At 39.2% G+C, this 72,089-nt stretch overlaps 3 protein-coding genes across 11 annotated transcripts; 2 read left to right on the top strand and 1 right to left on the bottom strand.

Moving 5' to 3' along the window:
• Positions 1 to 28,979: 28,979 nt before the first annotated feature.
• tp63 (tumor protein p63) lies at positions 28,980 to 71,457 on the top strand. 8 transcript variants are annotated; one of them, XM_042006866.1, is made up of 14 exons: positions 28,980 to 29,047; positions 45,412 to 45,546; positions 45,640 to 45,769; positions 54,926 to 55,183; positions 61,918 to 62,104; positions 62,202 to 62,317; positions 63,448 to 63,557; positions 63,677 to 63,801; positions 63,986 to 64,068; positions 64,153 to 64,277; positions 67,315 to 67,460; positions 67,791 to 67,938; positions 69,918 to 70,011; positions 70,118 to 71,457. In XM_042006866.1, the coding sequence occupies exons 1-14, from the start codon at positions 28,995 to 28,997 to the stop codon at positions 70,412 to 70,414; spliced, it is 2,007 nt and encodes a 668-aa protein (XP_041862800.1). In that variant the 5' UTR covers positions 28,980 to 28,994; the 3' UTR covers positions 70,415 to 71,457. The 8 variants fall into 8 exon arrangements, with proteins under 8 accessions (XP_041862800.1, XP_041862799.1, XP_041862805.1 ...); XM_042006865.1 differs by having other exon boundaries at positions 63,677 to 63,813; XM_042006867.1 differs by lacking the exon at positions 28,980 to 29,047 and adding an exon at positions 31,520 to 31,652 and having other exon boundaries at positions 63,677 to 63,813.
• Positions 32,494 to 37,705, bottom strand: LOC121653411. 2 transcript variants are annotated; one of them, XM_042006887.1, is made up of 8 exons: positions 37,495 to 37,705; positions 36,765 to 36,889; positions 36,025 to 36,108; positions 35,536 to 35,697; positions 33,874 to 33,970; positions 33,648 to 33,763; positions 33,115 to 33,319; positions 32,494 to 32,923 (listed from the first exon to the last, which is right to left on the bottom strand). In XM_042006887.1, the coding sequence occupies exons 1-8, from the start codon at positions 37,703 to 37,705 to the stop codon at positions 32,820 to 32,822; spliced, it is 1,104 nt and encodes a 367-aa protein (XP_041862821.1). In that variant the 3' UTR covers positions 32,494 to 32,819. The 2 variants fall into 2 exon arrangements, with proteins under 2 accessions (XP_041862821.1, XP_041862820.1); XM_042006886.1 differs by having other exon boundaries at positions 32,496 to 32,923; positions 35,536 to 35,700.
• Positions 38,067 to 43,032, top strand: LOC121653394. The gene is made up of 7 exons (XM_042006853.1): positions 38,067 to 38,162; positions 38,263 to 38,343; positions 38,425 to 38,502; positions 38,682 to 38,816; positions 39,038 to 39,163; positions 40,098 to 40,172; positions 40,291 to 43,032. The coding sequence occupies exons 1-7, from the start codon at positions 38,067 to 38,069 to the stop codon at positions 42,469 to 42,471; spliced, it is 2,772 nt and encodes a 923-aa protein (XP_041862787.1). The 3' UTR covers positions 42,472 to 43,032.
• Positions 71,458 to 72,089: the final 632 nt, after the last annotated feature.

Genomic DNA, 72,089 nt, shown 5'->3' with positions numbered 1-72,089 from the left:
CTTCATTTTAACAATCCCACTCTCTCCTGATTACATCAGATGCACCGCTGCAGCAGGGAAGGGAGACATGGACGCCATGTTTCTGTGTTTCTGTGTGTGTGTGTTATTATATACATATATATATATATATATATATATATATATATATATATATATATATACACACACACACATATGGTGAGTATATATTACTTATTATAAGTATATAACTATGTAACTTACTGTACTCATAACATCATAGATGAGAGGGAAATGTAAAAGGAAGAAACACATTTGAAACACTGTTGATACTAAGGTCAAGCTCCATATCTCTCTTTCTTTTCTCCATTCGATGAGTTCAGTAAACCCTGATTACTATTCTGCAATTCTTCTTCTTCTTTTTAATTTTTTTGGTGGTTGGCAAAAACTCATCTCTTGATGAATAATTCAGCATCGATCTTGCATCCTGTCTCTTCTCTAAGATCTCTCCAGCTAGTAAAAGTCAGTCTGATGTTGACTCTAGTCTTATCTCTTGCTCGGTCCCTTTCTTTCTTTTTCTCTCTTCCTCCAGTAATGTCCTCTTGCATTTATATGATGAACCAGTCATGGTACATATTTAAAATGGCTAGTGTGTTGATATCCAGTTGCTAGTGTGTGATTGGGTGCCATAAAGCAAAACTCCCTGAGTATCTCAGCCTCGGGAATCCACAGGGCAATGGCAGCTACAGGAATGTATGTAGTAAGCATCAGTGTGCCATCAAAACAAGTTATATAACGCTACGTTAATGAGCATGTGGTTTCTTCCGTGTCTTGTACCAAGATGATGTTGTGTTATATTTATTTATTTATTACAAACAAAAGACAAAATCTATTAAATAAAACATGAAATATTTCAAGTACTGGTGTACAAATACAATGATAATAAAAGAACAAAATATACAATTAACACGACAAGGAGCATGAAGAAGTAAAAGCTTTTTCCTTTATTGCTCTTATCAATAAATACTTAGAAAGTAACTTTTCAGTCATTTACTCATCCACATGCTCCTTCAGTCCATTTATCACTGCTCATCAGTCCAGTGTTTAAATAACAGAAAGATGGTACCAGAGGTGCACACCCCCCCCCATAAAAAATAAACATGACAGAAAAAAACCCATAAAAACAAATATATGAAGAATTATACAACCAACTCTTTAGCATGCACTATGCTCTACTTCCTCAAGGCTTTATCTTTCAATTTTTAAAAAATTTTTTTTTGTAGTTTAATCATTTCATTATTTTAATGATATTTTTTATTTGGTTTACTCAGTAATATATTTTATTATCATTTAATGAGTATTTCTTTAATTTATGTTCATGAAAGTAGCATAAATTCAGTTCAGATTCTGCAGAATTTCAGCTGTTTGTGCCAAATATTTTTTGTGTTTTTCCCTCTTGTTCCTATTTATAAATGATTTCAATCCTTCCTTCGCCTCGCCCACCTTTCAGAGAGTTTAAAGTTGTTGTTTTTTGTTTGTTTGTTTGTTTGTTTTTTCATTTTGTTTTTTGTTTGTTTTTTTGTTTGTTTGTTTGTTATCCTAAAGTGAAATTGAGACCATTCAGTGTATGAGGGTAAAAACATACCTCACATGAGCCATATGTCAAAATAGTGTTATTATCCTCTAAGAATGTTAACCACACTGGTCTGAGCCAGTGGCCATTTCTGCCTCGAGGGCCTGTTTCCTTAGCAAGAGGAGCAGTTTATGAGTGAGGTTAAGATGTCAGTCTGAGCGGTGGTTAAAGACAGCCCTCCTTTAACTGTTCCCCACTCCGACCTCCGACACAGGAGGGAAGAAGAATGCAGTGGCTTGACGCTGTGAGCCCCCACCCCTCCATGCACCACCTCCACACCAGCAACAGGAGCCTGTGGGCTTCTAGTATCAGCCACTGTGTCCCCAGCAACCTCTTCACAGTTTGCAAATATGCCTCTGACATGGCTGGCATGTCGTACGCAGATGTCCCAGTGGCGGGAGATAAATTTGAGAGCAAGGAGATGTCAGGCTGGCAACAGCTGTGGGCTACAGTTTCACCAGATGTCTGCTGTTGCTAACCTTCAGCAGACATGAACTGGCCACCCCCTGGACGTACTTTACACGCACAGTAAATATTTTCTCAGCACACAGCCCACAGGAGGCGCAAACTAGAATTTGTTGGTTGCAGCTCACATAGCCACAGCCTTCAAGGCCATAATTTATAAGATGTGGAAGAACGTATCGATGAGAGGCAGCCTGTGTTTTACTCAGGAGGAGGAGCTGGATGACAGATGGTGAGTCTGTGCTGGCTGTGTGCTCTCAGTGCCCATTGGATGATCCTGGAGATGGAATTCACACTGGAAGAGGATTATGAAGAGCAAAGACTTTGTGTTTTGTTCCAAAGCCTGCTGGTGGCGCTGTAACACCTTTCTCTTGGTCAGCTGTGGAGTGATAGAGAAGGGATTTTTAAATAAGGTCACTATTTGATGGGATGATATTAAAAATGTTTTTATTAGAACTCTTACACAGCTGCCACTGTTTTCATGTGATAGTGTTGCCACCTTCTACCCTACCCTAACAACTGAGTTTAGATTATATGCAACACGAAAGCAACCCATGGTCTGTCTGTGTTCTTCAAAATGAACCTTTAGTTTCCATAATTTCTGATTATCCATCAGTATTATAGTTGTGTTGTAGCTTTTTCATTTAGGAATATCCTTCAAACTAATGGGAAAGCTGGCTACATCAGCTATGCAATATGCTAACACAGAGAATTTTCTGCTGTTATGGAGACATTGCCATTGTAAAAGTAATCCAGGGGGTTTCCCTGAATGGCATGAACACCCTCACATGTGCTGAACCATTTTAGATAGAGATTTAGCAAAAGTTGATCTAACGAGGTAACTGCTTAACCTTTATTTGAGAGCATGGCTAGGCAGGCAACATGTAAATGCAAAAGAGATGAGGGGAAACTATATAATTTAGCCTCCTAAGCTAAATAATCTCCATAACTGTGCAGAACGTTTTGACAGCAATACATGCAATAAAGCTTTTACTTGAGATAAAGTTAAAAAATAAAATAAATTATTATTATTATTATTATTATTAATAATAATAATAATAATACTAATAATAATAATAAAGTTTTATATATATTTCAACACCAGACCTAAGTTTTAAATTCTCACATAAATTTTTTTCTCTCAAGTCTTTATTTGGCCTTTTAACAACATTTTAAAAGTGTAATATTAATAAGAATTTGTATGCAATCACGTGACAGGGGACTTGTTGTTTTTAGAAAAGTGCATATCATTTAAAAATTCTCAAGCAGCTTTGAGTTGTTCCGCTGGCAGATTTCTTTTTCTTATTACACGTAAAAACACACTGGAGTGAGAGTTTAATATTATTCTAGTATGACATCCAACATGGATGGATTTTGTTGTGTTTTCTCCATCTTAGGTTTATCTTCATCTTCTGCAAAACAGTCTGTCATGCTCCAGTATGATTTACCAGGTTAGTTAACAACAACACTGTGTGATTACACATTGCACTACAGAACATTCTGAGATTAATAATTCAGTCCAAATATAATATTTTAATTTCCCTAAAGGTCCATCTTCAGTGGGCACTGAGGTTGATGCCACATCTACGTCCTCAGCAACTTCAGTTTTCACCACGGATCAGCAGCTCCACCAGTTTACCCAGCTGAATGACCAGTTTACCCAGCTGGGTAGACTAGTTTACCCAGCTGAGTGACCAGTTAACCAGCTGAGTGACCAGTTAACCAGCTGGGTGACCAGTTTACCCAGCTGAGTGACTAGTTTACCAGCTGAGTGACCAGTTTACCCAGCTGAATGACCAGTTTACCCAGCTGGGTAGACTAGTTTACCCAACTGAGTGACCAGTTAACCAGCTGAGTGACCAGTTAACCAGCTGGGTGACCAGTTTACCCAGCTGGGTGACTAGTTGACCCAGCTGAGTGACCAGATAACCTGAGTGATCAGTCAACCAGCTGAGTGACCAGTTTACCCAGCTGAATGACCAGTTTACCCAGCTGGGTAGACTAGTTTACCCAACTGAGTGACCAGTTAACCAGCTGAGTGACCAGTTAACCAGCTGGGTGACCAGTTTACCCAGCTGGGTGACTAGTTGACCCAGCTGAGTGACCAGATAACCTGAGTGATCAGTCAACCAGCTGGGTGACCAGTTTACCCAGCTGGGTGACTAGTTGACCCAGCTGAGTGACCAGATAACCTGAGTGATCAGTCAACCAGCTGAGTGACCAGTTTACCCAGCTGAGTGACTAGTTTACCAACTGAGTGACCAGTTAACCAGCTGAGTGACCAGTTTACCAGCTGAGTCACCAGTTAACCAGCTGAGTGACTAGTTTACCAGCTGAGTGACCAGATAACCTGAGTGATCAGTCAACCAGCTGAGTGACCAGTTTACCCAGCTGAGTGACTAGTTTACCAGCTGAGTGACCAGTTAACCAGCTGAGTGACCAGTTTACCAGCTGAGTGACCAGTTAACCAGCTGAGTGACTAGTTTACCAGCTGAGTGACCATCTTTCTTCACAGACTCAGAAGCAACTGGTCGGATATTCAGAGGGCCTCTGCCTATAAAGAAGAATTTGGCAACAATATGGCTGAAGCTTCCACCACGACTACAACTAAAAACACTAAAAGTTACTTTTAGCAGGTCTGTGACACTCAGTACCCCAGTTAGTAAAATATCACTTTGAATATAAAATGTAAATCATTCTTAGGCCACATATGTAGCTGAATTTATCACCATTTTACTTAAAAACAATAGAAGTGTGGAAAAAAATACCTGGCTGATAAAAGGATGCTGTGAACAACCTCCTATAACGGCGAAGATGTTTTAATGTGTTGCTTTTCTGTGAGGCCAACAGCGAGAGTTGCTGAATATTGTACGATTTTAAGTTTAGAAATCTGTTGTCATTTTCCATAACCTTTATTGTTGCTGATTACAATCTAAAAACAGCTAAAAGTTCTCACATCTAGTTTTATAAGTGAATACATAATGACAGATTAGTAAAATAAATAGTAAAATAAAGTTTATTGTAGGTGTGTAAATAAGCATTAATCATCAACATCAAGTTTTGACTCAGAAACATCAGTCAGCATAAATTTCAAAAACTCTGTGGCAATGTTGCATTCATCACTTCCTCCTGGCTGTCAGCTATAATGTGGACACCCACACCCACACACACACACACACACACACACACACACACCGTCTGGTCTCTTTAGAATAATTTGAATAAACCCTAAAATATCTAAAGCGTTCATGTCTGTGCTTCCTGGCATTGCTGAAATCAAGTCAAGAACTGTTAAAATTGTTTTAAGAGGGGCCGCGTGGTGTTTAGAAGGGCCTCATATGCTGATGGATAAGCTTATTTTCTTTGTTTGGTGACTGTGTATGACTAATACTGACAGAGGCAGAAGAAGGTGAGATAATACCTTGTGTGTGTGTGTGTGTGTGTGTGTGTGTGTGTGTGGGTGTGGGTGTTCTACAGCACTGCCTTCATGGAATCACCTTACAGTAAATTTGGCTCTTGAACTATCTGTTCAAGTTCATTCCAGCTTTGGTCTCTTTTTCAGCGTCCACTTCACTGTAAAAAAAAAAAGAAAAGAAAAATCGCTGAGAGTAAAACAACGTCTGGAAAAACTCAGGTCATTTGGTCCAGATTAACTAACTAAGCTGTATTTGGTCTGAAGGTGTTTAATCATTTCTACAATGTGTTGCAATGCAGACACGAACAATTCTGTATCAATGCAACAGCAAGACATAATCGACCATAAGTGATGTAATGTATATTTTGCCGCCGCTTGCACGTGTAGCTGGATCTAGCATACTGCAACAGCTCAGCAGATCCAAGACTGAATCCATCTTAAAATCTTTATTTAGGAAAAGTGTACAACTAAGCAAACATACAAAAAATTTATCAGTATTTCGCTTGAAATACACTCATTGTCTCAGTTAAATCACATAACATTACACATCAAAATCTATAAAAACCTATAAGTTAGCTTAAGGCTAACATCTGTTAAAAATACCATTGGAAAGCTAGCGGTTAGCATATGCAAATGGACAAATGGGATTAAAACAACTTTGTCCATCAACAAATGTTTACCTCAACAATATTCTACACGTTAAGGAGATAAAAGAGATCTCATAAAGGAGAACATAAAAAAACATCTTCTTAACTTCCATATGCTGACTATCGAAAGACTAAAGAGACAAAACACACCGCTTTACTGCAAGAAATCTGGCCACTAGAGATCTGCTTAACCATTTTTTAATAACAGAACATCACAGGATAGTAATGTTGTTTCTTGATTGTCCAGCAGTGGAACATTAAGGTTCAGTAATGAAGCTGAAAATAACATCATTGTTTACATGCTTGTGATGTTTGTCAATATCAGGACATCAGAAAGATTTTTGATGCAATTATAAATAAATAGGGAGTTTATAATGATCTGATTGCTTGTATTTATTGATGAAGAAAGCAGCAATGTGCAGTAATAAAGCAAAGTGAGGATGCAACACGCATCATGATGCATTGTGGAATCAAATTATATCGAACTGAATTCAATCAAATCAAATTGTTGATTGAATCATGAGACCAGTGAAGATGCGCAACCCTAATTTGAACATTACTAATAGGTGAGAGAAACTTTACATGATTAATGTTGGCACAGAAAGATAAACCATTGTCTAGTATGTGATTTTTCTTTTTATATACATAAAAGTATGTATAATAGGATTTTTGGAAGAATTTTATTATGATCTAGAAAGCTATTTAACACCATCCATGTTAATCTCTGACCAAGAAATCAAAGGACCATTGCTTCTTCTGTTAAGTGAAAGACACCTTTCAACGCAACGCTTGTTTAGCCAAAGTTCATCTTTGTTGTTGGTGTTATTAGGAGGATAATGGCACCTTTGTCCTAAAAAATTTGGAACTGGCAACTAATTTTCTGGAATTGGTTGTTGGTCTGCATCCATCAACAACAGTTTCATTAATTTACCATGGTGGTTTTGATATGATTCCAACAGAAGAGGAAAGAAACGACAAATGGAGAACAGTGCTGTAGCGGCTGCACCATGAGGTTTACCCAGATTACCTTGCAGCACTTTCAGATAGAAAGTAAACAAAGGTAACACTGATTCAGCCAAATTTATTCACATTGCCAGGTGAGCACTTGTCCAGACAGCAGTCTCTACAGTACAGACACAACTGGAACTAATCGTCTGTCTGAATGTTTTTTTCTTAGTAGAAAACACCCAAAAATGTTGTGATGAGCCAACATCACTAAAAATGAAATGTGTACATTGTCAACTGTAGGATTGTACCTTTGTTAGAGCGACGGATTATTGATTATAAGTACTTAACTGTTGGTGAACTGAAAGTGTGTGTGTGCTGTGTGCATGAGTAAGCTGCTACTCCTCAAACAAAATTTGAAAACCCATCAGGAGAGGTTACACTGGGCAGCTTGACGAGTCTTTACTACGGTACGATTTGACACCATTTACCGAGTTTTGCTAAAGAATTGTTGTTTTTCTTTTCTGCACATGGAGTTAACCACTGTTCCTCTGGATGTAGTCGCTACACTGAACAGCCAATAAGAGAAAGCCCTTTCAGAGGCAGAACTGATGCCAAGTGAAACACAATGATGCAAAAACATCACCATCATGTGTGATAAAGTTCTCAAACAAGAAGAACTATTGATAATTGATTGTCTAAACTTTTGATCTTATGGAGGAGCTCATTTTTTTCATATGGACAGGGCTCTAAATAAACTTTTTGATCACCAGCCAGTCTGGTTGGTAGATTCCTGAATCTACCGGCCGATTATAATTACCTCTAGCCAAGTTATTTAGGAAAATATAATCCAGATTATAAGTGAAACTGAATGAATAAAGTCGTGGATGTGTCTTGAACTATTTTATTAATTAACAAGAGCAACATTCTCTCAGTAGCCATGTTTACATGCACAAGGTTTCTTCACTCGGCCTAAATCTCAGATCAGACCTGTGCTGTTTACATAGACCATGAAAAGTTATTGCAGTTAAAACACGCGTTTACATGCATGACATGTTTGAATGAAATAATGAAGCAACAGAAGAAAAATATTTCCAATGTAAAAGAAACACATCACTGCGTATTTATTCTCATCCTCCAATTTCAGTTCACTCTTAATAATTACATTTTTTTTTATCTCAAGCAACGTTTTTGTATCATGGTCCTGCTATGTCTTCCACTAGCCATTACAATTTTAAAAAATGTAATTTTACTGAGCAAAGCAAACTGAGCAATGTAAACCTCCACGTTACGTTGGCATATATCTGATATAACAGGTATGTCCCGAAGGATAATTATCTCTGCCAAGGCAGAGGTTGTGCTTTCAGCGCTTCTGATGTGTCTGTCAGTCTGTTCGCAACATAACTCTAAAAGTTATGAATTTTTCACTATGGGGAGATGGGGATCATTTTTGCCATTAGAGTGTCTAACTAAAAATTAATGCCAACGATCATGGGCAAATAAATAAATGATAATAATACAATGGCCTAGCAGAGGTCTGTGCTCTCTGATTGCTTCTAGTTTCTACCTGTATGTGTTTTAATGCACACTGCTCGTCTGATTTATAGTTTGGTCTGAATGGCTGGCATCGGATCGGAATTTTTAATTGGTACGTTTATATTTTTATTTTGCTAAGGTTTATAATCTGAATACCACATAAAACTTGCTGATGTGTTTTTCCAACAATGATAAAAACGTAACTTTTTTTCTGAACACCTTGATCAGTCTTTGATCAGTTTGTTTTAAACTTTAATTTAAACTTTCATTACTCAAATAACAAAGATTTCTGGCTGTTTGAATTATTTTAATTAACAAAAATAAACACAATCATCTTAATTATGTGTTCTTCACTCCTCATTTAATTAACACATAATCAAATCTCACTCAAGCTGTGACCTTCACGTCTGAATCTGTGCATCTTCTCAGATCTCTTCGATTGTTGTTTCCATTTGTGCATGATCTCATACCTGCATGATTACAAACTATCTGGAGTCAAATCTCAGTGGCTTTCACTACCTTTTCCTCCTTTCCTGTCTTGTAACCAGACTCTCTTTCCATCCTCCAACCACTGCTATGTTTTTTGTTTCGTCCTTTGAGACAGAGTATATTAATGAAGGTACAATATTGCCATGAATTTACAGGATTTAGGAGGGTGCTAATTTTCATCAGCAGTCCCATGAAGGAAACACTTCGCACTTACTACTTCACTTGTTCTACCTGTTAAAATGAGTTTTAACTTCCATTTGGTAAATTTTCTTTTAATTAATACCACTAGATTTGGAGTGGAATAACTTATAAATGTGTTGGTATTTAAACTTTAATCTACCAAACTTTATTTTCACAACAGAAGTTTATGCAACATAGATTTATAATTTATGTCAAGAAATCTATGTTTGGGCTTTTTTACAGTGTATTAACCACAGACACCTGAGGGAGTTGGAACTGTGTGTGTGTGTGTGTGTGTGTGTGTGTGCGTGTGTGTGTGTGTGTGTGTATGTATGTGTGTGTGTGTGTGTGTGTGTGTGTGTGTGTGTTTGGCCAAGTCAGGGTGGGGTGAGGCTGACTGGGAGCAATCTGGCATCTGCACATTACATGGAAAAGTTGACTGATTTCATTTTCCACTCTTCTACAGTTTTTTTCCCCTCCCCCTACAAAAGCCAGCAGAATAATGAATGCTAAAACCCAACAATGCATATCTTGCAGCACCCTCTGCAGCACCGGACTTGCATTTGTTTGCACTTACATTCTTTATGATCTGTTTGCTTTAAGAGTGAAAGTTCAGAGATTTGTCATCAGGTTGTTTTTTTCTTAAACTCCTGCCATGTGAGGCCATTGGAGCTTGTAGGATCTTCTGGGTATCTGACAGGATTACACACATTTCTAGTTATTTGTAGCGTGTGTAACAATAACTGTCTGTACAGTAGGAGTTGAGTGAGGAGAGAGGATGAATGCAGGAGTCAAATGGGATCCAAAAGCCCCTAAGGCTCAACAAACCTGTCTTGCAGCCTCCTCAGTGAGCCCTCTGTGATTTTTTTTTTTTTTTTTTTTTTATCAGACCTGTTATTTTCCTGCTTGGTTAATACTGAATGCATGACAAAGTAAACAGGTTAAACAAAGTTGTTATGATATTACATCTGTGTTTTCTGGTCTTTGTTTAGCACAAAAAAGGAGCAGAGCTCTAAAAAAAAAAAGATGCTTGTAAGGCTGCACATGTTTTTTTTTTTTTTTTTTAGAATAAATAGGTACACCTACTGGAAATAACTCGTTCAGTTTTCTATTGTTTTTTTTATAATTTAGTTATATAGTGATATTGTGCAATAATCGGGTAAATCTTCCCTGTGACGTCAGTTTCATGTGTTATTTTCATCTCATCTCCTCGTTATCCTCTGCTAAGTACAAAGCATCTAAAACAGTGGCGGAGCTAGACTTTAATACATATGGGTGTGTGTGTGGGGGGGGGGGGGGGGGGGGGGCAAGACTTTATCAAGGGGGTCAAATCCTAAGAAAGGAAATGATTGTGTTCCTCTCTCTAACACATACATCCACTGCTGTGATAACTGTGGTCACATCAGAGACATGAGACATAAAACATCTTTACATTAATAATCTGGATCACCAAGTGGAAATATTTGCAACAATTTGGAAAAGTTCCTAGAAAGAAAGGCCTACCTCTTGGTCCGTTTGAGGAGCAGTATGTAGAGCTTGATGTGGTAGTCGGTGGACCAGTTCTGGTTTACTGTCTGGTGGTGGTAGACTAGATCCTTGTGTGGCTAACTCCATGTTAGGAGTTGTTGGGTTTGCTAACATTGGGACTGGGGTCGGTTTCTGCCTGTGTCCTTCCTCTACAAAAAAGTCAGAAATCACTCCCTTTTCCTTCATTCTTATATCTTCCAATACAAATTAAGTCAGTTTACAGGCTACATTTGTCCATATTTCCAACTGGCAGCCTTGCTAGCTTCCTGTTTAAATTAAACTGTATCATGTAGCTCTAGCTTGGCCAGTGCTAATGTGGATGCTGAGGTTCTCTTTGAGCATCTTTATAGGTTGTTTTCAATTCCAATGTAAAAATTTTGATTGACTGAGTTGACATGTAGTCCCTAAATACACTTGCATCAGGATAATAGTATCACTATTTTGTAATCTGATCACATATCATATGTTCAGAATACAAAATAGTAATCTGAATACACTCAAGGTGCAGATATGTACATGTGATATTAGCGGTTGTACTTTACAAAGACAAAATCTCTTCTAGAAATGTTCAGCGAAATGTTAATATTTTAAAAGAACATAATTGTCAAGAATAACTAATTAGGAAATTACTTTAAGATTTACTTCAAACTGGTGTAGTGATAAGGTGATCCATGAGTGACTGTTTTCTCCCCCCTTTCTGCAGTGACCTGTCAACCACCTGAGGTGGCACCTTAGGTGACCATAGACTGCATATAAAAGATGGACAGAGCATCCATGATGTCACCCGTAGGTTTCTGAAGAGCAAAAGTGACGCTCATTGGGCAGTTCCTACCATCGCCATCTTGGCAGCGTCATGCCTGCCATCGCTCCCTGAAAATACAAAAATGGGCAAAGTGGTGGCGCTGAGAGGGGGACTGTGAGCGTGGGGGTGGATAATTGACGTCTATCAAACGCTGAGCTACCTGTAGCTAAGAGCTAACTGATCCATCTTGGATCTAACGTGAGCTAACCAGCTAGTGAAGGTCTAAAGGGCTAAAGCTGTTAGCTGGCTAAAAACCTCGTTTGTGCTAAATTCTTGCTGCAGATATTGGATATATGTCAATCAAAAGGACACGCCCCAAATTATGCCAAATTTCAAGATTAAATAACATCCAAACAGATGAGTTAGAAAAAAAAGTCACCCCCCTCACAGTTGTCATAAAGGTAAACTTGACCCATTAATACTAAAATGGATTTTTGTACCAGCCTTTAAACATGTTTATTTCTGCTGTGAAGTTGGCCTTTTTAACATGGGAGTCTATTTTTTGCACTCTCGCATAGGCTTCACATTTCACCACCGGACGTTGCCGCTTGGAGGTGACTAACCAGATTTCACAGGTAGCCAGTGCCACCCTGACCAGCCCACTAGCGTTGTCCTTCTAAAAAAGCAACAGTCTTTTGTATGAGAGGTGTTATTACAAAATTGCCTAATTTCTAATGTTTCAAAAGACCACACATCCTCAGATTCAAAAAAGATAGTTTACTCATAGTTGCACAATTAACGTATAAAGGATAACTATTGCTCAATAATAGAAGTGATCTTAAACTCTGTGTTCTGGTGACACATAACTGCAATGACTGTGCATGACACAACGGATTAATGAAAATAAACTATTGCTTTAATGTTTCATACATCACTGTTTTTTAATACCTACGGCACATGGCAGCAACTCAACACATTTAGTCATGTAGACATGGTGAAGACAGCTTGCTGAAGTTCAACCTAAGCATCAGGATAAGGAAGAAAGAGGATTTCAGTGACTTTGAACTTGTCATGGTTGTTGGTCTGAGTATTTACTGGGATTTTCACACACAACCATCTCTAGGGTTTACAGAAAATGGTCTGACAAAGAGAAAATATATTCAGTTTGCAGCAGTTGTCTGGACCAAAAAAGAAAATAACACAGTTGGGAACTGGGCCCCTTCTAACTGTATCACCTTTACAAGTCTCATCTTGTCTTGACGGATTGTGTCATACTGGGACTTAGTCTTACCACCAGTAGCTGCATTATTCACTATAATTAAAACCTGCTTTATTAATATTTTTAGAAGTCTACTCCAAATTTGGTTTTAACCAAGCCACAACTTCGGCCTAGCACATCTATACTGGTTGCTAAAACACTGAAGCTAGCTAAACATTGGATAGCATGTGATGTTTACATCTGTGTTGCTGAAACCTCAATTATGCTTTATTAACTGTGATGCTAAACAAAGACATTAAAACACTGCCTCTGCATTTTATATCAGTGCTCGAGAGGTGCTAAATTGAACACATTCTTTATCTCAAATAGTAGATGTCACTACTAAGAAAAGATACCATTATACTCACAGGTGTAGAGGACTTTAAACAGAAAGTGTATGTATGCCTGAATCTGGCTACACAGTTTTAACTGATGGTTTTGTAGCATTCACAACAATTCCTTCTTTGGTTTTACTGGGCCGTACCCTGCCTGCTGACCAGCTTACATACTCTTTTCAAACTTACCATTACTGCTTGCGATGGATTATAAACATTGAAAGGCGCATGACTAATCACAATGGCATTCTGACGTCTCTTGCTGCAGGCACACATGCAGATAAATGAATTTAATAAAGGCACACATCACGGTTTGGAACTTATCTTGAGCTTCAGTTTTTTGTAAAGCTTGATGGACTATAGTGGAGATTAGAGTAGGGTGCAAAGAAATTCTTTTAGATGTAGTCATAAAGGTGTATCATTATTATTTATTATTATTTAAGATTGACCTTTATTTATACAGGCGGTCCCATTGAGAAATGCAGTCTCACTTACAAGAGATACCATACCTAACCTAACATGCAAATCTTTTGACGCCACCTTCTACCTAATACATTGTTCATATTGCTGGCTGAACACAGAAAACCTGTATACAGAATATAGAATATGGAGTAATACTACAGGGTGTGCAGAATTATTAGGCAAGTTGTATTTTTGAGGATTAATTTTATTATAGAACAACTACTATGTTCGCAATGAACACAAAAGACTCATAAATATCAAAGTTGAATATTTTTGGAAGTTGGAGTGGGGCCTTTTTAGTTTTAGTATCTTAGGAGGATGTTTCTGTGTTTGCAGGTGACTATTACTGTGCATAATTATTAGGCAACTTAACAAAAACCAAATATATATCCATTTCACTTATTTATTTTCACCAGGGAAACCAATATAACTCAAAATTTAAAAAATATACATTTCTGGCATTCAAAAACAAAACAAAAACAAATCAGTGACCAATATAACCACCTTTCTTTGCGAGGACACTCAAAAGCCTGCCATCCATAGATTCTGTCAGTGTCTTGATCTGTTCACGATCAACATTGCGTGCAGCAGCAACCACAGCCTCCCAGACACTGTTCAGAGAGGTGTACTGTTTTCCCTCCCAGTAGATCTCACATTTGATGAGGGACCACAGGTTCTCTATGGGGTTAAGATCAGGTGAACAAGGAGGCCATGTCATTATTTTTTCTTCTTTTAGACCTTTTCTGGCCAGCCACACAGTGGAGTACTTGGATGCGTGTGATGGAGCATTGTCCTGCATGAAAATCATGTTTTTCTTGAACGATGCTGACTTCTTCCTGTACCACTGCTTGAAGAAGGCTTCTTCCAGAAACTGGCAGTAGGACTGGGAGTTGAGCTTGACTCCATCCTCAACCCGAAAAGGTCCCACAAGCTCATCTTTGATGATACCAGCCCATACCAGTACCCCACCTCCACCTTGCTGGCATCTGAGTCGGAGTGGAGCTCTCTGCCCTGTACTGATCCAGCCACGGGCCCATCCATCTGGCCCATCAAGACTCACTCTCATTTTATCAGTCCATAAAACCTTAGAAAAATCAGTCTTATGATATTTCTTGACCCAGTCTTGACGTTTTATCTTGTGTGCCTTGTTCAGTGGTGGTCGTTTTTCAGCCGTCCTTACCTTGGCCATGTCCCTGAGTATTGCACACCTTGTGCTTCTTGGCACTTCAGTGATGTTGCAGCTCAGAAATATGGCAAAACTGGTGGCCAATGGCATCTTGGCAGCTTCACGCTTGATTTTCCTCAGTTCATGGGCAGTTATTTTTTTCAACACGCTTCTTGCGACCCTGTTGACTATTTTGAATGAAACGCTTGATTGTTCGATGATCACGCCTCAAAAGCTTGGCAATTTTAAGAGTGCTACATCCCTCTGCAAGACATCTCACTATTTTTTACTTTTCAGAGTCCATCAAATCTCTCTTCTGACCCATTTTGCCAAAGGAATGGAAGTTGCCGAATAATTATGCACACCTGATATAGGGTGTTGATGTCATTAGACCACACCCCTTCTTATTACAGAGATGCACATCACCTGATATGCTTAATTGGTAGTAGGCTTTCAAGCCTGTACCGGTTGGAGTAGAACAACATGCAAAAAGAGGATGATGTGGTCAAAATACTCATTTGCCTAATAATTCTCCACACACTGTATAACTATTATCATTAGTTTTAATTTAGTATAAAGTTTACTAAATCTACAGTTATGATAGTAGCCTCAAACAGTATACATCATTCAACTCTGAAAAGTCTTACCTTTCCAATGGTCACAGAAAGGAGACTGAGTAAAATACATATGTATTTGTCATGTCTGGTGCAAAAGGGTTACGTTTCCAGCAGATTGGCCTCTATGATGCCACATCAGTAGCTGGTTTTGGCCAGGAAACATTTCCACCGGCCTCCCACAACACTTAATAATATAGTCACATGGATTAAGTATTTTAATCAACCCATTTTATTTTTTATTAAAGCCACTTCATGAGAGGTCAAGAGAGTGGCATTGCTCATTAATCCAGTGGAAACATAAATTTTTGTAATAATTTCTGCAATTGAAATCCACCAGATGAAACACTTGATAATTCAGAGGGTCAGTAGGGTCATTAGCATTTGCTTTCTGGGGATTATATTATAAAAATGTTTTGTTTTTGGAGATGTCCCATGTGTACCGACTGAAGCTGAGCTCACTGAAAAAAAAAATTCTGTTTGTGCCAGAACTGAGCCAGGTGTCACTCAGACATTTGCCAAATGACTCACACTCCACTTTCGTCATGTGATGTGAAGCCGGAGGTCAACATTGACACGTCTGTTAAGAAATGCTACTCATAAGCTTATCAGATGAACAGATCCGTTCTCCTTCATCAGCATCTGTATCCTGAATGAACTACAGTACATCATCTGCTGCGAAAGCTTTTTTCTGCTGCACTGGCATGATCTGGCAGCAGATAGACACATCATGTACGGCTATACTAAGAGTAAGACGAGAAGAGCGAAACTGGCCATCGGAGCACTGCCATGCCTGTTTCACACAAGCGTGCACAGCCATGCCATGACACCTTAACAGTTGTACAATCGCAAAAACTTCTCACTAACGGAGATTGATGTGTGACGTTATCTTGCTGGAACCTGGTTTACCTGACACAGCGAACATTCCCATCCCAACTACCTCCTGTTCCTCCAGATCAGCTTTCATATGCGGTCTTGTCAGTGCAAATTCTGTAAGCCTATGAATTAGCAAAAAGGATTACATGGTTTCTCACTTGAGCTGACCTCATGTCAGCTAAAGAAGAATGAAAAACTAATAAAAATCAAGGTCATTGTTGAATGGGAAGGACTGAGATGGGAGGATTTATTGAGTCTGACTCAGAAGTTTAATGGTGAATTGAGCACAGCCTGAACCATGTGCTTCCTCATGAACTGAAACGTCTGTGAATCCAAAATGTGTTTTTTTTTTCTTTTCTTAAAAAAAAAAAAAAAAAACAGCTTCAGAGGATGTCCCAGTTTTGTGGTACACTGGGATTTTTTCCCTGACATCATGATGAATGCAATTCACAGCATGTTGAACATGTAATTGTTTGAAGGCTTTGGTATGCTACAGATGAACTATATCCAGCTACTCATCAGAGACTCTAAGAAATGCCTCTGAAATATCCACTTTCATTGAAGCGTCCCAGTACGTCGACAGCGTGTTTTATTTTTACAGCATATCCAGTGACAAAGGACACTTTAACCCCTCACTTAGATTACATGTGGACGGGTGCAAGCATCATTATGTTCTACGCATTCATGCTTTTTAATAGGTCGACAGGCAGACCAATCACACTTGTCAACCTGTTGCCAGGATACCGGCGGTGTGGGGTGCTAAACACCGGTCCACAACTTTTACATCATGGACTATATTTCTGAAAGTTAGAATATGAAAGTATATTGTGTTACCTCACAGAAGTGCTGAAGCAGGTCCCAGCAGCACCTGCTCTTTCAGTGTACAATATCATCACCCCTTAGCCCTGAGTCTTAACAATTTCCAGATTTAATGCTGGTGCTCGACATATGGGAAGATCATCACCATCTAATCCTAATTAATTGACTACCTAGAAATGATAAGTAAGGCAGAAGAGCATGTTTAGTATGAGTGAGTGTTTAAAGTTAGGCATCATGTCATTTATCTCCACGTTTTATCTTTAGTTTGCTAATGTTATAAATTTAGCAATAATCCGAAGTACATATTTATTTCAGTGTAACATTTAAATATCACATTATATGATTATCTGTTTAATGATGTGGCAATAAGCCTCTGTTTCAGTTTGCTGCTGCTTACGTTTCGGCTCATTTCCTTGTTGTAAATGGGAAATTATTGGCATCACACTATGCAAACACCACGCCATGAGTGATGTCGTCTTAACATCAAAAGACAGCAAGGACAGGTTTAGTGCTGGATTAGCTGTGATTGATGGTTTGTGGTTCACTGGTTGATCTGCTTCTCAGATCTGGAACCAGTTGGAGGGAAAAGCTTTGATTGTGTTTACCAAAAACGTCCAGCTCCAGTCGTGAAGGGAGTCCGTCCCCTGGGAAAAAAAACAAAGCAATCCAGTAATACTCCTCTGAACTGAAGCAGGTTTTAATCCAGAGATTCGTGTTTTTCTTCAGTCTCCAGTCCCCTGGGCTCTTTGTATATATTAAATCATATTTATATCTTCTTTCTAGAAGTCTTAGTAGGACAAAAAAAACTCAAGTGTGTTTTCTAGTAACACTTTTCATCTAAGATGTTATTCATGTTTATATTAATATGACAAAGTATCCCAACAACTCTTTTAATATTTACCCTCCCTTAGAACTGTTTCAGCTTCTCCTTTTCTTTCCCTTTATTGGTCTTAAAACATGACATTTAAATTGTGTTTTGGGGGATGCTTTTATATAAGAAATAGCTCAAGCTGGTGAAGTGAAATCAAAAATATAATTTGTTTTTACACCTCTGAAAAAAACGTAAACAAATTGGTGCAGGCAGATGTGTTTCTCCAATTCACGATGAAGGTCCTAAATAAGTTCGGGTACCACCAGTTAGCTTCAGAGGTCACTTAATGAACATCACCCATTCTGGTGTTTGTTTATTTTATTTCTTTTAATCAAACTGATTTGTTTTATTCATCTATTTGTTTTTACTCACACTTATTTATGTATGTATTTTTTTTATTAATTATTCTTATGTGATCTTTATTTTTAATTCTTATTTATTTTATAATTAATTGTATTTTCTTCTATTCCAATTTCTTTCGTTTTTGTCTTTTTTCCTCAGATTTTTCATGTATTTAATTTGTTTTTATATAATTATAAATAAATTCAGGCATTAACGGGTTGATAAGGTCCACTTGTGTTCAGTCTAAAGGCCCGTTTATGCTCGACGTAGAAGATGGATACGCAGACGGACGGACAGTTTCGTCCGTCTTCTGTTTCGGTTACATGCGTAATTTGGTCCGTTTTCAGGGCGCTTAACTATCAGTCTCTTGACGCAGAAGACAGCGCAATACCACCTGAAATTGCGGGGGCAGTGATGAGTAGAGTAGCTGACATGCCACCAGCGAAAGAAACAAACCAGAGAAGAAGAAGAGTAAAATGAAGCAGAAGAAGAATGAAGACGAGCACATATGCAGAAATTGTGCGAGCTTTGAAAGAAAGACTGTGAATGTTTATAGCATGTTGGCTGGTTGGAAACAACTTTATAGCGACGCGTCACGGCTGCCAAACAGTGTCTGAAACTGACTTCGGCTCGTGGGAAGGAACTCTGAACTCAGCACTGCCCACTAGTGGAGGAACTGACTTTAACAACCATGGCAATGCAAAACATACATGGAGGTATGAGGACGGCGACGTATGACAACGTTTGAAATGGATGTCTAAATAAATGGGCCTTAAGTGGCACATGATCTCAGTATATACAGTATACACCTGTTCTCAGGGGCCCACAGAGGACCATTAAATCCATCCTTTCATATTCTATTCTAATGCAAGGTTGGGGGGGGGGGGGCTGGAGCCTATCTCCAACAGTTACTACATGAGAGGCAAGGTCCACCCTGGATGGATCACCAGTGCATCACAGGGCAAACACAAACAAACTCAAACTCACTGCCAGATAGAATTTAGAGCTACATCAGTTAACCTAACATGCTTATTTATGGACTGTGAAAGGAAGCCAGAGTACCTGCAGGGAACCCGCACATGGACGGGCAGAACATGCAAACTCCACCATCCAGACAAGGTCCATCCAGATACATTCTTGCTGTGAAGCAACAGCGCTAATCACACTGAGGAGCCAGCCACCAAAGCCAAAACCGACAGAATATGGCAACAAACAAAATTCTCAGTCAGGGGCATTAATCAAAGAAGCAACAAAGAGACCAAAAGGTAACCCGGAAGGAGCTGGAAAGCTCCACAGTGGAGCCTGGTGTCTGTCCACAGGACCACTTTAATGGTGCATTCACACCAGCATGGTCTGTGAGACTCATTTCCATTGGGTGGAAAATGTCCTAAACATCACAGCTTCATTTAGATTTTAGATTTCACACTTTATTCAAGTGGATCAAAAAGCCTGAACAACGTCAATATGCAGTCACAACAACTTCTCACTAGAAGTCATATTGTCCGAAACGTCCACTGACCAACAAGAAAAAAGCAGAAGGAAGAAGAAAACCCAGCTCATCACAAACCCAGCTCCAACATCCTTCCTGTTTAGCTGGCTCATTCACCTCAAGTAAACAATGGAGCAACAATGAATTTATGCAGGCATGTGCAGGAAGAATAATCTCTACCTGATATTCGGAATATCCATTTTCATGAAAACTGATCGGAACAACGATCGGCATAACTCAAATCTTTGAAATGGAATGACATTTTCATCCACATGAGCGTCATACGGATTACACTCAAGCTTGTGTTCTTGTAAACATGGCTACTCACAATTATTACACACAACCTCACACCTTCCAACCACAATGTTGTACATTTTGTTTTAGCCTTCATCAGCTAATTATCCATATCGTTAGCAACAGTTCCATTAAAAGGGGAAAGTCCTCAAATGAGCTGTTTTAATATGAGTAAAAATTCAGAATAAACAAGTGAAATTATCTGTTCATGTAGTAAGATAATTACAGCTGGTAAGATTTCCTGAAATAAGAGGAAATATCTAGACTTCAGTGTGAAACATTCATTTGAAGTTGCTTATTAAGTGAAGAAAAACCTCAAAACCAGCCTGTTAATGCTTCTTTTTGGAGTTGTTTCTTCCTCAATCAAGAGAAAAGATCTTTAAAACAAATGTATCTTCTTAATTTGCGAATTGCTATCAATGGCCTCATAAAAACAAAAAGAAAGATCTACCTTCACCTCCCCTTTATCACTTGTTTAAAGTCTAGATTTTCTTTTTACTATTTGAGGAAATCAGTGTGTGTGAGATGGTTCTGAGAGGTTATGAAACAAGATTTTATAGCAAAAATTGAATCTGATAGATACAACGAGATCTCAAACAGTGTCCCAGTGAGATAATTTAACTTAATATGTATGTAAAATAACCAATTTTAAGATTCAGTAACTAAGTAAGAAAAAAGACTTATTCTCTCAAAACATAATTAATCATCTCACACATTCTGCTCTTGCCAAGTGTGTTAATGACACCATGAAGACCTTTTGGTTAAATATAAGGTTGTAAGACTTGGTTAGACTGTACAACTGCACACATTTTTCCATCTTTTGCTTCTGTTTGTGTTTGTAGCCGCACTGAGAACACAGGTGAGGTAAAAGTTGCCTGGCAGCTGCTATTCAAGTCGGAATCATGTAATATGTTATATTTATGTCCCACTGTTTGGATGTAAATATTGTAGTGACTGCGGCAGCACTGATGTGTTTAACATGAACTCTTGCTGTGCTGCTGCTCGTCTTGACCACAAAGCTTTCAGTGAGCGTCTTGGTTCAGTTCTTGGAAGGAAAATAATGTTGATACTGTTATGTTGCTGCTTCTCATCGAGTCCTCCAGATTCCTCCTATATTATATATAAAAAATAAAATTAAACATTTTTACAACTCAAATTACCATTAAACAGCAATAGAAGTAAAATATCACATTTTATTTTGTTTAACACAAGATATTGCTTGATGTTTTTGCTTTTATTTGGACCACAGCCAAACTTTTTAAGCACTTAAAAAGTTCAGTTGGAACTTTTGGGATTAAAAGCAAATTTTAGTAGTAAAATTAGTTGTAAAATAAAAAAGAATGTTGATGGATTGAATCCTACTTCATCCCAGTCAATCTGTTGTGTCCTGAGGCAAAACACTTTACCCTCCTTGCCTTCGGTGTCAACATCACTGGTGTATGAATGTGGTGGGCAGAGAGGCTGCTGACGTGGATTAGCTGCCCTGTTTCTGTCAGTCTGCCCCAGGGCAGCTGTGGCTTTTCCGTGTACAAACTTATTACAGTATTGGCATCATTAACTTGTTTCTCCTCTCTCAGCAGGTCTTCCTGGCTAAAAGTTGGGATGCTTGTTGGTCTCTCTTTCCTGTCCCCTCCACCCCAACCGGTTGAGACAGATGGCCGCCCTCCCTGAACCGGGTTCTGCTGGAGGTATTCCTTTATGTTAACAGTGAAGGTTTTTGTTTTCTCTTTTCCGCTGCCGCCTGCCACCCCGTGCAGCTCAGGATTGGGGACTAAACTGTGGTCAAGATTCAATGCAATCCGTTAGTTTTCTTAGCTAGGTTATGATGTATGACTTGTCTTGCATGAATACTGATGAGATGACAGTGAATCGATTTGTCTGTATAGCACCCTTAGATGATGTTGTTGTGAATTGGGCTTATACAAATAAAGCTAAACTGAACTGGCTCCTTGTGTAGTTTACCCGTGTGAATGAATAATGCCCCTAAACCCCCATCTCCCCCATCCCTTTAAAACTCACATGCCAGCCCAACCAACTGCCTTTCCTTTTGTCACAACATGCTGGGTTTAAGGTCCTTACATACCACCTGAGACTGATGCTTTTGTTTTTGCCGGAATCTCAAAATGAACCAAATGCCAACCTCTTCTACAGTTGTTGTTTAACTTTGGCAGCTCTGTTAATTATATATGTGAACAATTACGGTCAGGGTGGAACCGGTTACCTGTTGAATGCAAAGCAACTATATTTTTGGCCTAAAGGATTTCTTTGGTCATTTTCACACTTAATAAATCACTAGACTCGATTTGTTTGGGGACTTGGATCATTTGGGAGTTGTAACATTCAGATGGTGCAAGTTTGCTTTCACACTGCTCTTAGTCAAAAGGTTCAGTTTGTTTGACATATTCCCCTCCTCACCTATGGTGGTGTTGTATCAATAATTACTGAAGGATAAGAGAAGTAAAAACAAATAATACTTACTCATCTATAGGTTCATTCAGTGCGATGTTCATTTCGGTTGTGCATTCACACCCAAACGAACCAGACTTTCTGAGCAAACACACTAGGATTCATGTAAGAAGTGCTGGTGTAAAAGCACCCTTAGAGAAACCTGTAAGAACTCTTCAGGCAGTAAAATATTATAGTAATATGGCTTTTTAAACCAAGATTTCTGGTTTGATTCGTTAATTTTAACACGGCTGATCTTCAGATGGCCATTCACACATGAGGCAGTAGAAGTAGGTCTGGCATTGCTAAACTATTGTATTAAATAATTTATTTGATCAAAAAAGGGGAAAATATGATTATCTTCAATGGCTTGTCTTATGCATCAGCTCTTTGACACTAAATTATTACCAGCAAACATCTTACAAAGAATAAGGCTTTTCTAAAATAGTAGTTAGACTGGATTTAGCATTTAACTCTGGCTTATTGCCATTTTGTTGCCGCTGGCAAGAATAATTTTCCCAGGACAACAACAACAAGACCTCAGGTGTTACAGTCTCTGTGACAAAAGGTGCATTAATCAAAACAAATGTGATCATATCGTGGGAAAGCATCAATAATTGTCTGGGAGTTTGAATCTTACTACATATGATTTAACAGAAATACAGGTTTTACTGGTTATATGGGAAAGCTTGTGGCAGTTTCTAACTGTTTAATCTTTATTCTGTTATAGAAGTGCAGGCCAGAAAATATTCCCCGCTCCAGGAAGTGACTTTGTATTAAAGTTTGAACACTTTTTTTATTGACTTGTTTACATTTGTGAGACAAGATCAGTGCCTGCATGCTTTCTTTTAACGTTTACTTTAACTTTCCCCAAACACATTACCAGTTAAAAAAAGAGGTTTCCTTTATGAACAATAAGTTGCCAGGCAGTTTAGTGCATAGGCTGTAAAATATGGCCTCTCAGACACTTCACCGGACACTGGTAGTTTTGACTCATCTGGATTTCCCCTGCATTAGTCACCAACTGGAATATACACACAGACGCACACAAGTATGCCCACATATCCCCTTTACAGTGTGAGAGTGATTGGCTGCAGTGTGGTGTGTGTGACTGACACTCATAATGCAGCTCTTCACAGTGCAGCAAACATCGGGGGGGCTACTTCATCAGCTGCTACGCCAACTGCTCTTTGGCATCCTGAATGAAAACTCCAGGCATTAATGAGCCAGTGTGAACTGGGCTGCATAATGCCTTGAGGACAATGAACACTCCAAAACATATTAAAGTGATACGGAGCTCTATGGCGGGCTGTCTGCTATCTATGGTTTTGACTGCAGATGCGATTGCAGATTAAAGCGGACTTAACGCTCTCTAACCAGAGCCTTGTGAGAATAATAACCACATTACACATATGTGCACTCCTACTGATGACAGCACCAGAGATGTCACTGACGTAGCTGCCAACTCATAAACACACACATACATCTCAGATGAAGTAAGAGGGGTACGGTGACCGCTTTCCAACGCCTGAGCCTTAATTAATGATGTAAGGGTCTCAGGTGTCATTGTAAATATCAGATTTAATGACATCTTGAGGTCAGTTTGTCCTTGTTATGTTGAGATGTGGTAGCTGTTGAAGAGCAAGCATCTGTGCCAGAAGGGAATTTGTTGTAAAGATAAGGTAATAATCACTGTGAAATTTTACAAGTAGGTTTAAAACGTTGACTTGTTTTTGTCGGTTGTGATTGATCTTTGTTATTCCACAGAGAAACTGAACGAGCTGACAACTGGTATTTCCGGCTGTGACAATGCAGCATGCTTGTAACCTTCAGGCAGTTGTTGTTGTTATTTAGTATCACAACATTAGTGCAAACTATCTCAATAATTTCTGGGGAAATTCAGTGAAGATATTAAAGGTGTCCAGAGGACAGATCCTAATGAGTATTGTCATCCTCGGATGTTTGCTGTCGGTACAACCATAAGGTCAAAGTTTTCACCACTGCAAGGTACAGTATATCCACAGCTAGAACAAATACTGGCAAGTAGTTTTGTCCAAACAGTGAAAACAAAAAGTAAAAAAAACATTTCTGCTCTTTGACAGTTTAGTGCCTTTCTTATGTTGTTGGTGTCTTAACAGCTGTAAGACTTGGGGTGTTACCTGTGTTTGCAAGTATTAGACCATCTCATGGTGTCTCTATTAATGCACATCTGCATACAAGGAAAGCCACTTTATAAGGTACAAATATTTCTAACGAATTGTCCTTTTAATGTAAGGTAAGTTTGGGATAAACTTCTAAGTTTTTGCTAATAAAACAAATCTCTCTCTTTTTTTTTAACAGTTTGGAGCGAATAAACTTGCCTGCAAAACTCAACTTAATCAAGTGTGAATTTTTAATTATTTCTTTAGTTTTTTTCATTAATCATTTTCATCAACAATTTTTTAACTCTACATTAAAATGTGCAGAGAAAACATTAAAAGAAACATATATTCTGAAACACAATGAAAAACTCGCTGGATGTGTGTCCTTGCTTGGTGCCTGCTCAGGGGAACTTAAAGGTACAGTGTGTAAAATTTACTGACATCTAGTGGTAAAGATGTGCATAGAAATTATTTCCATCATCAGGCCATCAGTGTCCAAAATTCTTCAAGAAATAAACGTGTTTTTATCTGTGAGTGGATCCAGTGGCCTCAGGTGCAGCGACGACTGCACTACAGGTAACTGCATCAACATTCTGTACGTGTGGACTGTCTTCCTCTATGGTTTTTTTTGTGGCATTACTTATCCCAAACTGTGCTCTAGCACCTGTCAAACACAGCCCGTACTGCAGATTTAAAGCTCAGATGGTTCTCACTTCACACACAGAGTTGTTTGTACATTCAGAGACACCATAATAAAAATGGTGGCACGAATACAGCAGCTTTCATGTATGCCCTAGTTTGCACCAACAGGTCCAGTTCGGTACGGCACAGGTAATACATATTTTTTCATGTTTCCATGAGTAAAAACTAGGGAGGACAACAGAATATCTGACTCGAACCGTCTTACGTTTTTGGGACCCTTTTGTTGGGGTTCAGATTTTACAGATCCCACCCAAGAGTGACACTCTGCAACCCACTGATTGGTCAAGAGAGTCATCACTTCCTGTGAAACTTGGCAAAAAAAAAAAAAAAAAAAAAAAAACATTTTTTTTATTGCAACTTATTTTTCTTTCAGTCATTTAATTTCTTTCAAAGCTACAACAGCTCCGTGTTTAAATTATGGTGATTTATTTTTGTTGTTTAAAGCTGCATACTGCTGGATGTCCACCACTCTCCTTTTTTGTTCTTGTTACATTCTTCTTTGTTATAATTCAAGGAATGCACCACTTTTCTATAACTTTGCTAACACTGCTATTATGTAGCTGACACATTAATTGCTATCTGCCATATATCCCACAGGTAAGGGTACAATTGGCTGTGCAAATGCAACAGGGATCAGGATTTATTAAACCAAACTGAACTCGAACCATCTAACCAGATCCTACCGACCTGTTTTCCCTTGGTGCAACAAGACTCAGGTGGACCCAAGACAAGTATAAATATTATGGCTCATTCTAAGAGAATAAAAACATAACAGTTATTTTAGTTAAGCGATTAAATACCAAAAGATATAGAGTTTTTAATGATATATTACATTTTTTTTGCTGATCTTTGAATTTATAACACGCTGAACCTTTAAACAAGATAAAGATTCAATGTGAGCCATTGTTTACCTTTTTCTAGGTTACTTTTATGACTTGGCTTTCTATGAATACAAATATGATGAATAGTGTTGGACTGGTACTGCAACAGACTGGCGACCTGTCCAGGTGTACTTGCCTTTCCCCTGCTAATTGCTGGGATAGGCTCCAGCTTCCCCACAAATCTGAACTTAACAAAACCGCATAGAAAATGGATGGATGGACTGGGGCTGCATGGTGGTGTGTTGGTCAACTCTGTCAGCTGGGGTCTTTCTGTGTGGAGTTTGCATGTGTGGCTCACAGTCCAAAAACATGCATGTTAAGTAACCAGGTGATACTAAATTCTCCATAAAAATGAATGGCTGTTTGGCTCTGTGTGATGGACTTGTGACCTGTCCAGGGTTTAACCTACCTCCTGCCTAAAAGCAGCTGGGTCATGCCCAGACCCTGCATTGGATGATAGATTACGCTGAACTGGATTAAAAATATATATGCCAGTGAACTGAAATATAGTTGGATTACAATGAATTTAACTGAATCAGATTATGAATATTAGGTTAATCATTCTCTCTAAATTCTCTCCATGTGTGGGTGTGAGCATGAGTGATTGCTTGTCTCTCCCTGTGATGTTCTGCTGCAGAGCCAGTCCAAGGCATGAATGAGCTAAGCTGCTACTTGAGGCTCCCACACCACCAATAATGCAGAGGGAACAAGTATGTGAGTTTATGTAAATCTACATGTTATAATGTACACACTCTTTCTAGAAAATGTTATGAATTTATGTTCCTGCATAAGATAACTCAGCATGTGGTTGAACACATGCCAGAATGCTTCAGTAGAAGTGAATAGGCAATTTGTATTGGACCTTCTCAGTATAAAACATTGAAAAAGCCTTTATAAAATATTACAAGAGAGCAGTCTGTATGTCCGACATTTGAATCTATTGAAAATGGACCTGGTTAACTATCAAACAGTACTGATAATGTTTAAACACAGCACATAATATATTTTCTGTCAGAAAGAGGAGGGCTTCATTTCTGGGGGAAAACAAAATTTAAAATGCACTTGGTGAGAACCACTAGGAAAAGTATTTGTGTGGGGTCCATCTGTGGAATGGGCTCGGGGAGAAACACAAGCAATGTACACATATTCAAATCAATGTGTAATGAAAAAGGTAAGGTTGTCAAACGGTACAGAAATAACACAAGTTGATTACTGAAACAATAACAGGTTATTTTTACATATGCCTTTATTAAATATATTATTATTATTATTATTATTATTATTATTATTATTATTATTATTGTTATTATTATTATTATTATAAAGGGTGGGATTTGATACGCTTTGGCTTCTTCCGACACCTTTTAAAGAGTGACATTTAATTATATTTCAATTTATTGGTTTAATTTCCTTTTTGTTTACCTTTATGCTCAAATAAACTGTCAAATTATCAGTCAGTCAATGATACTGAAACAGCGGGGGCTTACGTAGGTGTGACCTGATGATTAAATCCTTTACTTTGTACTGATTCTGAGCTGAAACCTTCCACATTCATTTGTGTAAAACATAATTTCAAGTCTTTCAGCCTCATTAAGTCACCGCCAGGTTAACACACAACATGAAAGTCTGCTGTATCTGAGATGTGTCTCTCGGTTGCAGCCGGCAGTCAGCAGGAGAATGAGACTGTACATCTTTATTAAAAGTACAAGAGAGCAGCTTAGAGGTTTGTGTTCCCTGGATACACCATATCTATTTATTATCATTCCCCCACCATGACCCCAACTTTTTATTTTAGCATGCTGATTCATCTGCTGCTCATCCCTGAAAACCACACAAGACCTCTAGGTTTACATTGCCATACTGCTTGGATGAGAAGGAGCTTCGGTTGGAGGTGCATGCACAATATCTGTGCATGCTAAGATAAGAGTCTATGTCGGCTACTTGTAAAAGAAATGTATTTCTGCCTGGTGTCTGTTTATGTCTGCTCAATCTTAAAGGGGATTCTTGCTCTCTGTTCATTTGCCGTTCATATTTCCTCCTTTACACACAACCTGCATTTCATGAGATGAGTAAAGTTTTAGCCTAAGGGGGTTTCACTTCCTTAAAGTGAAATCTTTAGGTGTTTTCTGATGTTTTTCCCACAGACTTTTTTTAGCTTAATTAGCACAGAGTTAACAGTCGCTGATGTGGAGGGTGTTCATGGGAATGTTTAGCATGCATGAACCCTCGTGGGCCTCGGTGAGACACGTGAAGCAGCAGACTCCACTGTTGAAAAACTGCTCAGGAATATGGGTGGAAATGTCAGAACACATGGAGCAGCAGGGAACAAGAAGAGCTCCTCAGGATGGGGGCGATAGCTGTGTGTATGTGTGTCTGTGTATGCGTCGGGCGGGTTGGAGGGGGCGCAGAGGTCAAATGTAGTTGCTTGATATCTATATCCTAGCAACAGAGAGTGAGTGATATCTTATACAACTGTAGCAGGGGATTGGTCAGAGAGCTGACCCAAGCTCCTCCTATTTGTAGGGCAGCCTAAGAAAAAATACCTAAATTCAAAACATCTCTCAAACTTTCTCCACTCTGCACTGTACCCTCCGGCACTTTAATCCAGGCCTGTCTATTTATTTATTTGAATGTATGTACAGGTATTTTGGTTTGTTTTTGTTTTTTTAATGAGTTGCATTTAATCTTGTGTAGCTCAGGCAGGTTATTCATACATGCACCTCGATGACATGCTGATCATTTTGAAGTGAAGTTTGGCATGACAACATGAATTCACCTTACACAGCGGTGCAGTATTACCCAGAGTTTCCCTTTCATCGGTAAGTACTCGCATACTGTTGAAACTGATGATTTACAAACATTTTCCTTTACATTAAGAATGTGTCTGGGGTCAGGAGATTTTCACACCTGATCATTAAAATTAAGTTTTCTTAAGCAACATGTGCTGCGGGGGGCACTTATAATTACTCCTTCTTTTGGTCTGATCTATAATATTGTAGTTAGACGCTGAAAATCTTCCTGCTTTTGCTTGACCTGCTCTGCTATTCAGGCTGATATCATTTGAAAGGTCCAAAATGACCTGAGAACAGTTGCATCTGCCTGGATCCTCAGCTGCTGTCCAGTCCTGATATATTTATATGTGGCATAGTTATGGCAACAATGAGTAAAGGGTAGTCAAGGCTAATAACAGACAGATCATATGACATCCAAGGTTCTTCTTCTGATCATTAAAGTATAAGATTGTTTAGAAGATGGGACTCATTTAATCAAAATGTTCTAGATGACTGAATTTGATCAGGTGCATTTCAATCGGTCGATGCTCAAGATCCTAACTTGTGTGTTTGGACTCCGAACTGTCCTTTGCATTTAGCGAGGCTGCAATGATAATAATCTGTGAAACCATCATGATGCTTAATTCAGGTGATACATTCAGTTTAGGTTACTTATCTTGTGGCCTATTATAAAAACTGGGACAAAAGACCTATAGAAATCTGTCCCAAAAAGGAATAAATAAAAAAATATATAAATTAAAGAAAACAAAATAACAACATATTGAAATAATGGAATCCTATAGATCACATTACCATTACAAAGAAAAAGAAAAATAAGAACCTGATTCTAATTCTAATTAATGAGAATTAGAATTATCTATCTATCTATCTTTCTATCTATCTATCTATCTATCTATCTATCTGTCTATCTATCTATCTATCTATCTATCTATCTATCTATCTATCTATCTATCTATCTATCTATCTATCTAGAGATGGTCCATAGAAATACTGCAAGTTTAAAATGTTATATTTATCTATTATTATTATTATTTATTTATTTTTCTTTCTTTTTCAACTGTTTTACTTCTATATAAAGTTAGGGGGCAGAAAGAGGAGAAACTTTGGGGCTTTCTGTTGTTTAGCAGTCATGTCCCTCTTCCAGCCACGGCTGACAGATGAGGGGGGAAAGGGTCTTAGGCTTTGAAAAGTGATTAATAATGACACTGGAGAGGGGCCCAGATCGGCTGGGCTGTTTGTTTTGATTGCATTTTCATCGGTCGGTGTGCCCAACCTGCCAGGAGACAATGGCCGTCCCTGTTTAGTGCTGACCTCTGCCCCCGTCTCGTCTGCAGGCGCTGCTCTGTGTTTAAGTGGATGCTGAACAGCCTTTGCCTCAGGCTATCTGAAAAAAAACTCTGAGTAACCAGACACTGAAAAGCAGACAAACAGCACCCAGTAAAAGGACAAAATCACCCAGCCAAGTGATGTTTTACTTAAACTAAACAGCTATGTTGAATAAGGACTGATGAAATTTTAGATTTTTGTAGAATCGGCTTATAAGTTAAGACTTAAATGACATTATATTCATGTGTGATGAAATTAATTCACACTGAATTAATCAGTTTCTTGATGTTTGTAATCAACTGAATTGGAATCTCAATCATTTAAACATTTAGATGGTAGACTTCACGAAGAGGTGAAAGTACAGATATTTACCTTATTTATATTCCAAACAAAAAACATACAACATAAATCTGGGTTGAGGGCTGAATGTCAGTAGTTTTACTGTTTAAATAATGCGTGTAAAATGTGTTTTCAGTCTTGTTAAATGTCTGTGCATGTCAAACCTGACGCTCATTCTGGTCAACAGCAAATGCCTTCAGGCAAATAAATAAGATTTCAATTAAACAAGTTCTACCAAAAAAAAAAAAAAAACCAGAGGATTACAGCCAGAATCAAATTATTTAGACACCGAAGTGACCACATCTTTACCTCACCTTAATAAATAAATAATATTTGCCTGCAGTCTCTTTCTCTCTCTCTCTTACTCCATCTCTCTTTTAAGTTTGCCTTTAGTATAAATTCTAATGGATTCATATGCTTAACTCCAGAACTATTTAGATAACCAATTTGTATTGTCTGTCACCTGCAGTTGTTCTTATACATTAGATTGGATTAAATATCTAAGTAATAGAATACATTAATTCATTCATTCAGTCTGTTCCCGAGTAAAATGATTGAAAGGTACATTAAAAAAAAAAAAAAAAAAGTTTTTTTTTACCAATCTAGTTTCCAGAAATTCCTGGTAAACAAATTTCACCCTACATATTCTTAAATAAATAAATATGTAAGTGTTTTTTTTTTAACAACCTTTATTATCACATTGGAGACATATTACAAATAAACATGACATTATACAATACATACAATATGACATCATACAGACACGAAACAACATAAATAAATATGTAAGTAAATAATTAAGCTAGTAGGTCGCCATCTTCGATTGCCTCGCGCTACACACTGGTTCCCTTGATATTATTAAAGGTCTGTAAGACATCAAGAACACTTTACAGTAGGATCTTCTCCTGCAGTAATTTTATTAATCTGGTCACATAATGCACCTGCAAAAGGAAGACAGAATTTGATCGTAAGTAATGGTGATGTTACCCAGGCGAAAAAAAAGTATACTTGAACATACTAAATTTAAGTACACTTAGTGTACTTCATGAGCACAAAAGTATTGTACTCAAAGTGTGTTATTTTCGAGTACTAAAAACGTACTTAGTATACTAATGATATGTCATTATTGCTACTTAAGATATACTAAAATACAACTTAGTGTACTTGACTGTACTATTTTGAGACACCATTAAGATCAACTTAAATATACTTAAGTACACTTTCCTCTACTAATACTGTACTTATTTATAATGTTCTTTAGTTCGATTTAAAGTATACTTTAATCAACATCTCAGATTACTATTAATAAATTTAGAATATACTGGAAATGTATTTCTAATGTAATCATAATGTGTTGCCATTGCATTTTAAATACATTTACAAAAATTAAATAAAAATGTAAAAGTTGTACTTAAGTATACTATAGTTCATCTTAATGGTGTCTCAAAATAGTACAGATAATCACACTAAGTTGTACTTTAGTATGTCTAAAGTAGCACTCATGATATATCATTAGTATACTACTATACTACTACTACTATACTTTGCACATCAAAAGTAATATACTTTGAGTACACTAATTATGTGTGCAGAAAGTACACTAGATGTATTTCATTAAAGTACACTTCAACAGTACACAGAAAGTATATTTTTTATATAATTAATTTGAATTTTAAATTACTTTTAAGTAAACATAAAAAATAATTAGAACATACTTGAGATAGAAAAAAAGTTTATTTTTAACATGCACGGCATTACAGGGAAAATGTGCATAATAAAGTACATTTAAGTACATCTTTAAAAACATCTAAAACAACATTTTCAAACAGTTTCTCTTCATCGTAACATTTTTATTCAAATTTGGATCATCTGACCCCAGAGAATTCTTTTTAGTTTTAACAACTTAACTAAAAAACAATAATAAAAGTAAAAAATAAAAAGAAACAATAGCTGTGTAGCACTACCCTGCTAGCTGTGCACTGCAGAGAAGCTAGTAATGACAGGGATGAACATTAAACTGACTCTTGAAACTTTTACATGTGAAACATTGACACAGTTTGTTAAAACTCAAAATGTATGTCCACCAAAAAACAAACAAACAAAAACTATTACAAACAGTTACTGATGTTACTGCTTACTGTTTCTTTTTGCTCACAAAATTCTCATTGTTACATTTTCTCCGAATCACTGCCCTCACATCAGACACATTTGTTCCTGGAAATTCAGCAATAACTGTATCTGTAAAATAGAAAAGGACAAATAAAATGGTGTTACAAATCATGCTTTTCCAGAGTTATCACATTAGCAAGAAGGGGGCATACATACATGAGGACAACCTGAAACATGTTGCTTCTGGCTATGGCCAAGGCAAGGGTAGAGGCATAAAAACAAAATGATAATAAGGAAAAATAGACTTAACCAATACTTACCAACGAGGGCACTCAGCTTTTCCGGATTTAGCTGCTCTTTCGCTGTTCCAGTAGGCCCTGGTTTTCCTGTGAGAGTCGAGGATGCCAAAACATCCCGCCCAAAGATGAGCACAGCTAAGTCCTGTGTGAACAGGGACATTCTTGTTCGGTTTAGTCTTAGGAAACAGTTTTTGCTGATCTGCACCCCCGTGTTGCCCAAGGAAATCTGTGTCCAGGAAATAGAGTTAGTCAATTATTAGAAATGGTATTAGGAAAGCATTTCTTAAAAGACAAAGCCGAACTATTGAATGCCAAATATTAGTTGAGTTCTAATTTCTGCAAGTGGTCTTCAATGAATTAAAGTATAATTTCTGAACAACTGCATGCTGAAATGGAAAAAAACAGTTTCTATCAAATACAGTTCGTGCAAAATGTGGGTCGAGACTACAGAGACAAAACTGCTAACAGTCAAGTAGTTTACAACAATTTTGGATGAAATGTTTCCTGTAATAAAAAGGCAGTATTTACAAAACGTGTATAAATGCAAAACATACCATTTCTGGAGCTGGACTGGAAGAACCAGAACTTGTACTGTCAGTGTCCATGACAGGTGGCATTCTCTTCATGGTTGTAATAAGATCTCTGACACACTTGACTAAGGCTGGAATTTCTGCATTAAGGAAAAAAAACACAAGTCACAGATATATGAGAGATAAGACTCCTATCGATACAATTACTGACAAAAAAAAAAACATAAGCAATTCTTCTTTGTATGAATACCTTTCAGAGCATCCATCACGTCCTGTTGCATGTCAACACTGGATCTGGACTGATCCATCAGGACACTCTCCTCTTCACTTTCCCCTTGGCCCAGGTCCTGCATAAATGAAAATGTCAACAATGCTATGTTAGTATGACTCACCTGGGGTCTCATTTATAACCGTTGCGTACGCACAAAACGAGGCTGAAAGTGGCGTACGTGACTTTTCACGCCAAGGTTGTGATCTCTAAAAAACAAACTTGACGGGAGAATGTGCGCAGCTCTAAGCTAACTCTGACCCATGCGTACTTATTTTGCGTCGGGCTGATGTTTCAGAAACATATTCTTAGAATCTAATTTAATCACCACCATCTCTCCGTCATATTGTCCACTCCCAGAGCGCAGGAGGAAAGGACAGCGTGGCTGTATGGAATAAATGCATGGTGTAAAATAACTATATGTTCCTGTGATACTGTGTGAACATATAATCCAGAGTCAATTAAATCTCAAAGCCTGGAAAAAAATTCCAGTAATCGTTCGCACAATTGTTACATTCTGTTTTCTTGTAGGAGAAGTGTCAACTGATTATTCAAAGTTTTATCAATTGGTCTAATTACTGTAATTTACAAATTACTAATTACTGTACTGTGAACTGTACTGTACACTTTGAAAGACGCAGAGACTCTTATTCATGCCTTTGTAACTTCAAGGTTAGATTATTGTAATGTGCTTTTATCTGGGCTGCCCAAAAAGAGCATTCGTGGTCTGCAATTAGTCCAAAACGCAGCAGCCCGTTTGCTGACTGGACTATCCCGCTATGAACATGTTAGCCCTGTATTGGCCTCTCTTCATTGGCTCCCTGTTCGGGTCAGAGCCGATTTCAAGGTGCTGTTGTTCACTTACAAAATTTTAAATGGTCTTGCTCCAGTCTATATGTCAGACCTTGTTAAGACTTATGTACCTGTACGACCTTTGCGCTCCCAGACGATTGATTATCTGAGTGTCCCAAAGGTGAATAAAAAAAACAGCAGGTGAGCGGGCTTTTTCCTTCCGCGCACCTATTTTGTGAACAGTCTTCCCTTGGACATCAGGCAGTCATGTTCAGTTGAGGTCTTTAAAGCCAAGCTTAAGACCCACTTGTATACTGTCACGTATGAGTAGGTGTTTTTGCCTTTTCTTTCATTCATTTCTGAATTGTTGTTATTGTTGTGTCTGTTTTCACATGTTTTTTAACCTTCTGTAACTGTACAGCACTTTGATGGAAAATGCTCTATAAATAAAAATTATTATAATTATTTTTATAAATGTATAAATACAGTGGAAAGCCCTGTGCGTAATTCTGCACCGTGGCACCGCTGGAGGAGAAAGGAGAGAGAGTAAGACCATAATGAATGGTTAATAACTCGTTTCAGATTAGAACTGTTGTCACTGTTGTAACTATGTGCCGAACCGGGTCCAGCATGTGAGAGGGCAGCGCACTGAAACAACACCGCGTGAGATCTGTGCCGCTGACACCGTTAACAGCATTTCAGTCAAATTATGTCATTTTCCGTGATATTCAGTGTTAAAAAGTAGATTCCGTTTTTATTGCTCAATTCCGCGATTCCGTCTGCAATTCTGTGATCGCGGAAACAATAGGGCCCTAATTCTAGTTTTATTTCTTGTGTTTTGTAAATACTTACAGTTGATTCTGAAGCCTGAGGTGGGTCAAATAAGTCCACATTGGTGTCTATGTCTGTATCAACATCACTTGTCAAGGAGGTGGAGGTTGTTGGATTTCTTCTCAGCAGCGAGGATTTCAGTTGGGAAAGGGCTCTGTCTCTTGCAGCTTTTGTCATCTTCGGCTTCTTAAACAAAGGGCAGAAAAAGTAAAATGTTAAACTGCAAAGGCAAGAGGGGTAAATATCCATCTTTGTAGATGTTTGTAGAATCTATCACCTACTGTACAGCTTATTAAGGTATTGTCAGACCATATTTCACTAGAGTAACAGTACTCACTACTCACAATTTTATCTTTTAATATCATACAATGTGTCAGTATTTCAAAACTAACACAGCTGGAGTGCCACAAGCCACTTCTGCAACTGCACTGCTGTCAAACCTAAAGCCACTTATAAAGGAAAATATGTCTTATCCTCCCACAATATTCCCTTATTCCCGTAAATACTTACATTTGTTTGAAAAACTTGTGATGGGTCAATCTGTGTTTCATCTTCATCTGAAGTGAGACTGGAAGTTGCAGTAATTCTTTTTTTCTGTACAGAAGAGAAAGAATGTATTACATGACAACAACATATGAACTTTACCATAGACGCTTTCTGGTGAAGAGATTTTTTAGAAAAACATTTCAACTAAAAAACATCATAGTATTACAGTGTCATAAATTCATTAACGATTTTATGTGTTACAATTAAAAATACTATTTGAGTTTAACTAGTTTACTAGTTAACAATAGTGAATTTATTCCAGTGCATGATCATCTATCTGTTCACGATACTTCAGTTACAGTCGATGCAACAGCCTGTATAAACAGTTTTTTAACATTAGAGGCAGATTTGGATGCACATTGAGGAGCCTCTTGAAATAAACGCTGGTCAGTCAGTTTAGTTTAACTTAATTTAAAATATTTTTTATATTTTGCATATATGTAATAAATTCATGCCATCATATATATGCAAATTAGCACATGACGTTATCTAGAGACATCCAGGACTTTTCCTGCAGGCTTTTGCTACTTCCCACTGAAAATAGTTGGCAACACTGTTATCGACTTTGTTATGGACAAAATTGGATGCCGTCAGAACTATCTATAAAATTAGTGGTATTGTGGCATCCCTAGTTGCAACACAATATAACTATTAATTAAAGTGTGTTTTCTAAAGAAACTACCAACACAAGCAACAAAAATAACCTTTGGTTTGCTTCCATCACGTGTTGTGGTACATGGTGTGGTCCTTCTCCTTGCAACTGCCATGTGCCAGATGTCCTCATCCTTGAGGAAGGCTTCTTTTTTCCCCATCAACTCCTTGTAGTTGTCTGTAACCACAACCATACATCAGACAAACTATCAAAACCATGTTTTTTTTCCCTCTTTTGCTCAATATTTTAGGTATTTTGTATGTCTCGTGAAATGCACCACAGTCAATCTAATATTATACACAAGTCACTTTAAGTCTTTTTTATAAACATAGTTACATAAAAATTAAATTACATACAAGGTTAACGTTAACAATCATTAGCATGAGCCCCTGGCAAATTATTCACTAACACTAACAGCACTAACAGTAGGCTAGTGGCTGGCAAGTGCTAGCATAACAAATTTGTACCAACAATTTTTTTCTTTTTATTTTCTTTACAGTGGGCAATTTTGCTAAACATTCTCCACACAGCACGCTCACAAATGTTCACACAAAATCTCATCTGAAGTTGCAGAAGTTACTAAGTTAGCACCATTTACGCTAGCATTAGCTGCCGTCTGCCGCTAACAGCTAGCTAGCTAGTTATTAGCTAATGCAGCTTGTGAATGATAAGTTTGCCTATTATCTTGTTGAACTTAGTCATTAGTAGAAAGAACAGTTATTCAAAAGATATTTTACACCATGTACGAGCAATACAAACCTCCGAGTACGAGCAATACAAACCTCCGAGTAAGAGCAGTTTCGCGGCCACCTTGTTTTTAGGTGCTTTCCTGGTGCCCCAGCACACTTGTATCCATCCGTCTTCACTGGAGAGGTCCGGCCGTTTTAATACCTGAACGAGCTGCTGTCTGTACTGAGGTGTCACAATGTCAGTACTTTCGACGTGAATTGTGTTGTCCCTAAAATAAAACATCCCGAACTTGAACTGCGCCATTGTAACTCAACTGCGACAACGCTTCCCTCAGCATCTACTGTACATTCAAGTGCGTTGCATTCGGGGGTAACCAATCAGCGGCAGCACAGCGCCACGAGTACTTTAGGGTCAATTGGGAAAATGTCCACCACATTCAAATTTTCCATTTTGACATTGAAAATGGTCTGTCAGACGCAGACGTTCTTGCAAAAAAAAATATATATATAATTACATTTTTTTTTAAAGTCTGTGTACACCGTAATGTCCATGCACGCATGCGCACGTTTACGATGACGTTTTATCCAGGACACTGCGCGCGCCCTCTGCACTTTACTTTACCCATGGATGTATTTTAGCGGGCTTAGAGAAACCGCCCGCAGACATGGCACCCAAAAGACATTACAAAGAATATCTGCTGAATGAGTCGAGCCAACCTTCAAAGGCAACCAAATACAGACGGCTAGCAAAGGAGAACGAGGTATTTGAGCTTTCACATTTATTATCAACAACAGCAGTGATTATAGAATAAGATGAATAATTCTTCATTTTAAACGCAAGAACTGTCTTGTTCATTGCAGAATACTTTAAACTGCAGAGGAAATTACAAGAAATACCTCAGTGCATCCTGTACAACTAACAATAGAGGAGTCTTGAAAGAGGTAGACCATTTTTTTCATTTGCAACAATATGAATTGCAGATAGTGTTACATGCAAGTTGACATTGCAACTGCTCTCCCCAGATTCCACTTTCAAATAACGGTGAACGAACATATTCTCTGGAGGAATATCCAGGAGACAATCCCACAACTAACAAACAGGTAAAAACAGTGATCATTATGTTTTATGTTTCCATTCTGAAATAAAATGAAGGGGTTCACAAAATACATATTACTTTCCTCTAAAGCTTTTATTCATCCATAATTTTATTTATGTTTATCATACCCTAAATGTTTACAGTATTATAGTTAAATAAATCGATGTGCTGTCTCATGATCAGAATGTTCCCGATGAGGGCCTTGTTGCAGAAGGACCAAGCGGTCAGTCATCTTTAGAATGTTTGAGAGGAAAGCATCTTGTCACTCCAATAACAGAGCATCTGCTTCAGGACAGACCAAACAGAGATTCATCAGAGGTATTAAAATACCAGCAATTGAAATTGTAGATATTAATTGCTGTGTTGTACTATATGTATAGTTTCTGTATAATAGTCATTTCAATTAAATTAAACGTGATGAAAATAATGATTGTCCTAGCCTCTATAGTGTATTTCCTTAAAATGAGACACATACATGTATTATTGTCATTAATACTTCACTTGAGAATTTCCATGTATTATATCTTCATTATATGCAGCCTGCCGGAGAGGGGGTCTCCAGAAATACCCACCCAGTGCTAGAATTGCCACCCTCCACCTACTCACACTGCACTTTTCAATTTTGTGGGGATCAACAAGATATGCAAATCGGACCAGAAGCACAGGTACTATAGTTACAAGTTACTAGTTTTATTTTTATCCTAAAAACAACCCCTTTAATTGATACAGAAAATGTGAATAGAGTACTTTTTATTTTTCTAAACCGACGTCTACAAATAGTAATATAGGCTACCGATAATAAACATGTATTGAAAGTGAACACCAGCAAGGTCTCATTTGGTCACAGAATTATAACTACAGTGTACATATAACTATTTAAAAGTATGATTGCATTATTCATTCATGTTTAATTTACATTGTGATTCAAGCAAATTAGTAGTTCCACATGAGGCTAACAAAGTTTCTAACAGGTGGCTGACTTATAGCCTACATTGGCACTTGATGGCTACAGTTCTTCAGTATGTGAAGCTGTAGTCACCATTTTCCTGGATATTATCCATCTGTTAGATCTTCACTGCACATATAATGCAAATGTGGCTTAACTTGCTTAATGTGACTTAAATCTGATGTTTTTTATTCCGCCAATACAACAATTTTGTTTTTTATTAAGCATTATTATGCAGTTTTGGCTTAATGTTTGAACTCACTGTCTTGATAGAAACAGATGCCCTGTCTTGCATCCACCCAAGGATTAGTGCTTTTCAGTATTCTTGTTTCTGATTTGTTAATAGAGTTAATTTGTTTTCTAGGTTTGGGCAAGGAGTTACACATTTTGTATATTTACTGAATACAGGCACTACATTCATCCTTTCCCCTGAAATCACATCAGTTTTATATGAAGCTAGTGTATATTCCATTTGCATAACTCTCTGCTAACAACCCCAGAAGGCAACATGGCAAATTCTTTAAATGTAAAAACTACCATATGACTTGTAGTACCTACCACTTATCTTTTGGAGCACTAGTATTGTTTTATATGTCAAAACTATAAAGGAAATGAAAATGAAAATATTTATGCTTCCATTTATATTTTGCCAGGACATGTTAGAGAAGCAACCAGGATGCAATGTGCCTGCTACTCCAACTGATCAGCAAGAGACACCAAACCAACAGGTTATTAACATGTATTATTGTACATTATGTTTTCTCTGTAAATCTGTAAGCAATCTTTTTTAATGCAGATGAATGTAACAGTTTTCTACAGTATCTTGTCTTTTTTATGTCTTCGCAGGCAGAGACATTTTTGTTGGATGGAGATGATCCAGCGTATCCTGGAGCTCCACTGACAAAGGGACAAAGTTTAATCTTACTGATGTCTTATGTACTAAGGCACAATGTGACAGGTGTGGCACTGGAACATCTACTGAAGATTGTTAATGAACATTTCCCTGGAATGGTACCAGTAACCACATACCTTTTTCACAAAGCTTATGGACAATATGGAAATTATGTCCCCCATTTTTACTGTCCAGCATGTGAAAACTACTTGGGGGTAAATAATACCAGTGAACTACAGTGTGGAGCTTGTAATGCAGTAACTGATTCAGAGAGCTGTCTCAAAAGTGGGTGTTTCTTTCTAGTGCTTAGTTTGGATTCACAAATCAAAACATTGCTTGAACAAAACCAAAGTTTAAAAAAAGACTGGCAATGTGCAGATGTCATGTCAGATATACAGTGTGGAGAAGAGTACCATAAACTCAAAGAATCAGGTGAATTAGGTGAGGATGACATAACTTTAATTTGGAACTGTGATGGAATTCCAGTTTTCAGGAGTTCAAAGTATCAAATTTGGCCCATTCAGTGCCAGGTTATAGAACTTGAACCTAAAGAACGGAAGGCAAATATCTGTCTTCCTTGTCTCTGGTTTGGCGAGAAGAAGCCAAACTTCTTAACATATTTGAAGCCATTTGTTGATGAACTGCAAATTTTAGAACAAAATGGTATTAAATGGAAGGACTCAGCAAATGTACAACATGTCTCCAAAGTGTATGCTCTGATATGCAGTTCAGATTCAGTTGCTCGCCCACTTCTAAGAAACACCAAACAGTTTAATGGCTTTTATGGATGTGATTTTTGTTACCATGTTGGTGGTGGTCCTTACACAAACAAAGGCCCAAAACCACATCTTAGAACTGAAGCTAAGCATTTTGATCACGCAATGGCTGCAACACCAGACAGTCCAGTAATGGGAGTAAAAGGACCTTCACCATTAATGAAACTCACAAAGTTTCAAATGATAAATGGATTTGTTCCAGAGTATCAGCATTGTGTCTGCCTTGGTGTGACAAGGCAATTAGCAAAACTGTGGTTTGACTCAAGAAATCATGACAAAGAGTGGTACTTAGGAGCAAAATCAGACCGCATTGACAAAGAGCTCATTGCAATTCAACCCCCTGTTGAGATAACAAGAGTACCACGATCTGTTGCAGACAGAAAATATTGGAAAGCATCAGAGTGGAGGTCATTCCTGTTATTCTATTGCCTGCCTTTACTGAATGGGGTCTTACTAAAGAAGTTCTGGAACCACCTTTTTCTGTTTGTGTTCGCTATGCACATTCTTTTGGGAGAAAAGGTGAAACGCTGTGATATTGAAGTAGCTGAAAGAGCTCTCAAGAAGTTCTCACTGCAGTTTGAGAAGTTATATGGTGCAGCAAATATGACATTTAATGTCCATCTTCTGACACACCTTGCAGCAAGTGTTAGGAACTGGGGCCCTTTGTGGGCCACATCAACCTTTTCCTTTGAATCATTTAATGGCACTTTGTTACAGTACTTCAATGGGACAACACATGTTCCAGAGCAAATAGTTAAAAGGTTTCTTTGCTGGAGGAGTCTAACACAAAAAGCCGAAAAGTACATGGTAGATGCTAATGAAGGGGTGAAATGCATTTTTTCACATCTCCTAAACAGCAATGTATCAAGTTCTAATTCATCTACCCTGAATGAAAATGTCAGGGTTTTTGGTAATCCCTGTCATCACAAACTGTCAGCATTAGAAAAACTTGCTATCAAAGACTTGCTAAGTGTTACAGTCGAACACTGTGTTTGTTTTCACCGTTTCATTGTAAAAGGCGTACTGTATCATTCCAGCAGTAACAGAAGTCTAAAAAAAAGGATCAACTCAACAGTGGAGTTACAGGATGGAAGATTATGTAGAATTCTTTGCATGTCAGTATTCAGAGCAGGCGATTTGTCATTGCACTGTATATTGGTAAAGGAGCTTGTGAAGACTGAGGGACAGCTCTGCAAGGATAGTCAACTGAACATTGCTTCCACTTTTATGTCTGAGGTGTCAGAATCTAGGAATGTTTATGCGGTGCCCACTGACCTGTTCCACAGGAAATGTGTTTTGATCCAATCAAGAGACAAACAATATGTTATTCCTCTACCAAATAATGTAGAGAGAGATTAAATAGTTACTGGGGAAGTTAGAGAAAAATTGCTGAAACCACTGCCAAATTGTAAGAAATAGGGATTACATATCAGTGTGTATTCTTGGTGTGCCTTAAAACTAGTGGACAATGTCCAAAAATGGCAACTTCAGAGGATTAAGTCTGTAAAAATGATAAGGCATACATGGGCAAGCACACAAAGACTGTGCTGTTAAACAGTTAGTATAACAGTTGTGGTATAACAAAACACAAACAAAATTGTAGGGGTGAATACTTTTGCAAGGCACTGTACCTGGCCTCAAAATGTTGAACTTTAACAGACTGTTTTCATGCAAAATCAAAGACTTTCAAAGGATTAATTTTTCTGTCAAGCAGCAAAGCAAATTTCCTGTTATCTACACATCTTAATATGTTCATAAGTGTAATGTGTTTTCTGATTGCTGTCAAATGTAAGTGAAACAATCCAAGCTTTGGAATATGTACTTTCCATGTGATGATAAGAAATACACAAGGTTGTACTGTTTTCTTATTAGAAATACTGGTGACTACTGCATTATATAAAAGCACATGGTCAATTGAAAGGAACTCTGTTGTTGATGTTCATGTTTATTCAAAACTCACCATTACATTTGGAGAATGGATGGATCTTTAAATATTGCATAAAAACAACTGTGCTGTTGAAATAGTCCAAATACTTTATAACACTAATTGCTAACATTTTAAAATTGAAATAGAAAAGTAAGGATATTTTTTCAATTAGAAAAGGTATTGTTACATAACAGCATTGTTGCATTTTGCTGGTAAAATACATTATTTTAAAATATTGAAGAGAAAAGGTCAGCTGCAGAAATTAACTGTTATTGTACATTATTTTAAAATGATCTTAGCACACTAAAAGAAATGGCTACATACTGATGAATTTGTTCTGGTTTATAGTGTACTTATCAAGAATACACTAATTTACCACTGAAGTAGTATTCAATTATTAATATACTTATTTTAAGTGCACTTTAACACTGCTGTGCTAACAATGATATAAAAAAAAGTATTATAAAAGTGAACTTATTGAAAGGGTGCTAAAAGTGCACTTGATAAAAGTAGATGCAAATACACTGACATTAAACTTATATTTAACACATTCGAAGTACATAATAAGTAAATATACTAATAAAACACTTATATATATTTCAGTGTTAGTATATTTTATATGAATATACTTAATATGAATTTAAGTATTAGTACTACATAGTGTACTTTATCTAAGTAAACTGAAGTACTACTGAGGGAATAATATATTTTTAATTAATACATTTATAATATATTTTTGGTTTACTTTATTTTAACACATAAAGTCAAAATGTGCTAGAAATGTACTTTCTGAAAATTAAGTACATTTTTAGTACATTAAAGTATATTACTTTTTTACCTGGGTAGCTGAGGGTAACCGTTAAAATAAGTGTTAGGTGTATTTTTTAATGACCAGTGCCATGCTAAGGCCTCGTGTATGCTAGCAGCTCAATTAATTTCCTCTGTAAGTGTAACAACAGCTTTGAGTAATAAAATATGTTAACTTCATAACGTCTTTAGCTGGCGGTTATTTCCGTTTATTATTAATTTACTTAACAAATATTATATCTGCTTAAAATTTTTCGTTTCATTTGAGTGACTAATATGAAAACAGGTACAGTTTTAGCTAACTAGCTTGCTGGTTTCTGTCTTTTAGTAACATCTAGTTAATTGAATTCCTCTGGTGGCTTATGCAGTGTAAGAAAAATAAACAATTTTAATACATTCATTGGTAAGTTGGGTTATAGTGGGCGTTCTTGTGTGTAAGAGTAGAAGTAAATAAGTGTATTTCTTAATTCCTCTGAATATTCAATGAAAATAACGTTCACCAAATACTTGTAGGATGGAAAGAGAATGATGCATTTATTTTTCAACTAAAGGAAAATAAAAATATAACACTGTTGACATTTTTTAATTGCTATTACTTTTAAATAATATTGTATCAGTATTGTTTACTTATTTGGTTTAATTTTACAGGTACTTTCATAAACATTAAGGCAGATTTACCAGAGTTGGCCAAAATGCTGTTTTTCATCAGCAGTTCCTGGGAAAAGCAAAAGATAGGGAGAGAAAAGAAAAAGAACCAGATAAAATATCAGGTGTATACAAATTACACTAAAATTATCTAAATTTTTTTTTTTTTTTTTTTTTTTTTGGGCTAATACAGAATAGTATTTCACCCGTAATATTGTTTTAAGCCTCTGCAAACTAAACTTGTCTTTTGAGGTTCTACAACTTGTGGTGTGAGTGTGTGTCTCCTGCATAAGTTGAATTATTTGCTTCATTAGATATGCCTGTGTTTGTAAGTCAGGTATTAATATCATTCATCACACAGCGTTGGGAAATTCCAAAACCTAAAATAGTGCCAGCTTCAGATTATGGCCACCCCATCAACCCACCTCCTGAGCTCGTCCAGCTGTACACATACCAGAAGTTGTGGCAGTGCTATCATATAGACCACGGGGGGAATTCCGGCTGTCTCAGACTGCAGCGTGCGCCACTTCAGTGGGAACAATGGCAGGCCGAGCTCCGAAGCAGGTGTAAAGTTTCAAGGGAGCAGGTCAAAGTGCCTCTGTCTGAATGGTGCATAATCACCATTATGTGTAGTACAAATATTCAGTATTATGCAGGCTGACTTCTTCACAATGGAAGTGCTCTTCATGAATGGCTGCCAGCAGAACTCCTCCTCCTGTCTTCCACTGGCTGGGTGGCCTAATCTCAACCCTGCACTTCAACTTTTATCTTGAATGTTTGCTGACAGTGCAATTTTGAAAACTACCTATTAAAATAGTTCTGCTTTTTTCATAAAATAAGACCAGGGTTGCTTATTTGGAATAATTGTCTTATGAAATTCTTATGAAATGATCATAACTGATAGACATGTATCTGTGCAGACTGAAGGACCCTTCATCCCGCTTGCCCTGGAGAGAGAGCTCTTTCTTTACCAGTATGGCTGAAAATCATTCTGTCCCAGCAACTGATTTCCTGAGCCAAGATGTATTTAACCAACTGTTTGAAATGCTGGACCAGTGAGTAAATATTACACAAAAAACAGACATTTACTAATAACAACAAAAGAAAATACAAAGCAGCTGTTTTTTAAAATATCCATCTTGTTTCAGATCTGCAATTCATTCAGTCCAGCCCATTGAGCTGAACTTCACTGACAGTCCAGCCGATGGGTCTCCAGGAAACACCATTCAGATCAGCATGGACTGCATAACCATGCACGAACCGGATGAGGTAGTTTCTGTAAGTATGCAGGTTTCACAGCACCAGCTTACTTTATGCTGTTTTCAACCCAGTAATGCTTGCTGCCCCAGACACACAATGACCAGGCATTAAAAACAACAAAAATTACATTGATTCAAATTGGCCACTTATTTCCAACATTAAATGTTCTCTACAGCCAGTAATTGTCATGTTTTTGACAGCACTGATGTTTCAGCTTATTTTGTGCTGAATCAGTAGCACAAAGAAATAGGTACCAATGTTTTACTAATATTTATTTATATTAAGCCATTCAGAAAGCTTTTTAGTAGCTTAAAATTCTGCATTACTTGTAAGTTTGGTATTTTGAGCACATTATATCTTCACCATCTGAGAGTCACTTTCAGTCTGAGTTGGTGGGGCTTTTCGTGGTAAATCTCAGAGTTTTTAAAACGCGTAATCTAGATTGATTTTGAATATTCACGGTGGACTTTCCGTGGGATAGTTATAAAAATGTGGTACATAGCAGTTCAACACACCAGTGAAAAAGACCGGTTATCTGCTCTCGTCTGACATGTTGTCTGTGAGGAGATGATATCTGATGCAGCCTGAGCTTTGCTTGACCTGCCGCCTCCCCCCACCCACCCAAGTGTCACGTGACACTTCCCTTTTTGGAAAAACAAATGAGTTGATGCATTGATAGCGAGCGAGAGACAAACTTTACATTCCAGTTTGACTCCATATAAAAACACGGGGCATCGGTGGAAGGACGTTACAGAAGCATCTGCATCTTTTTGTTATGTCAGGATATGAAACTTGGAGATTTAAATGCTCCTGTGCTGCAGTTGCACAGCTAAAGTTTTTCTTCATTTAGCAGGTAGTGGTCTTGCACATACTTTATTTTTAAATTACTTGTGTTTTTTAAAAGTTTATGAGGTTTTTGAATAAATCTACTAAAGTAAGTGAATCATCATGACTGAATCACTTGTGGTAGTAGATGAGTTTCCTTGTGTTTGGGCCTTGGTGAGGACATTCTCTTGTCAGTTCAGCTCAGGGATGATGTGTGTGTTCCCCTCCCAGTGTTGGAATGTCGTTGTCCAGCCAGAGAGAAAAAAAATAGCAAATAAAAATTTTGTTTTAGGAGCTGAGTAATGCTATCCTGAGCAATCCCCAAGAGGGCTTGTGCTCTCTTGAACTGGTGATTAATGGCCCCACCACCCACTTTCCTTTGCACCCATGTGAGGCGTGGTTGGATGATTGGCACGCCAGCAACTCAGGCACCATCCGTGAGGGGCTAAAGAGCTCGCTGCCATGGCGACGTTAGAGTTGTTCTCAAATCAAGAATCTGCTTTAAATAAAGCTGTGAGCAACCCACCCTCACCTTAAGCCCCCATCCACTTCCATCCATGTTGAGGTGTGCCTGTTTCTCGAGTTTAGAAAGCAGCTCACTATTTGGTGCCCCGAGGGACTTTTTTGTATTGTGTAGGGTTTATGTCTAATCTGATATTCCTCTTATTCTGGATTTTTTCTGTAGCTGCGGGGCAACAGTTTAACGCAGCACCTGCCTCTCCTGCAGAGGTCCCAGCTCTCATCTATCAGTATGTGTCTTCTTCAGGTAAAGGTGGGGGTTGCAAGGAGCGCAGCAAGAAGAGGGTAGAATAACACCAAGGAATGTAGCAGGAATAGTGGCTGCAGAAACGCTATATCCTACCCCAAACAGCTGATTTTACACCAAGATAAAGCTCTGATCAGCTGAGCGTGGAAGATGCTGTTAAGCTGATGGACTGAGGTCTTCTTCGGTCTCGGGTTAAAGTTGGAACAACTCCACTGCGGAGTAGCTCACTCGACACATGGCTTCTCTAAAATCTAATTACATGTTTGTGTTGGGTTTCATAGTTTTTCACCACACCTCTAACATGTGACTTCCTCACTCATTGTTTGTGCACATGAGCAATTTTTCTTCAGTTTACTAAACTGAGCAGAACTAACATTTAATCCTAAAGACACCCATTAAAATGAAACGTCACGCTGTTTCCGTTTTATCATAATACATTGTTTACTTACAGTGGTAGTTTTACTACTAGTTTTTACTACTAGTCTTCCATAGGAGGGTAGTAACGAGTTACCTTTACTGAAGTAACTTTTAAAAAAAGTACTCCCACTAAAACTACCATAAGAGTAGTTTTACTGCACCATACTTTTACTTTTACTCAAGTAAAATGGTGAAGAAACACTACTTCACAGCACTCCACTTTTTTTTTTTATTATATGTGCTCAGAGGTTTTTGCCAGAGATGCTGCCAGTTTCACCAATCAGACGTAGCCGTGCAGTCACATGACCACACACAAACGCATTCAATCACATTCTGACCATCACCTGATCTGACGAGGTTCAGATCTATTCCAGAAAGTCAGAGACGGCTAAGAGACCAACAGAAATACCAAAGTTGTCCAAGAAATGAAGAAAAGCTACCCCAAGTGTCTCTAGAAAAAATGAAAAAACTGCAGCTGGAGGATGTCCTGGAGAAGATCCTTGGAAAAAAATATCAGACCATGTTGACAAAGCTACTTGTAGGAGAGATCAATGCGTATTAAACATAAAGATACTAATTAAAAAAAAAAAAAGAAAAATGGGATTTTTATGGTTGAGCAGCTGACACAGGTTCAAATCCTGTCCTACAGCCCTTTGCTGGAGGTCACCCCCTCTGTCTCTGATCCCCTTTACTGCTCAGCAACTGACTCAAAAAAGCTTCTAGAGTCATAATAATATCTTTCAGAAAAAAGCATTTTCCTACATTTCAATTTCATACATCCAACACGTGACTAGACACATGTCCCTGGAAAGCATGCGGTTGCATAATAAAACAGAATTCAGGGCGGGGGGGGGGCTACATTTCGTTAAGTTCTGCATCAGCTCATCAGAATACTTGACATTTTCTCTGGAGTAATGAATCAGCGTTAGCTACCAACTATCACAAATTCTGAATGTTCATGATGGTTTTAGTCACATGTCTGTTTACATCTTTTCTAAAACATAAATCAGACATTACATTCAAGCATTTGTTCAGTACATGAGTAGTTGTTTCATCAAATGCATTTTACTTAGTTGTGTGTTTTGAAGTAATGCTACTCTTACCTGAGAATAGTTTTGGCTACTTTAACCACCTACTATTTTCAGAGCAATAAGGAGCACAATTATACACATAACCTGAACTATGTATCAGGATATGTCTAATCCAAAGGAATGACACATGTAAATAGTACATGATTTTCAATGAACTCCACCAGTTCGATTCCAGCATGTAAAGATGTGTTTTTCATGGAGTGACTGCGTTTCATGGTCCAAATGAATATTCGTAGGATTAGCCCTGTTTCGTCGCACATTTGTTGCGATTGCATGGAGACATAGTCGATTAAGGCCAGATCTGTGTTTTTAATAGATTTTTTTTAATGTATTAATTATTTATGTACCATTTTATGCTTTTTTTCCCCGTCAGTTGCCACATGATGATCATTTTGATACACTGGAAAAAAACACATATATAGGCCTGACTTTCTCTCTCATTCTCTCTTCTGTCTCTTTTTGGGAAATAAGACTTTAAAATATGTATGTGTCACTTGCTGTTAAGAAAAGCAGCTTTGGTCTTGTTCACATATAGTCTTTATTTCTGGCATTTAAAGGATGACAGCAGAGCAGCAGTTGATTGGCAGGATTTTTAGGAATTGCCACCCAAGCGATGCTCTCTGCCGTACCATTGACTACCTGCGTCTGTCAGCGTGGATGGCAGCTTAACTCAGGTGCTTGTGCCTTTCCAGACACTGTCGCCTGACACCTGATACTAAACTAATCTGGCTGACTTTAGGAACAGGCTCTTAAAAAGGAAAAACTTAAGAAAAGGTTCTTTTGTCTAAGCCCCTGGATCTGCAGATCCCCTGCAGATCTTCAGTTTCTTGTTGTTACATTTGAGTTGATGCAGTTAGATGTGACCGTGCGCAGTCTCTACACAATTCAGGTTGAGTTGATTATTACAAGAGCCTTAGGCTAACACACCTGTTAGAGATTAATTTTATTTCAGCTTTAAATAAAACTGTTATTGAGTATCTTTGTTGACATCAGTTGCCATTGTCCCATTTCTCTGGAACAATGTTACTGTTCTGTATTTTACTACAACAGTAACCTGATACTGAGTACTCTAAATTCTTTTTAAACATCAGTGTTGTTTTAACATAATTAAAAGTTTGTTTAGATAAACTAATTATCACCCTCAAAAGGTTTGGCCAGGCTCTCAGTGAGGCCGTGGACCTTGGGAGCCCTTTTGGATTGAGCTCTTTCAAGTGTTGATTTGCTTTTTGTGGCAGGCTGACCTGCAGGCCTGTAGCCCCCGGCCCTGAACAGGGTGTGCCCGGTGATTGGAGATGCTCAATTCACATCATAGCTGTGCTTGAGTTTTTTTTAGGGGCCTTCAAATCATTCTGACCACAGGACAAAGTTTCTGCCTTATAGCTGTGCCCTATCCCCTCATCTCCACTCATGCTTCCATCCACAGAGTTACTCTACTCCATGTTTGTCAGACAGTTATAAATCTGATTGGCTTACACATTTTATTTTATTTTATTTTATATTTTATTTTATTTTATTTGGGTTTTTATTATTTGTCTTGTTTATTTATTTAGGGGAAACAGTTTTGTGATATCCATTAGACCTAAAGTAATTTTTTTCTGCTCACACCCAAATCAAATCTCTCCTGCTACAGGCCAAATGAGTTTGATTCTGTTTCTTACCTCTCACTGAATGCTAGATGCACATACACCTTCAGTCTTGAGGTCAGTTTTAACAAACCTTTCAAAGGTACGACAGAACTAGCCGCTCAGCACTGCCACCATCACAGGATCTGAAAAACAATGCATGTTTCCAAAACAGATCTACAGCAGTCATCTCTGATAAATACAAGCAATCTACAGGAGTCACATTGTTTTTCAGGGGCCTCCCTGTTCCCTCTGATTATGGGTTGCGAAGGGGAGCAATTCTTATGCAAACTAGGCATGTTCTCCCAGCCTCAGACTGCAGCTGTCAGCCTGATGACTCCTCTGTAGTTCTTGTATTTCCCATCAGCATGACGCTGAAGGCTTTTTTGCATGAAAAAATATTTCTAATTCTCTAGTAATTTGTTGTAAGATCATCTTTGAACTGGCTGCAGTTGTAATCTGAAAGCTGTGCTATTAACATTTAGAAAAACAAAATCCTAAATTGAATTTAATGGTTGAAGATGAATGCAGCTACCAAACAGATTTTGTCTCCCAACTTTTACTTCTGAGCAGCTCAAAGGAAGCCTAAGGATAGGGTGCTTCTTCTGGAGATGGGTGTGGACTCATCTATTGGACAGGTAGCTCCTTAGACCCTCCCCTCTCTTCCAGGTATATATGAAGTTCCCATAGATTCCTATAGAGGCTTCTGCTTGTCCACTTTGCATCTGTAGTCCACATCACTCCTTTTAGAGTGAGGAAAAGAGATTTGTAGAATCCTGGAGCCAGTGGAGCAAACAGCAGCAGCTCTGCTCAATCTAAGCGCCAACATGTTGTACCTGGAGACGGGGACCACGACGTCTTACAACGAGGTAAGATCAACAAGAGGCGCTCCAGATGAGGCCTCAGACATCGCCCCTTGTCTTTGGTTAATTCCCCCATTCTCCATGAAATGAAGGACACCAGAGTTAGTGGCCTACTTTTATTCTTTTCTTTTTTTTTATCATAATAATGGTTTATGTTTGTGGAACTTGGTTTTACCAAAATAATTATTACTAATTAATCAGACATACGATACCCAACAAATAGACATTATTAGCAGAAATTAATCTAACAGGAGAATTATTTCTTCGTTTTTGCGTCTTAACTGAGACAGTGTGTGTTTTTGCTGCTTGCATTTGTGTGTGTGGCGGTGCACAGAGCAAGGGAATGTAAACACCTGGAAATCTGAATATTTACATCTTGTGAAATGGCTGCTGTCTGGCCTGGTCATGGATTTAGTCAGATGATGTGATCTTCTTGAAGCCTGGCTGTTCAGCATACGTTTTACATGTTCTAAAATCTGGCTTTTAAAGGGGATTTAGAGGTTTTTTAAGGTTTCTGTGCAGAGCCTGGCATAGAAATGATCAGAAAACAATGAAGAGTAAACAGACGGCGAAGCAGCATCATGAATGCTGTTTGCTTTCCTTTGCTTTTTGAGCTGTTAACCCAACAAGAATCAGAAAGCAGTGTGTTTTTTTTTTAAAGTTTATATTGATATTAATATGTGATTTCTGGTTTTAAAATATTTTTAAATGAGAGGAAATCGTTCTGATTAAACTGATGATTTTGAGTCAGGTCTTTATAAGTCATAGCATGCATAAAAATTAGTCTATAAAACTGAGGTGTGTAATGTTCATATTCATTCGTTGCCTTGTTGTTTGCTTCACGGAAATCTTTGCATTGGTGTCAAGATTTATGTCTTTCATCAGTCTAACTCTTCAGAGGAGAAGTGATGGATTCTCAGATTGCAGGTTGCAGATAGCAGGTGTGTCAGGTCCCTGTCTTTTAAGTTGTCGAGCAGGGAGTCTTTAAGTGGTGTCCGGCTCAATACCTCCAATGTGTGAGGTATCAGGTTCCCCCTATCCCCAGTCTCCAGGGAGCCGCTGCAGCCATTAGAATGGGGCTGGCCAGGCGTTGCTGTTTAGTTTGGAGTCGTAATTGCTTTAATGGTATGTTGATGTAGATACAATCACCTGCTCTGCCCACCCCAGCAGGTATAGCTGCAGATAGACCCCCGCCCAGACCCTTGTTGAGCTTTTAATGCCTCCCTACCCTGTGGTCACTCGTCACAGTCCCCATAGATGCTCTTATATGTCCTAGAGAACGTAGAGCAGGTCACCATAGAGGCTGGAATGGGAACTATTCCCTCCCTCAGGCCAGGTCTGCTTGTTGTCTCTTCAGTCTAGGGTTTTATCAGTTCTGCTTCAATAATAAAGCAACAACAAGAGATTTGTGTATAAATCATTTAGTTTAATCTCTTTGTTTAGTATTAAACAAAGGTTGATGTTCTGTTAATAGTCTGCTGTTTTATCTGGAGTTTCTGTCTGAAAACTGCTCATAACATCACAAAATCTCTGCTAATGAAAGAAATTTTTCTTTAGTCAAAGTAATGTTGATGCATTCAGTTGGTCATAAGACCATCAATAAATATAATACAAAGAAATGAGTAATTTAATGTGTTAGTATGTCATTCCAGATACCAATGTGTTGGCCCGAGCAGTGACTTCTAAATCAGTGCTGCCATGTGTATTTTAAATATCTCTGATATGTGTTGTGGATAACTCAGATTCCTACATTGCAGTGAACAGGCAATCACTGTAAAGGTCAACAGTGTCCTTTTCCTTCTGGGCTGAAATGGTTAGCACAGCATTCATCACAGGCAGAGAAATTGGCTTACGAGCCTCAAACAGACAGCACAGCTTTTCACAAACTTTATTAAAGGCTTTTGAGGATGTCAAGGTTGCTGATTTACTGCGCTTCTGCTTAGCAGCGTGACATCCCAAAGGTCCAAACAGAGCGTCAGCTATACACAGGAGGAATTTTTAAGAGCTGTCGAAGTGGTTATTAAATAGTTATTGTATTATAGTGGAATAAGATCTGATTAAAATAACTAAAGAAAAGGGAGAAACTCCTTTTTTTATTTAAATAAAAGCTGATAGCCTGCTTCCAGACAATTAAACATTAAACATGAAGCGTTTAGGTGAGACTTTACTGACTGGTCAATTATGGTTTTATCCTCATCTTTGATCCTTATTTTCATGTGGACCACGGCGACATGTCAGGCATTCTGCTTTGTGTCCCTGCTTTTATCTGTGTTTGGTCTCGAGCCAGCATCAACCTTTTTCTTTAGAATAATAATTTGGCATTGATAATTGGTGCCTGTCACATCCACCATAGCAGCCGCCTGCATCCGATACTGGGGGGAGTGGCCTATGTCATCTCACTGTCTGAGCGCCTCAGTGGAATTACGCCATAGTTCAAAAGAATCGCTCTGATATCACGATCAGGATCTCATATACGGGAAAAAAGGTCCAAACAGGAAATAAAGTCATCCTGGGAAATCTGATTTCAAGCGTTTCTTTGAAATATTATTTTACACTAGGAGTGTAAACTAGTGACTAGAATAAGTCGCACGGTTTAGATTTTTTTCAGTAGTTTTCCTTCTTGAAACTTGTTGACCCAAAACCTTTTAAATGAATTTGTGTAATCAGCTTTTTGTGGAGGCCTCCCCCTGCTAAAGGCTGGAGGATCTCCAACAGAAAATAGTTTTTTTCTGTCTTCTTAGTGTGTGTGTGAGCTCTCCATTCATAAAACACTTGTCTCCTAACACCTGCATGCCCAGCACAATTGTTCTCCAGACAAGCTCCTATAAGCTCTGGTGTCATTGTGTTCCGGCGGGTTAAGCAGCTTTGCTCCACACACACAGTGACCCTCATCCACACAGTCACCTAGCCTGCAGAGCTGTAGCACAAATATGTTGAGGTTGACTCAGATAACCTCTCTCAGGTGCGTCTGTCTGACTGAGTCTGCTTCTTCCCCTGTGGACCTATGAATAATAAGCCCATTATCACTACTTTGACTAATACATAAGTATAAAAAAAATGACCAGCTCAGAGTGTTTTGTTGGTCATCTGGCGCAACACTAACACCTGGCAGCGCTGTGGGTGTGAGTCGGACAGCTGTGGCAAGCCATGCTTGAAATAAACAAGAGGCCCTGGAGAGATTAATGGCCATCTAAAGAGCGAGAGACGTGGCACCTCGTCCAGGAATGTGCCATTTATAAATGGAAAGGAATGGGGTGAATGGCAAAGCAGAGCAAGCAGGAAGGGGCCTGACTCTGACCCCGGCGCTTATTCTCCATCCTGTTTAATTCCATTGCTCCTGTCTAAGTAGTTCTGATGTTGGAGCAGGACATGTTTGTTTTATTTGTTTCATCAGGTTTACTTAAAACTGTTTCCTCTAGCTGTATCAGGCTAAAGTTACAGGGAACACTATCTGTACGATTTTATGTTTTAAATAGAGTGAACTCAATATTGTTGATTTTCAGTGTAAATAATGTCCTGTGTGTCAAATCAAAAATGTAATCACTGAAAACTTTCCTTTGTTGTCATCCTTCCCTCTGTTTTGTCTTCAGTCACAGTACACAAACCTGGGGCTCCTCAACAGCATGGATCAGAATATTCAGAACAGCGGCTCGACCTCCACCAGCCCCTACAACAACGACCATGCACAGAACAGTGTGACGGCGCCATCGCCCTACGCCCAGCCCAGCTCCACCTTCGATGCCCTTTCTCCTTCACCGGCCATCCCATCCAACACAGATTATGCCGGCCCCCACACCTTCGACGTGTCCTTCCAGCAGTCTAGCACAGCAAAGTCTGCCACCTGGACGGTAAGACCCCTCCCCAATTCACTCAACCAGTTTGGCTTTGTGTGTGTGTTGTTTGTTTGTCTGTCTTTGTTATTTAGCTTTTTTTTAAACCCTTTAAAGTTTAAACAAAATCAAATAACATTGTAATAACAAATAACCATTGATTAATCTATCATATGACGATTCATTCATTAAGGACTCTCATTTTAATCTGCTACCTGTCATCATAAGAGGCAGTTGATTGTTAGGTTAGAGGCTAAAGTGACTGTTTTACCTTTGAACTCCTTATCTCCCCGTTGATGCTCCAGGCAGATTCAGGTGTACGTTGAAGTCCTGCGTTGCGCAATTACATCTGGCAAGGAGGAATGTCACTCGAGATGTATGGCTTTAAATCATGACTAAACCTCAGGCATTTTAGTTAACTTGCTGAAAGAGGGAGTAGGGTGGGGTGGTTGGGGGGCATCACTCACTAAATACACCACAACAGGAGACATTCACTTCCATGCCCTTAGAAGCAAACCTACATATCTACATTAACTAAGTTAAAATATTATTTTCTGTTTATTCATCATGTCAAAATGCATGTTTTCAAACCCGTTTACTCACAACTCTGGTAAAGTTCACTGGTGCTTTGTTCATGAGAAGTAAACAAGTTTAATCGTTGCTCCAGGCGGGGTGATGCCCCATGCAGCTAGATGTCACCATGTGATGATCAGTAAACCTACACAACCAGCTCCTCCTGCTCTCTCATTATGCTTGACAGAGCTGTGGGACAGCTGTTGCATCAGTGCCCCCACCTGCTTTGTTGTTTATGTGTGTAATCTGCACAGCTCCATGCACACAATGTAACAGGGTGACACGTTCAGCGTGTCAATGCACTCTAGTGGACATCATACAGTAGGTGACAGGGCTTTAAGATCCCTGCATCACACAGTTTTGATAGCAAAGAGTGACAATAAAGATGAAGAGAGGGATGTTGGGATGGCAAAACTACACGGCTTGCGTCAGGCTTCCTGTCATATGCTGATAATTATTTAACGCTTACAAATGCCAGCATGAATGAGACACATCAAATCACTGCAAAGTCCCTCCCTTTCCAAAACCCTGCTAAACATAATGCAATGAATTCGATGCTCCGAGCCTTCCAGATAAACTCAGGGAGTGCTCAGCTTTTTTCCTTCGCCACGCCAAGTGTGGGATTGTGACATTTACCCAATTCCCACACTGCCTCACTCATCCCTCTCATTTTCACAGCCCAAAAACAAAAGTGTTTGTCTGATGTGCAACTGTGAGGTGGCTGAGTGTGTGGTTTATGAGAGGCACGCCCCAGAGCCTGCTTTAGTACACATCCCATCATAGATGCATGTAGGGAGACACACACATACACAGTCAGTCATAACATATGATGTAAGACTGGTTGGATTGGTTCGACTTACCATGAAAAAGTAGTGGATTTATATTTAACGCCATCATACGAGATGAAGGGAATAAGCTACTGTCTCTTAACCCTTTAAGTAGAGATTTACATTTTTTTCCTTTTGACAATAATAAGAATAATGGTTGAGATATAAATAATATAATAATAATAGTGAAATGATCAGCACCTGAAACTGTAATCAGATATCAAATTTTACTTTTGGCATCACATCCACAAATCCATGAGTAGAGATGGCTCAGGTCGCTTTATTTTCTTACATTTGTAATAAAATTAATTATAGTCACTGAAAATTCTGCTTTACCAAACAATAGATCAGAGGTTTAGAGCTAAAATCTACCAAAAATAGTGAATAAAACTATAATAATCGAGATGTTGTTGCTGATTAAACAGTAAGTATCAAGTTAATGGCTGGCGATCTTGTAAAAAAGATTGTTTGCTGGTTTTAAGAAACAAACCCATTAACAGTGTCTCACTGGCTGAGTTATAAAACTACAGTTGCATGTCGTTCGTCACAACTTTCCCTCACTCAGGTTTTTTTTCCACTGAGGATTTTACATGTCGGCTCATTTTCATTGGTCTGCAGCAACAGTCTGCCCAGTTCTGAAAAGTAGTGATTAAACTGTTGGTTCTCATCTAAAGGAGGCTCCCCCACCTGATCTCAGGAGATCTTTCTTTAAGCTCCTGTAATCTCAACCCAATAGCTCGATTGCTGGACTGATGGACTGATGGCAGAGAGCCACTGAAGATGTCACCAGCACGGCTTTGCTCTGCACATAGATGTGCTAATGCGCTCTTTTGAAGGCCTGTGGGATCTTTCACGGGACTTAGTGGACTGTGTACTGTACTTTTTGATGACTGTTCTTATGGAGACACACCTAATCCCTAACCCACACCTTAACCTCTTCCTGTCTAGGATGACTGTGACACACACAGATGCACAGAAAGGTGCAACACGTCAACATTTCCCAGAATATCTTCCTCACGGTTTCCTCAGTGGCTCCTCCTGCCGACTCCACGGTTTTCCCACTTTAATCATTTAGTTAAAAGAAAAACACCCAGCCTGGTCAAATGAATACACAGGCTAAAGATGTTTTATCTTCTTTGCTTAACTAAATTAATGGAGTGTTGCAAATGAGGCGGCCATTGTTGGCTTCTGGTGCAGCTATTGTGAGGCCAAAGATTGGTTGTGTTTGCCGTGTGTATTAACTGCCACCACACAAAGTCAAAGGAGAGGAATGTCATGGTTTGGGCTATCACTAGGACGCAGTAGAGCTCAGAGGGATTACAGTAATGGATTGAGGGCCTGAAGATAATACTTGTGTAAATACTGTTTGCCTCTTTCCTGAACCCTGTGCTCTTGGAGTAGGCTCTGTCTTTTTGAGAGAGTTAAGCTTGATGGCTGCATCTCACATTGCGCCGGAGGAGGAGGAGAGCCTGTGAATGCTCAAAGAGAAGAGTGTTCCAGCGAAAGGCAGCAAGACAAGGCTTGCCCCTGGAACATCTGCGGGCCCGTCCCACGCCTCACGAGATGGGGCTGAGACTTGTTTGTGTCAAAAAGCTTGTCACAGCTTGCCCGTCGTAGAGAGACGAGCCCTAAGAGCTACAGATGGGAAAAGATGGAGGGGGAATTTTTAAAGGCAGAGTTGGAAAGGTTTTTATGATCGTTTTGGATAGCTCCATTATCGTCATGGAAAAGTACATTCCCTTTCAGTTTAGATTACAAGGCTTTTTTTTTCTTCTTTTCCTTTTCGGTCATTTATTCAGTTTGTCTGCAGCTTTCCTGTGGGATAAGTTGATTTAAGCATAATTAGGTTAGGAAAAATTGGTGAAAAAAATATAAAAGAAAATCTTGATTAACTTTTAAAACTCCAGAGCGGTGTGGTTTATGTTGCCGGTAATTTCTCAGGAACGGTTGTGTGTGACTGTGGGGTGAATTGTGATGAATAACTTTCCCTTTAGGTGATCTGTGGAGGTTTTCCAGGCAATTATCTCCCATCCACGAGGTTTACAATTTAGCCATAAAATGCAGTGTTTATTCAGAAACCTTTTATGGTAAATCCACAATGAGTGATTCATGATAGCACCATCATTTATTACATTTTAGTAATAAAAATCACTACTGTGTTGCTAAGAGACCTCTATTTAGATTAAGTCATTTTATGTCAAACTTTCCATCAATCAGAGAGCTTAAACTGATGGTAATATCCAATCAGGAGCAGCCAAAGATCAACCAGTGAGCAGAAAGTTCTGTGTGTGTCTGAAAGAAGAAAAATAATGCTCCTCTATGGTGGCGGCAAAAAGCAGCTGAGTTGGAGTTGGTTTAGTGAGGATAGCAGGTAAAAAGTAGCAGGAATAAATGGAATGATGAGGAAAAAGTGCAAATATTTAAATTGTTTCTATTGTGTTTGTTTCAATGCCAATATTTTTTCTCCTGAAAGCCAAGACTTGAGAGAATGATGTGCAGATGAGAAAAGGCTTGGTCCCTGTTAATCTGTGTGTTATTTCTACAGTTTGTAACAAATGCTGCTATATCTATTGATACATTCATTTTACATTATTTTAACCTAATAATCTCACAGCTGAGGCTGTCCTGAAGAAATGATGTCTGGATGTTGACTGGGATTCAAAGGGTTCAGCTTCTACATGCAGTTTTAGATCAAATTTAAAAAAATGTCTTGGAGTTTTAAGGGTTAATTAATTTATTCATTGCTCAATTTGATTCTTCCAGGAACATTTTAATAAACTTCTTCTCAGCCATTTTAGTTTTGGTTTTAACTGTTAGGAGTTCTGTTAAAACAAGTGCTTTGATTGGTGAGTCCCAATCAGAGACGGTGCGTATCGAATCCTGTCTGTGTACAGGTGAGCCTCAGGACAGGTGTCATCACTGAGATCAGGTGGTCAAGATAAGAGCTGACCACAGATACTAGACATTTTCTAGATTGATGGATAGAAATAGTTTCCTCTAAAACATAAATCTTAGGCAACTTTGATTTTGCTGTAAGAAGCAGGTGCTTTGCTTCAGTTTCAGAGAAAAGAGAGAGAGAAAGGGGGAGAGTGGGGGGGCGAGGGGGGTTTGGATTATTGTTGAATTAAACAGGCTTGGGAGAAGCTGCAGGCATGACATGACATGTCAGGTATGAAGAAGACAAGACCAGAGGCGCCAAACAGCGCTTGTTTGAGGCCTGATGTTTGTCAGAACTTGACTTGTGCATGCGCCCGCAGCGCCTGTCAGAGAGAAAAGAACGCTACAGCTGTGGGCCTGTCTCAACCTGCAATGCACAGGAAGCTGTTTGTCTTCAAGAGCTGCAGGAGTTAGACAGTAATCGCACACATGCAGCACAGTGCAGGCATCAGGGAAAATTGCACCTTGCACGCAGATTATTGTATTTTCTTAATGATTCCAGATTATGAATTCAGTTGTTGGAAACATGTTTGCATCCAGGTGAGTTGTAGGGTTGCAGCGCGTTGTTAGAGTAAAAACATCCACTTTAGGTCATTCATTATGTTTTTGTGGCTCGCTGCCACGTGCGCCCGTTGAACAATGCATCACGTGTGCTTCTCAAACACAACTTTTAATTCAAATCATTGTGATTAAGTAGCTGTGCATTGTGCTGTGTGTTCCTCTGCTGTGTATTTCACATTGTGACCAATGAAAGGCTCATAATTACATGTTAACACCTGAGCACCGCACCCTCTGTGAGCCACTGAATCCCATCAGTCAACCGGTTGTCCTCCACCCTTTAAATGCATGCTGCTTTCAGCAGCTCCTGCTCTGCAAACACAGCACCAGCAGCACATAGTTGTGTCCTCAAGTTTGTAACTGGAGGGCTGGGATGGTCCTCTTGTGTGTGTGTGTGTGTGTGTGTGTGTGTGTGTGTGTGTGTGTGTGTGTGCAGGATATCATCTAAACAAATCTTGGTTTTCTACCTCTAAAACAGCTGATTAGATCTTTGTTGTGTTGTTTTCGCCTTCAGCTACGCAAAACCAGCTCTGTAATTATTCAGAGCAGCACACTGACCCTTCACGCTACAGTCTTCTTCTTTTTGCTCCCTAATCCTCTGCTCTCTTTCCTCTTTTGCTCTTTCTCCTGTCTTTGCTCGGTTTCTCCACCTCATTTAGCTGATTGACAGAGGCGTACGGGGAGTATCAGGTTAGAGGCGAGGGGGCAAGCACTGCCATTTATCTTTGTGTTTTTTTTCCTGCAAAGACCTGCTTTGATTTTAAGGAATAGTCAGTTGAATGTGCCACAGAGCTTGAACTGTGCTTTTAAGGTTAAATAGATGAATTCATGCCCTTTTTTATTTTATAACCTTTCATTTGAGTCAGACTCTGGAGAGGAGAAGCTGCAGTTATGGGTTTGTGTTGATTAAAGCAGAGGTTGTGCCTGCGGAGCAGAGTAGAAAATGTCCGTGCCAAGCTTGTGTAACATTTAGTCAGCCCAGACAGGTACTGGGATGAGCTCCTTTTTATTGGAACCACACTTAACAGAGGTGGAATTTTATGTTGCATTATTGTCAAACACAGCCCCGAGCGCTTTTCACAATGTTCACTTTTTCTCAGAAATGAAGCTGACAGGAAAATATTCCTCTCCACCCCCACCCTGTGTCTTCTGCACATAGAGGATTTAAAGCTCTGCTTACACAGCTCTGATTTGAATGGTTTGTTTACACAGTTGGGTTGTGCCTATTAGTAACAATTCAGCCTTTCTGATGGCTTACTGCTTATCAATTCTAACAGTGCCAGGGATCAAGGCACATCCATTATTTATGATTCCTGGCTCACAAACTTGAATGTGAGCCAGTTTGTGTGAGCAGCCATCAGATTTTGGCACCAGTCATGGATGGATTCAGACCCACAACTGAGTCATTTTCATTTGACTGCACCAGGAAATCTGCTCTCCGCCGTCTGTAGCTGGAGTTCTCCAGCCTCCTCAGAAGCTCTGCTGTGTGTGATAAGCAGCCATCAGATGCTTTAGCAGAGAACTCCCCCTCCCTTGAAGATGAAAGCAGGCCTGGTTTAATTGCTCCTGGAGGGGTCCATTTTTATGGTGTGCCTCGGAAGTCCTAGAGGCTTTCTGTGAAAGATCTTACACACTTAGCACCAAAACTTGAGTGTGTGTTTATGCTAGCAGGTCGTAATCACAGCATTGCATTTAACCCATTTTTGCTTCAGGGAAACCAGAAGGGTATAGTCTAGGCAACAGGTGTTACCCGGATCATCCTGTACCTTTAAAATGAAAGCAGAGTGGTGTGTTTACATCCAAACATCATTTCCTGAATTACTCTGTTTAATTTCTCTCTTTTTCCCCACTTTTCAGTACTCCACAGACCTGAAGAAGCTGTACTGCCAAATTGCGAAAACATGTCCCATTCAGATAAAAGTGTTGACCACGCCGCCACAGGGGGCCGTTATACGGGCGATGCCCGTTTATAAAAAGGCGGAGCATGTCACAGAAGTCGTGAAACGCTGCCCGAATCATGAGCTCAGCCGTGAATTCAACGATGGTGAGTTGTTTTACATTAAAAAAATGAATAAATAAAAATCTCTGCGCAGGTTCTACTTCAGGTTGACATTTAATGGCACAACTTGTGCTGCTTCCAGGTCAAATCGCACCTCCGAGTCACCTGATCCGTGTGGAGGGGAACAGCCACGCCCAGTACGTGGAGGACTCCATCACCGGAAGACAGAGCGTACTAGTTCCATATGAGCCTCCTCAGGTGAGCGAATGCAGCAGACACACAGCATGTCATCCCCCCCCTCCTGCCAACACACACACACACACACCGGGAGGGAGATAGTCCTGTTTATCAAAGCTTAAAACCAAGCTCATTTTATGCAAGGTACTTATTTTGTTTATTTACATACTCAATTTTATTTGTTTTAGTTCAGATTTTTATTATATGTTGCACATAAAACATATAGAAAATCTATATTGTAATTTGTAATTAATTCCAAAAGAAATTGTCCCATTAACTCACAGTTTGCATTCCAAACAACGTGGAACGTTTGTGAGTGCACGATTTCCTGGAACACCGCTCACACTGATGCACACGTCAGAGCTCGGCTAGCAGTGTTGCTAGCTTAGCTACTTTGTTGCTATATTTGGCGAGTTTTCAGACCCCTATAGTGACTATTTTAAAAAAGCTAATCTTAGCGACTTTTTCAGGTGTTTTGGGGGGATTTTTGGAGACGGACGTGAAAGCACACACTGTTCTTCTCAATGAGCAGTGGGAGCTCTCACAGGCCCCTCCCCTTTTCATTAGCCTCCACGCAGCAGCAGGACACATTCGCCTCTGCTCCATGATGAGACTGAAAATGAAACTCGTAAAGTTGACACCGCCCACCGTCAGATATTAATGTCTATTAATGAAGAGTGTGGATGAAAACATTTAAAAAGTTAAAATGTTGTAGACTCTTATCAGAGAACAGCTGCTAGTTAAAGTACCTAAAACAACACTTTAACTTTAGGTCCTTTCATTTTGGGCAGGGATATTTTCTATTTCTTTTTATACCGTTTTGAATTAAAATGCAGTTAAATGCATTTTTCCAGACATTACTAGAGCTTGAGTTTACAATTTTAGAGTATGTGTCTATTATTTGATCATCCACTAAAATCCATTTAAAAATGTTGCTTTTTGAGGCAACTATTGTTATGTTATTAAAACGGGATTAATTGAGATTGATTAATTACAAAGCTGCTAATTAATTAGATACATTTTTTTAATCTAGACCCACCTTTAATATAAATTCATAAAGTTGTATCTTTTTTTTACCTCAAATATAAAAATATTTCATGTTTTTATTGTATACATTTTATGTATATATTCTCCTTCATCGTTCTCCTCAGGTGGGGACAGAGTTCACCACCATCCTGTACAACTTCATGTGCAACTCCAGCTGTGTGGGTGGAATGAACAGACGCCCGATTCTCATCATCGTCACTCTGGAAACCAGAGAGTAAGAGACACCATCATCCCCTTCGTCACCCTCTTCAGCTGCCCGCATGCCTCCAGTTAAGTGGTAGATTGTTTCTGACCGAGGCTCTGCCCGCTCTGTGTCCCCCTGTCCTCTCCCAGTGGACAAGTATTAGGCCGCCGCTGCTTCGAGGCCAGGATCTGTGCCTGCCCGGGCCGGGACCGCAAGGCAGATGAAGATAGCATCCGCAAGCAGCACGTAACAGATGCCACAAAAAGCAATGAGGGTACGAAACGGCGTAAGTAGCGCTGGGTTGGCGACGGGCTGACGAGCATTGGCTGCTGAGGAGCCTCACTTACACTCAGCGCTCGCCATCGCTGCTGCTGCCTCTTCCCTCGCTCATCCCGCTCTTAGTTTCACCGTTCAGCACACGGCCACTTGCATTCACTCATTTTTACCCTCTTTTCCAGCCTTCCGCCAAGTCTCCCACGGCATACAGATGTCCACCATCAAGAAGAGAAGATCTACAGACGAGGAGGTTTTTTGTTTGCCTGTAAGTGCTGCTTCACCATATCTCTTTATTATGTTTTAAAAAATGCTCCGAGTTGTGACCATCTTTTCTTTTTTCCTCTTTTAGATCAAAGGCCGTGAAATTTATGAGATTTTGGTAAAAATCAAAGAGTCTCTGGAGCTCATGCAGTTTCTGCCGCAGCACACAATAGAGTCGTACAGACAGCAGCAGCAGAGTCTACTTCAGAAACAGTGAGTACCAGTTCAGATTGTAATAAAATGGTGTTCAGACGCTGGTCTTCCCTCACACTCTGCCTCAGTCCGGCATGTTTTTCTGTTTTGATCAGAGCAGGGATGACTAACTGACTTTACATGACTGCTTGTTACTAGAAAAATGGATTGTGGTGATAAAGGCGTGACGATTCTTAATTGTATTTAATGCTGCCACTGAAGCATTGCATTTATCTAGAAAAGCTGACAATAAAGGCTCTACATCTGCTGTAATTCAGCAGCTGCTTCACAGGGTTAGAGCTGTTTTTTTTTTCTTTTCTTCTCTCCACTCCTTCTCTCTCACACGGGATGAGAGCCAAAGCTGGTGAATCGTGACAAATGTACCTGGCTACGCTTTGTTAAGGAGAGGCTTCCAGAGGTTCACGCCTTTGGGTGCTTTGCCAGGTTTTGCACAACAGCACCAAAAGAAAATCTGCACCTCAGCTCCTTCTATCAGCCTCAGCGTAATTAAAAGTGTCTCAGATGTACATATTCCTCAACACGCCCATTTCTCTTAAAGCTATAAAAACCTGGAGACAGCTCTGTGATGATAATTACTGATTTTGTTCCCATTAGGAGTCTGACAGCCTCAGTGTGAGGTCATGCTTGTATTGGCACAGCTAAATGTCAGCAAACATTCAATAAACACACAAGTTATTATCATTTCCCCAAGATTTTAGACTCTAAATTCTTCACTTTTGCAGTCAGAGCATTACATAGAATATTTCTGAGGGCTTTCTCCTTATTTTGCATGTTTGTTTCCTTGTATCTGCCTTTAAAATAAACTCTTCTATATACAGCAAATGTTTCAGATCTTTCTTTTTCTACATTCATGCTACCACTGAGCTGTTACCTGTGTGTATAGCGCCATCTTCTGGTCAGTAGTGTTGTTATAGCACATTTTATCAGTTCTTTAGATCCTCTGTGTACCACTTTTTACTCACAAAACGTTAGGGTATTCAGGTTTTTGAATGATAGGATGTATCTAAAACACATTCAGGTCTTTACAGGTAAACTTCATTTGACTTTCTCTAAACTTTTGAAAGTACATGTACAGTAGAATATTTGGTTCTCTAACAAGATGATTAACCCTTAAAACTCCACTAGTTCTCCAGCCCCCCTGAACACTGTCGCTTATATTGTCAAAAATTTCTCTGTGTAACTCTGTGGGGTAAATTGTGATGGATAGTTTACCCTTTAGGTCATCTACGGAAGTTTTCAAGGCATTTATATGCTGTCCAGGAGGTTTACAATCCAGCCAGAAAATGTGGTGTTCATTCAGAGAGACTGGTAAATCCACACTGAGTAATCTATGATACTCACCATTATCACATTTTCATCATAAAAAGGATCAGAATCACGACAGTGTTGGTAAGACACCTCTATTTTGATCAGGAAATTATGATGAAGCCACTCCCTGTCAAACTTTACACCAATCAGAGAGCTTAAATTGACAGCAATGTCCAATCAGGAGCGGCCAAAGATCAACCAGTGAGCAGAAAGTTCTAGGTGTGTCTGAAAAGAAGAAAAATAATGCTCCTCTATGGCTGGAATAAAGAAAAGAAGATGGTTTAGATTCACAGTGGAGCAAACAAAGCTGGTTGGTTGGTTTTGCGAGGATAGTTGGAGGAAAAGTGCAAATAATAATCTGACAGCTGAGGCTGTCCTGAAAAAATAACGTCTGGATGTTGACTGGGATTAAGAGTGTTCCGCTTCTACATTCACTTTTTACGTTGGGGAAAAAAACAAACAGGTGGATCAAAAGTAGCAGAAAATGGTTTGGAGTTTTAAGGCTTCAACGCCAATAACAAAACCCAAAGAAACTAAATGTTCTGGTTCATTGACAGCTTGTATGTAAACAGTCATCTTCATCATACTCTTCATCATACTGCTCACATTCTGACATTTAGACAAGTTATTGAGATTTGGGCGTTTTGCTGTGGTAAACCCACCACGGTTGGTTGGTTTTGTTTCAACAGATGAAGATGTTTAGATGAAGGAATATATCTTGATATATAGATGATATAATATCAGCATAGAATCAACTTTTTCTGTAAATTCACCCAAAATTTCTCTTAACTTTCTGTGAGTGTAAGGTGAGCCATTTTCTGAAGCTCAGGTCATCTCCAGGGTCTCTAACTCCTCTCTCCTCCTCCACCAGTGAGCCCTTATTTCTGCTTTCTCTCTCTTCTTTCTGGTTCCTCCCTGCAGCCTGATTAAAACCCGTCTGGGTCGCCAGCTCCTGGAACCTGCAGGAGAGCAGAGGTGGCGCTGCAGTTCCTCCTGAAACTCTGCTCCACATTCCTCCTCCTCCTCCAGTCACACGGACCTCCTCTGTCTCCTTTTCATCAACTTTGATTTTTCTCTTCTGCTTCCTTTGGACTGTCCTGGGATTCTGCATGAAGATCTGTTTGTTTCTTCTGCTCCTGCGACATCCCCTCCTGGATGCTGGACAAAATGACTTGCATGCTTTATTTTTGTCCTTCGAACTGAATTTTGTGGGTTTATTTTGCCCTCAGTCACCGCTTTATCTTAAGCATCAAAGTTTGTTTTATTTTTATTATCTTTTTTTGTTTTTATTTTACTTGACTTACAGAGAGGAGTTAAGTGAACGTGTCGTGCTTTTGCATCGTCATAAGAGCTGGACTCAAATTTTTGTGGGTTTTTTGGGGGGAAGAGACATTATTGAGAGAAGTTTTTGTCAGTGCTGGTCATGTTTTCTAAAGTCACTGCAGGACAGTTTGTGTGTTTTTTCTTGAATAAAAAGTCTTTTAACAGAAAGAACTTGAGCTTTTTGACATACGGAGCAGATTTGACCCTCTGTGTGCATTCTGAAGCTTGTCTGTCAGAATCTAATAAACAGCTTTTTGTTGCTTGAATCTTTTTTTTTTCCTGGAAATGAAGTCAGTATGAGGTCATATTGTATAGGATTGTTGATGTTGTGCAGGGATGTTATTTCCAGGCCAGATCTTCAAGGATTTTCCAGTAACAGCCTGTCGCCTTCTCTCTCCTGCCTTAGGACTTCGATGCCGTCTCAGCCCTCCTTCGGCTCCAGCTCCCCGACCCACGGAAAAGTCAACAAGCTCCCGTCTGTCAGCCAGCTCATCAACCCCCAGCAGCGCAACACACTCACCCCATCCAGCATGCCGGGAGGCCTCACTGACAGTAAGTGTCTTCCTTTGTTACCCCTCCTGCCTGTCTCAGGTCATTCACCCCCCCCCAAACTCCCACCACCAAAACTAGTCGTCCCGTCCGTTCTCGTTCTATGGGACAGGATGTCCAGACTTATGCCCCCCCCCCCCCCCCCCCCCCCGCTAATAACAGAAAGCTTCATTCTGGAAGACAATGTGATCCCGCAGGAGCTGTTGTGATGCATCGTGTGTCATGTTGAAAGTAACCTCTGCAAGTCCCCTCCCACATTTCAGCCGGTGTTAGATGATGTTTGAGCTCGGAGCAGAGAGAGAAGGCTCACAGTAGCTCCTTTTGTCTCTGCAGTGACTCACATGATGGGCACTCACATCCCCATGAATGCTGACATGAGTTCACTGAGCCCCACACATGCACTGGAGCCACAGCTACCCCTGGTGCCCTCCTCCCACTGTACCCCCCCTCCTCCATACCCCATGGACAGCAGCATTTCCAGGTACCTCAGCAAAGCTTAGCACCTCAAAACCACTTCTTTGGTTTTAGATTTGAGTGCGTGGAGGCTCATGCTCTCAAACAGAGAATATACTTGCTTTTAATTAAGAGCGCGCGTTTTAATCGTGGCAGTCTCGCGTTTGTTGCGCTTGTTTAAAGCGTTGTCAGTGCACTTCTTCAGAAGCATGAGAGTAACCAGTAGGGGGCAGTGTATAGGCCAGTTTGAATGGAAGGTCACAGGGTCAACAGCGGTGAAAATGATGCTCTGAAATTCGGATCCGTCATCTTTATGATGTTTCATTCAAGACAGATATGCTCGTCACAACAGCTGGAGATCAGTGCTAGTTTAGCAGTCGTCATGGAAACACGCAGAAGTAAAATAAAAAAAAGTCTAACTGTGTATATATGTGTGAAATATGAACATCACAGCAGGTCTGAGATGTTTTTATCGTTTTAGTTACACCTTACAAATTCATCAACTCGATCTGGTCTGACTTCTCTGATGCACCCCCTAGTGGTAACGAACCGTAGTAAACCACATGTATGTGTACCCAACGTTTAAAAGCAAGTATATTCTCAGCTTTACATGCATGAAACAGAGTAAGAATTGTAGTTCACTGCATCACACTTGTAACATATAATTCCCCTTATCAAGACTTTTATCTAATTTTGGTGTTTTATTTATTTATTTGGGAAATGAATGTGGCCTTTATTTAGTTCCAGCACCAGCACTTGAAAACTGACTGAGCACACGGTAAACACAGAGCATGTACATGTGATAGGAGCGAGTAAAACAGTACCCACGACTAAAGACACACATCATGAGGAGGCCTTTCTGCTCTGCAAGCAAACAAAACTGTATCTGACAGCAGAGAAGCTTGTTTGATAATAATGTTTACATTATTAATTCCAGTTAAGAAATTATTTATCTGTATTTAACCCATTCTAGTTACAGTAGGAGCAATGAGCTGCCATATTACTGCATCTGTGGAATAGTTTAGGAGGGTTTAGGGCCTTGCTCAGGGGCCCCCATCAGAGACTATGAGTTTAAATATGCACTGTGTGCACAAATGTGACCCAATGACTGCACAGCAGTGACTAGAGAGGTGAGAGAGAGCAAGACTAAGACTCTACACCAGGGGTGTCAAACTCCGGTCCTCGAGGGCCGGTATCCTGCAGGTTTTCATTGTTTCCCTGATTTAACACACCTGAATAAAATCAAATTGATCCAACAGCTTCTTGTCAACTTCTTCACAATAACCCATTAATTTCAGTCAGGTGTGTTAGATCAGGGAAACAGCGAAAACCTGCAGGATACCGGCCCTCGAGGACCGGAGTTTGACACCTGTGCTCTACACTGACCAATTAGAGGAGAAAACACATCAGGCCCCGCCACCAGGGTCTCAATACTTGAGCAGTTTTCAGCAGAAGTGATCAGCTGAGTGCACGCTGGTCACCGCCTTGCCGTCGTTTGGCCACATCAGTGTATACAAGGGGCCGTTAGTGTCTCAGATTTCAGATACTGTCCCATTCACTTGCAGTGCAGGAATTCCTCCTCGCCACGTGTTTTCTCTTTCTGTTTACTCACTCGTATCACCTGTTACCATTTTCACGTGCTCTTTTTTCAAGCGCGCTGGTTCTGGTTCTAAATAAACCGAACATAAAGCTCCCACCAGACTGAGCCGCTGCAATGTCAGTTTCTACACCTCATTTCACTACTTCATGTCAGTTAGTTATATATGACTAAGACTGAATTAAATGATCATAATAGCTCAAACTGGATCAGCTAGTAAAACACTAACATACAGATCAGCTCAGGGAAAAGTCCCACCATGAGCTCAGAAGTTACTTTGACATTAGAGTTGCTGAACAACAGGTTTTAGAGGAAAATATGAAATATATTCAATGTCCAGACAATTATTTCTCAGTGTGATGAGGAGTTTGTTAATCAGTCTCCTCCTCCTCCTCCTCCTCCTCCTGCAGCTTCCTCATACGGCTGGGCTGCGCAGGCTGCTTGGATTACTTCACAGCACAGGGTCTAACCAACATCTACCAGATTGAGAACTATAACATGGAGGTGAGCCCTTCCCTATCCAACACCAGTCATATGATGGGTTAGAAAGAAGAGTGGCCCCCACCCCTTCCCTGCGAATACTAACGCTCCCCTGTGTAATGACCATTAGGACCTGTCCAGGCTGAAGATCCCTGCCGAGTTCCAGCACATCATCTGGAAGGGCATCATGGAGTACCGACAGGCCATGGATTTTTCCTCCCCTCCACACATAGTGCGCACCACCAGCGGAGCCTCCACCGTCAGCGTGGGCTCCTCCGAGGCCCGAGGCGAGCGCGTCATCGACGCCGTGCGCTTCACCCTCCGTCAGACCATCTCCTTCCCGCCGCGCGACGAGTGGTCCGACTTCTCCTTTGACCTGGATTCTCGCCGTAACAAACAGCAGCGCATCAAGGAGGAGGGAGAGTAAGACCAGCTCGGCCTCTTTTCCAATTCTTCCCGATCCTCATTTCACGCCATTTTTGGAACATTTCATTTAAGAAACGGCGCTGAGAACAAAACTCATCGCCCAAATGCACTTATTTTCAATTTTGTCGTGGTTGCTGTTACTGGAGAGGAGAACAATGCTGTTGAGGAGAGGTGCTTTTTGTTTTGTTTTTTGTTATTTCTTGAGAGCACTTAAGAAATGCCGAGTATTTCAATGTTGCTTTGAGATTTTGTTGCCGTTTCATTCCCAAGTTACAGCGTGACTGGAAACAAACACCACTGGGATTTCTTTCTTCCTTTCTGCTGCGGACCACTGCAAGTGTACTTTAGCTTGTATTACTCTTAAGTTTTCACCCTTATGTTAGTCGAGTACACTGGTTTTCATTAGAGCAGAAGTCAGCGTTGATTGTAAACATTTCATACATTTCTAAGAAGTATTAAGTCACTGGATGGGCAACTTGTTTCCTGCTGTAGCTTTTCATCTTTTATCTTTTGGATTGTGTGGTGAGGCATCACCTTATTGAGTCAGGTATGTGTTTAAGTGAAAGATGGTCATTCATTTGATGTAGCCTTATACAGGCCTAATGCTCTTGACCCAGTGTTTTATATGACTGATGTTTCATTTTTGTTTACGGCTGTACAAACTTTTTTTTTTTATTATTAGAGCAGACTTGTATTTGGTGTCAGCTGAGCACAAGTTGTTTTTTGTTTTTGTTTTTTTTTTTCTTTTATCTTGAACCACATTTTGGTAGAGGCTTATTTCATTTAACTGGCCAAAAGCTGACAGAAATGTATATACATTTGTATAGTCTCCCTACAGGAATTATTTCCATCATGAACCCAACATATTGAGTTCATTCACAGGAGTAACCAAAGCAAACAGTTCAGCTTTGTTCCATGTAGTCGGCATTGTTAGAAAAGCAGATAACCACTGCAATTTCATATTTTTGTACAATGTATTTGTAAATATGTTGCAATTTATCGAGGGTATTTTGATATAAATTTGAAATAAATATCCAAACTTGCTGTATTGCATGTTAACATCCCTCTGGTTTGATTCATTTTCTTTTTGAAGAAATCCACATCTGAAGTTTGTTTGGACCGTGTTCCAGATGAGTCGTCATAAAACATCTGGGTTTTAGTTTTTCTGTGTTAGACGTATCTTGTGTTGTTTAGATCACTGATAACGATCTCAGACAGGTTTGGTCTTTAGTTTCCAGGTGGGCTTCATTAAAGGGAAACTACTGAAGGAGGTTGTTCCACATAATTAAGACAGTCCCGGTTTCCATGCAGTCTGGGGAAAAAGAGCAGCAGCAGGTATCTGAAGCTGCTGGTGAACCTCTCCACCAGGATCCTCCAGAGGTTGCAGTTGTACATAAAGCTGGATCTGGACCTCCCTTAACCAATGATCACACAGAGAAACGTTTGCAGTGACTCAGAAACACATGAAGACTCGTTTTCTAACAGTTTTCTTCGTGCTGCACTGGATGGTCCAGGTGGAAGGAGGTCTGGATGGTTGGTGGATGGACATCATGTCCCAACAAGGCTGCCATGTCAGCAGGTGGTGGTGGGGTGATGGTTTGGGCTGGAATAATGTGGAGTGAGATGGGAGGACCCTTTAGGGTGGCCTCTGATAAATCCATCCAGTTTCTAACGGA

This window comes from Melanotaenia boesemani, chromosome 14 (genome assembly GCF_017639745.1).
Source record: "Melanotaenia boesemani isolate fMelBoe1 chromosome 14, fMelBoe1.pri, whole genome shotgun sequence".
Lineage (NCBI taxonomy): Eukaryota > Metazoa > Chordata > Actinopteri > Atheriniformes > Melanotaeniidae > Melanotaenia > Melanotaenia boesemani.
The sequence above is the reverse complement of the archived record's forward strand: the minus strand, read 5'-3'. Positions and strand labels throughout refer to the sequence as shown.

Bases quoted from the DNA above. Each gene is read 5' to 3' on its own strand.
- tp63 (XM_042006865.1), top strand. From the start codon at position 28,995: ATGAATTCACCTTACACAGCGGTGCAGTATTACCCAGAGTTTCCCTTT. The intron at 64,069-64,152 runs GTAAGTGCTGCT...TTCCTCTTTTAG, and splicing joins AGGAGGTTTTTTGTTTGCCT to ATCAAAGGCCGTGAAATTTA. The intron at 64,278-67,314 runs GTGAGTACCAGT...CTCCTGCCTTAG, and splicing joins CAGAGTCTACTTCAGAAACA to GACTTCGATGCCGTCTCAGC.
- LOC121653411 (XM_042006886.1), bottom strand. From the start codon at position 37,705: ATGGCGCAGTTCAAGTTCGGGATGTTTTATTTTAGGGACAACACAATT. The intron at 33,971-35,535 runs GTAAGTATTTAC...TCATTTATGCAG, and splicing joins CTCAGGCTTCAGAATCAACT to GACCTGGGCCAAGGGGAAAG. The intron at 32,924-33,114 runs GTAAGTATTGGT...TCTATTTTACAG, and splicing joins AAAGCTGAGTGCCCTCGTTG to ATACAGTTATTGCTGAATTT.
- LOC121653394 (XM_042006853.1), top strand. From the start codon at position 38,067: ATGGCACCCAAAAGACATTACAAAGAATATCTGCTGAATGAGTCGAGC. The intron at 38,163-38,262 runs GTATTTGAGCTT...TGTTCATTGCAG, and splicing joins GGCTAGCAAAGGAGAACGAG to AATACTTTAAACTGCAGAGG. The intron at 40,173-40,290 runs GTTATTAACATG...ATGTCTTCGCAG, and splicing joins AAGAGACACCAAACCAACAG to GCAGAGACATTTTTGTTGGA.